Raw genomic sequence first — 72,089 nt, 5'->3', positions numbered from 1 at the left:
GATATGAACACATTTTTACCGCACGAGTTCACATAAGAGGAGATAGATGATTAACCATAATTAGATACTGCCTTACTTAAAAGATCCACATAAGTTCAGACATAAAGTGGTATATAGAATCTCCTTAATACAGATACTACATAGTCAGATCAAATCTCTTATTTGCTCTATGGTGTATAGAGAGAGAGAGAGAGAGAGAGAGAGAGAGAGAGAGAGAGAGAGAGAGAGAGAGAGAGAGAGAGAATGTTTAGGCACTAGTAACTACTACATCTCTTATGCTTTGTTGGCTTTTCACTACAAGAAATAGGCCATTTTCCAAAGATTTTATTTCTTCTGTAAAAAAAAATCGCCGTAATAAGATATTATTTGCAGTGATTTTGAATTCGTCTCACGTTTTAAAATTGAATCTTCATAAAAACACTGGGGCGGTCCCCACTTAATTATTTGCAGCGATTTAATGGATTTTAGCGGCGAAAAAAGTCAACGGGAATATAAAATCACAAGTTGCAACGACATGAAATCGATGGGAAAGGTTTGGGCGCCAAAACTAATTTATTTCCCCCTTTCCCTCCCCTCCCAAGCCTTACGCATTTCTAAAATCATCTATGTTCTTCCCCTGTACTTCCACATTCTTCCCCAATTCGGCTACATGTAATTAAATCCACCCACTTCATACACACGACTTCATCTCCATTTTCGAATACTCCCCAAAGCTTCTGCTTTGGCCTCCACTTCATTTTCCTTCCTCATAGAAGCTAGGGTCGTCGTTTCCTTTTTGCCTTACCAAATCTGTGCCTCCATCTAGAAATCTTGGAGTGACTTCTTCTGGGATTTTCAAGTATTGGAAGGCTAACATATTCCACAAAGACTCTTGGAGTGTATTCCTTTCGTGAACACAATTATCGCTTGAACTAATTTCCCTATCTCTCCACCTTCATATGTAGACTGGTTGCTTTACAACAATCGATACCATTTTCTTGTAGACTAATTTCTATCTGTTTGAGTCAGAAAGCTTGATGCTTTTTGCACGAAAATGCCACCTTTATATCTGCATTTTGTGTAGGTGTTGATGTGGGTATTAGATGTTAGTAATTTTTGGGTGATATTTTTAATTTGCACACCATAGATTGATGACTTTTTGCATGACATCCCTAATTTGTCAATCATCTTGGGGAAATACAATCATCACCTTCAACAAATAAAATGAAAATGAGCATACTTCCCACCCAGTTCAAAATTTATTGTAAAAAATAGATATTTTGCCAAGTAGGTTAACTTGTAATTAGTTACTAAATTATAGAAAACTGAAGTTTCTATACCTAATTGTTTTTGGGTGTACCTATTCTGATAACACAATTTTGGATATTAATGTTTTGTGTTTCGGTAACCAAGAATTCCAACGATAACCAAGGTGTACAAGTTGGGCATGAAAACTCCCTTACGAAATATCTTACAATTTTCACCAACCGAAAGTTTTATAGCTTAGAGAGAGAGAGAGAGAGAGAGAGAGAGAACTAGTTTGAAGTTGTAGAAAAGGAACTCATGTTTGTTTGGGCCAAATTCAGTTGCAGGTAAGTACTCATGATGTTTTCTTGGTGTATATGTACGTACGTATGATCTAATTAAAAGAGGAGTTAATACGATTAGCAACAATCGATCCGGCCTTTACCACGATAGTACTACTATGCCTTCGATTAGCTTTAATTCAAGTACTTGGCATGCATGAACAATATGTCTGCATGATCTTCATATAGCTAGCTAGCTAGTTCGTTCACTACATACATATATATATATATATATTATATACATGTCCAACAATTGGCAAGAAATTAAATTGATTTGTTCGTATGATAATTACACCCTATATTAAATTGATTTGTTGGTCTTTCAACACTTCAGTCATTTGGATTGAGAAACACTCAATTTATTTTATCTTATTTTATCTTACTGTATTTTTTAGGACTCTAGAATAATTTTGAAAGTGAAAATAACAAAAAAGACGTGGAGATCTCATTTGACAACTATAATACATTTTACACCACACATATTATCCACATGACATAATTTGATTTGTAGTATTTAAATTTTAATATTTATATTCTAAATCAAATTATATCACGTAGATGGAATAAAAGCTTTCAAATAAAATTATTTTTTATTATAAATCTCCTTTCCCTATAAGGACCATAATTGTATCTAACGAATTCACTAGTTGAATTCTAAAACCGTTGTAGCTGCGTTTGGATGTTGAGGTGAATTGAGTTGAGTTGTGAATAATAATATTTTGTGAGTCTCATAGAGATGATTTTAACTTTTTTAGGTTGAGAAGAGTTTAACTTTTTTAAGTTGAAATGAATTTAATTTTTTATGTTGAAATGTATGAAATAGGTTGAGATAAGTTTAATTTTTTATGAACAATTGAAAAAATAGTAGATTCTATTAATAATTAGTTTGAGATTAATTAAATTTGACTCAACAACCAAACATAGCTTAACGGTTGTTTCATTGACTTAGCCAATGACCCGGCCGTATTCAATTTGTTGGAGTATGATTATGTTTATGTCCTCTGTTGTATGCACAGCAACTGTTGCAAAAAAAAATTTATTAGGATCCCTCACTTTTATTTTTGTATCTTCATATTTACTTTAAATGAAAATATAATTAGAAAGAAAGAAAAAAGAAAATACTAACTTGCTCATAAATTTGACCTCTAGGTTTGACTATATTTTATTTTATTTTTAATTTTTTTTAAAAAAGAATCACCACTAGTAATTTGTGTATTTTTTAAAGAAAAATAATTAATAAAAATTTTAAATAGACAAATTTTTATTTTAAAAAATTATAAAAAAACTATTTTTTAATATAAAGACCCATTTTTTTTTAATAAAATACTTGCACGAAACTTATAACTTGTATGTAATATTATTATTTTTTAAATATTTAAAAACTGTTAAAAAATATTTCTTTTTTAAAAAAGGAATGATTGGACTAGTGAAAATGCAGTAGCTTTCGCCCAAAGAAAAAATATAGAAGTGGTCGAAACTTGTAATTTAAAGAAGAGCTTTGCTTTAGCCTTTAGCCTTTAGCCTTTAGCCTTTAGCCGTTCTAGATGCATGGTGTAATTGGGAGGGACATCGGGCGTTGAACACGACTATACAACTCCATTAAGCAAGATGAAATTCCCATTCTGTACACTGATATAATAGTATATTACAAACTGATGTGCCAACAACTCCGGTTCCTACGGACACTGATGCAACGAAGCAAACTCTATAAAAGCATTTGGTTGCTTCTTTTTGTCCGAATATAAGCATCTCGTCGTACAATAAAGAAAATATCTCTAACATTTTTAAAATTATCCAAATTTCATACTTAATTGAAAAATAGACATGTCAAAATCAACCTTACTTTTTAAACAATAATTCATGTTCATTAATATTAAACTTAAAAGTAATGTTATATAATTGAAAATTATATGTTTTATTTTGAATAATATTAGGTACAAATTCTAAATAGATAAACTCTACGCAGTCTATTTGCAAAAAAGTGAGTCACTGACAAAGAATAATTTTTTTTTAAATTTTTTCAAGATGAGATCTACTTTTTTATAAATATCTGCGTAGAACTTGTCTATTTAAAATTTGCATAAATTATTTCTCTTATATTTTATTTGTTTGTCTAAACTTTAAAGATCTTAAAATTTCAACAAAACTTTTTATATTCTTTTTCTTCTTCTAATTCTTTTCCTTATTTGTTTGTTTTTTTTCCCCTTTTTTATATCTTAAAGAAGTATTTAGTCCCATAATTAATCTATCCTCAAACTGCCAGGAACACCCAGAACTATCTTGATCTATTTGAACTCTAAAATCTAAAATAAAAGTAAGATAAATATAAAATAAGAGATAGATTAATACATGACTTTAGTAATTGCAAGATACAGCATGGTGGTCGACTTTCTAATGCTGCTGCTCATCATCTGGCCAGACAAGTATGGATTAATTCACAAATCAGCTGTGGTGGCACTTTGTTCTTGCTTTTATTGAACATGTTATTTATGTTAATCAGTTATCTAGAGTTGAGGTCTTTAGTACCTCTTTGCAATGAAGTTCAAACTTTATATCAAATATATCTGCCTATATCTTAAAAATGTCTATAACATCAACAGTAATAAACAGTTTAAAACAGTGCTCAATCCAACGTCGTCTTCTTCTTAGTTGAATGTTAAACATCTAACCCAACGTCGTCTTCTTCTTCTCCTCTCTCTCGCATGTTTCTTTTCTTTCTACGGCTCAATCGCATGTTTGTTTTCTTTTTTCGGCTCAACAACATAGGTATATTTCTTCTTCATTTCTCTTCTTCCCCATATGATTTCTTTCTTCATTTCAGATGTATTTTCGAATCTCGGTTTTGTTTCTTCTTCGTTTCTTTTTGGTTTGAAGAGAGGAACATAGAGAGTTGTCGTGTGCATGTGAATGACAGTGTGCGACGGAGAGGGAAAGGGAGGATCGTGGTGGCTGGGTCTGGTAGAGATTGTTGCCGGTGTGAAGTGGTGGAGGTGCGGTGGCTTGGGTGGCCGCGTACGACTGCGCTGGTTGAGAGAAATGGGAGAAATCCATTTCGGATGGGTTTTCGCGGGGGACAGATAATGCTGTGCGTGGGGGATATCGGTGGTGGCTGGGTTGGTCGTCGGCATGAGGGAGAGTCGCCTGTGGTGGTCGTGACGGTAGGTGGCCGCATACGGCGACGCCGGTTGAGAGAAATGGGAGAAACCCATTTTCGGATAGGTTTCCGCGGGAAGAGTTAGGGTTGCACATGGTGGACATCGATGGTGCCTCGATCGGTCGTCGGCGTGAGAGGGACTCCCCGGTGGTGGCGGTGAGGCTGGTCGACGCACGGCGGTGCCGAGCTGGGCTGAAGAAGAATGGCCCGTGTGGATGAATCGGGCCACAGAGAGAGACAACATGAATAATTTTTTTTTTTAATAAAATCATTATAAATTCACTACAAAAAATTAATATATACAAAAAATCATAAACAAATTATCAGCAGCTATCCTATTACTAAGACCCGTATTGTGCAATGCAGATGCTATATTATCAAATTTAATTTAAGAATATTATCAAATTTTATTTATAAAATACTAATATTTTATCATTAAATAAATGATGAAATTTTGTTAAATATTTTTTAAAAAGTAGAACTATATAAATAATTAAAGTTTTAACATAATTTAAATATGATAATATTCTTAATAAACTAAAGAGAACTGCTACAACTAATAAAAAAGTAACCCGAAAATATATCCTGAATATGTATTTTACTTTTTTATTTTTCTTTTCTTTTTTTTCATGTATTTTTTTAATCATCATAAATATTTAAAAAAAAATAAAAAATTCACAACATCATTAAAAAAATACTTCCTCAATCACTAAATAAAAAAAAAAAAAAGAAATTAGGCAAACGTCCATGGACGTTACCGTACTGCTAGTGTGTGTATATATATATATATATATATATATATATATGTCTTTATCTCATTGTTAAAGTTCTAATTAATAGAAATTCAAAGTGATATTTTTGTGTTTTTTATTATTTTACTTTTGTTTAGGGAGCAAGGGTTCCATAGTTAATTGGCCTCAAACGATCAGTAACACTCGGAGCTATCGTCATGTCTAAGGAAAGCCAGTAGGGTCCCCTTTTCTGGGATTTGTGACCCACGACGGAAATGCGCCTAAAAAGAAGAACCACGAAAGGAAAAATAATGCGGAGCGAATCTCCCCATTCTCTTTATACCGCACCACCCGCCATTGTTGTAGCTTCCAAAACTCTCTCACCCGAATTAAACCAATGGAGTAGGTCCACCTGTCTCTCACTTCATCTACTTTTTTGCAGATTTCACTTCCATAGGTCCTTTTTCTTTTTTCCTTCGCCCCCACTTTTCCTTAATAAGTTAATATACTGAAAAGACGAGCGCGCAGTGTTTACTTTCCCAGGAAAATGACAGATATACAGCAAAGACTCATCCCTCCCTAACTCTATATAAACATCTGCACCCACTTTGCACTCCTTCATGCCAAATTCACATCCTTTACTTATTTTTTTCTCCGTTTGTCTCGGATTATATTCGACTTTACAATAATTAACCAAAGATGAAGAACAAAGCATCCAGGATATTGAAGCAGATGATAGTTACGTTGAGCTCAATGGCAAAGGCTAAAGCCCTGGATCTCAAGAGCAAAACAAGGGTCATCAATTCTCGCCTGATTATATTCTCGTTGCTTCACAAGAAGAAGTTCCTCATGGTCAGTTCACTCTCCCACAGTATTCAGCAAAGAAAGAGCTCCGTCTCTCAGAAGCTCCGTGCTTTGCTTGGTCATCACGACAAACATTCCCACGTTGAAGAAGATGTCTATGTTTCAGACCAAACCCACGCCATTGTTCCCTACAAGGATACCATTAACGCCATGGCCATCGAGTCCCTCCCCGACCCAACTCATACAGAGTTGTTTGAGGAGAAATATGACGGCTACTTGGACGAAGCAGATGAAAAGGATGAAGAAAAGTATCTGGATTTTGATGATCAAGATTCGGTAGATTCCATGATAGACTTGGTGATGAATTCAAAGGAAGAGGCAGGGGAAGAACTCAGCCTGCAACTGGAACACGATATAGATCACGTTGCAGACATCTTCATAAAGAGGTTTCATAGACAGCTGCGGATGCAGAAGCAGCTTTCCTTTTCGGACGTACCCGGAGGCATCGAGGCTGCAGAGGAGTGCGGAGTGTCTTGTTTGTTAGTTTAATTTTTTAGGAACATCTTTGAAAACGACATGTCGTTCCCCTTGAAAGCTTTGAAGGAGAAAGGGAACTCTGCAGACCTGACTTCCTTGCATGAATTAAGCAGATCGAGGCTGGCTCTTCTTAAATTTGTAGGATGTATAATTTTTCTTTTACATGAATATATTAGAAACGAGGATGGAAAATAAGAGAAATCTGCCTCTGTATTGTATGCTTTATTATTGTATCATACATAAGTAAAATTGCATGTATGTTACCAAAAAAATACTAATATTAATAAAATAGGTATTTGTGGAGATACCAAACTGGTGTAAAACACACACACACACACGATGGATTGGATTAATAGTAAATAAAATGAAATATCTCACATCGAGAGTGAGAAAATCTTTAAGAAATTCAGAAAGAAGAAGCTTCCATTACTTTCTGGGTGAAAAGCACAATACATCACTATCACCTTGCTCGCAAGGTGTGGGTGAGATTCCTTGATCTGGTCTTTAGAGTTCTCCCATTGGCAGAAAATGACCAACTGTCAAGCTTGCAAGTCTCAAAATTCTTCATAACCCAAAATTTCTTGATGACTTCATCAACATAGCTAATATCAGCACACATGGCCAAAAGTGTATTGTGGAGAACTCCATCCACAATCTCTAAATATTGAGTCCTCGCCCAGTGGCAACGGAGCTTAGTATGGGTAGCCTCTGCTATTCCATATATTACACCAAAACTAAAACTAACCAAAATGCAGACTGTAATGGTAAAAATTAGAATAATGGCAAAAATCGTAATCCAAGCAGGATAAACCAGAGAGTCCACCCATGAGTCATTGGCCACTTCTACCGTCTTTTTAAGATAAAAACCATGCAGTGGAAATGTATAATTAAGAACTTCCTCCACATTTCCCAAAATATGGAAACATGGGCAACCGTAAATCCGGCCTTTCTTTGTCCATGACTTCACCAAAATTGTGTAAACAGTCAGGAATCACCTCTAAAGTTGAACTATTTGCTGGCATATTAAGCAACTGTAGTAAGTTCTTCATAATACTTAGTATTGGACTAGGCACATGCACTACAGAGGAAACTTGAAGACCCAATAAAGCATCTATAATATGATTCACAAGCTTCACATCTTCCTTGACTTTATCCAAAGAGCCAAGTTGCACAATCCCATGCGGAACAACAGCCACAACAGGAGAAGTAAAATATACACGCTACATGAGTTGACTCCTCCCAAGTCTATCAACTACAGGATCAGCTGCTCTAGTCACGATTATCTTCCATAATCCAAGTAAGATTGAGAACGTGACTTGATTATGTCTCAACCTTCTCTCACACCTTTCATCAAACTACTTCTCAATATTCTTATCTGGATGTAAAGCACCAACAAAACCCCATAAAGGCAGATCATCCACAAGCAATTTAAGCCAGTAATTATTCTCAATGGCATCCTTGAACTGTTTAACATTCGCTTCATTAAGATCCAGAGAACAAATGACAATCAATTCATTTCCACCAAGGACCTTGCCTTTGATATTTCCAGATCCGCCCATCTTTTCACCTACATGTCTTTCCATTGTGATTTTTGTTCTTGTAGATTCTTGAGCCATCTCAACAGCAGGTTCATCCAATTCGATGGGCACTCTCTTGCTTTATCACAAATTCACCAGCATAACAACAGGCACTCAAAGGTTCTCCTATACCCCAACACCCAAACCACAAGTCACAAGCCGAAGGAATAAACCATAGGATAGCAAGAATGAAAGCAGAAGCACCTATAAACCCAATTGAAGCCCAGCAATGGCGATTTGCAGTGTCTTAGCCACCTCGGTAGTGCTGAAATGCACGAAGAAAGGCGTCGAAAAGCCCACCAGGGTCCTCTCTCTCTCCCTCTTAATTCAACTAGCGAGCTGGATACCCACGGTAACCCACTTGGCATGAATGGCACCGAGGTTGGTGTCCTTGGTCATGTCCATCATTTGCTGCAGAGTGGAGAACAATGGAGAATCCACACCCATGATTCTATGATATATTTCCTTCTTCTGGGTAGGTTGGTTTCCTGACTGACGCAAAATGCTAGAACTTTCTTGGAAACTTCGGAAATGAGATTGATCGATTTACTCTCCAGAGAGATGCCGAGAAATGGGATAGAGAGAGATCTACGAGTTGGGATTTAGTATGAGGAGTCGAGAAACTGAAAATCAATCCCACCGGAGTCAAACTTCCATCTGATGGCTAGGCCTTCTCCTTTTACGGTCAGTGTATAGTTTGTGCTAGGGACAGCCGATGCAAAGGAAGGAGAGAGGAAATAATTTCTGAGAGGAAAAGAAGGTGTCATGAACCCAATTAAATTGGCTCGGACTTTATGGGCCTCCCACTTGTTATCTTTTATCTTACTGAGTTGTTAAGTTGTTAGTAGCCCATGGGCCTAATTAGTGTGAGTAAGAATTGGCCCATAGCCTTGGTTTTGGTTGAGTGAAGGTTATTGTCTTCTAGTATATGTACTAGGAAGGGGGTCTTTGATGGGGGATCTAGAAGAATATTGATCAAGTTGCTTTTTGTTTTCATGGAGGTTGAGTATTCCTAAAACATACTCAGATCATAATATTATTTACATACATTTCTCTATCACTTCTTTAGTAATTTCATATCAAGTTCATTACAAGTGATATTTAGAAACAACGATTTTGTTATGGAGTTGAGTAATGAAGAACTTTATGAATGTTTTTAGAATTATCACCGTGCACTCTATGATGATTTTTATAGAGATCCTGGCCAAATGGTACTTACAGTGAAGTATTCCAAAGGTAAAAATCTAAAAATTTTAGTCGATTCTTCCTTCACTATTTATTATGCGAAGCTCAATATGTTTAAGGGAGAAATATTTATCCATTGGAGCAACAAGAAGTGAGACACATAGGAATTCTTTTAGAAGATGATTATATGTTGAGAGAGACGACGGTATTTGACGATGGCTATCTTCTTCTTGATATGATGAGTGAAAAATCTAGATCAGAAGAATTCATAGAAGTGAAGGAAAGTGCGACGACAGAAGAAAATGGAGCAAAGAATGAAGATGTACTCGTGGAGAAGGGAAAAGAAAAGGCACCAGTGATGGAGCTAGCCAAGAAATCCAACCTTGGCTCTGAGATAGCCAAGTAGGCTGGTGAGATCCAGAAATTTCCAATCCAAGAGGAAGCCGTGGCGTCTGATGCGGTTAAGCTTAAAGAAGTAGAGGAAGGGTACACAGTGAGTACAGTGATCGATGGCCACAAGCTTCGCATGAATCCACACTCGGTTCTTCCTCGATTTGGTTCTTCGGTTCTCTCCTTCAATGTCATTATGGTGGTCACAGATGTTACTCCCAAAGAAATATCTCCTTCATCTGGAAACCCAAATTCGAAACCAACAGTAGAAGGAGAAAATCGGGCAATCAGTATCCCTCCTAAGCCTCCTCCTAGCAAAGGCAACATTGCTCTTCGGCATCAACAGCAATCAGCCACCGTGCAATTAATTCAAAGACGTCGCTCGTGGGATTTGAGGGAAAACGAGCATGGAAGTCTGTTCTATTCAATTTTCTCTTGTAGTACTCTATTTACTTCCCAAGAAAGTGAGAAAAATATAAAAGATTTTACTCGTATTGTGTTGATATTCTTGCTTTGGGTTTGCCGAAATGGTTCTTTCCCAAGGCTAGATGATAACAAAGATGGGCATTACATGTTTGAGCTTGGAGAAGATTTAACTTCTCACTACAAGATCCACATCAAAATGGGTGAAGGTACTTTTGGACAGGTTTTGGAGTGCTGGGATAGAGAAAAAAAGGAAATGGCTGCCATCAAAATTTTCCCTGGAATTAAGAAGTATCATGAAGCAACTATGATAGAGATTGAAATGCTGCAACAAAGTGGTAAACATGATAAAGGGGGCAACCGGTGTGTGCAAATACAGAACTGGGTTGACAATAGTAACCATGTCTGTGTTATGTTTGAGAAGCTTGGACCAAGTTTATACGATTTTCTATGGAAACAAAATTATCGCTCATTTTCCATTAATCTAGTCCGTGAGATAGAGGGTGATGCTGCGATAGATAGCACAAATGCCTTTACCTTTTCTCCGCAATCCAATTATTATTTTGACGTTAACACCGATTGGGTTGAAGAAGCTTTGGATAGGTTTGATCAGTTCTTATTTAAACCTTTGATGTCAGTTGGTGTTACTACGAGGGAATTCAAAGAGGGAGGGTTCCAGAATATAGACAAGAGGCGTGGCGGTGTTAATAATGGAAGGTACACGAGATGTTTGGTGAAAGGCTTCAAGACCACATGGTTAATTGATATGGGTTTGGGCTTCAAGGGAACTTCTACGGGTGAGTGGATCAACTATATGTTTGACCAGAATTTTGTGAATTATCAAATCTTGGTTGTTATCTTTGGGAGTAGTAAACAATTTGATATAGTATGGGAATTGTTTGGAAGAAGACTTTTTAACTTTGAAGGTCATGAAGCACCTGTGTATTCCATTTTCCCTCATCAAAAAGAAAATATTCAGCTTATAATTTTTACTATGGTTGACGGGAAAATTAATTTGGTTCCAAAGATAGTGAAGCAAAATGCAGACTAGGAAATTAATTCTCAAAACTGGGATTTAGAGAATGCTACTGAATTTGAAAGTGACCATGTAGTTGTTGAGTGGCAGAAGTTGCGTTCAAAGAATGGTATTAAATTGGATGAAGTGGGGAATATTGCACCTCAATTGTTTCAAATATTGATATTTAGGAATGTTTTGTGGTGGGATGGAATAGATCTACTAAAAGTCTGGAAATACCATTGGATAAAGAAACAAATCTTGTGGTCCTTTGATAGAGGAAAGAGAAAAGAAACGGTAGAAACGTTGGGTGCCAAGTTCACTTTTGTCTTCTCAACACTCGAAACCAAGGTATTTGTAGAAGGATGGATTGATGAAGGTGGCAACTTGCAGTGTGTATACCATGGTTGGTCATTTGATGGCTGTGGATCTTGTGCAAGGATCCCTCAGGCTTCAGCTGAAGGTCCTGAAGCTTGTGTTGTTAAGTCTTCAAGAGCATGTGTTACAAGTTCCCTACGATGCAGTCACAAGGCCTACTCTCTTTTTGGCTGGATGAGAATGGATGGGAAAGAGCACAAACTACCAAGCTTCCCAGGCTGCCTGATGACTTTGATAAACCTGCGTTTTCATCTGTGACAAGTCAGTGCGTCTATTCTATGGCTACGATATCCTCATGGAGAATGTATCTGATCCTTCCTACATTGAATTGCTCATAACCAACAATCTGCACTTGCTCGCCAATACCATGAAGTTGCATCAACATCTCAACCTTGAGGATAAGGTTTTTTAAAGTGGGGGAATTTGTTATGAACCCAATTAAATTGGGCCGGACTTTATCGGCCTCCTACTTGTTATCTTTTATCGTATTGAGTTGCTAAGTTGTTGTTAGTAGCCCATGGGCCTAGTTAGTGTGAGTAAGAATTGGCCCATGGCCTTGGTTTGGTTGTGGTTGAGTTAGGGTTATTGTCTTCTAGTATATGTACTGGGAAGGGGGTCGTTGATGGGGGATCTGGAAGAATATTGATCAAGTTGCTTTCTGTTTTCATGGAGGTTGAGTATTCCTCGCAAGTACTCAGTTTATCATAATATCATTTACATACATTTCTCTATCATCCATTCCAGTATTTTACTTCTTTAGTAATTTCATATCAAGTTCATTACAGAAGGGAGAGAAAGTCGAGAGGAAAATCTGATAATTGAGAAAATAATTTCCAATTGCTAAAGGGATTTACTGCACGTTCTTCTTCATGTATTTCACAGCTTTGGTGCTCCAGATAGTTCGAGTTTTCATTCAAACAACTCCTAAATTCTCTTATTTTCTGTAGGACTCGATCTTGAGTTTGTAGTGATTGTTCTACCGTCTCCTTGGTTTTGAGCAGAGCTACAATAATTTCTTCCATGGTTGATGGCACAGAGATCAGTGTGTCTCTGATACCACTTTGTAACACACACAATGGATTAATAGTAAATAAAATGAAATATTTCACTTTGAGGGTGAAAATATGTCCAAGAAACTAAGAAGGAAGAAGAAGATGGTATGAAGAAGAAGAAGTTTCTATTACTCTCTAGATGAAAAACACAATACATCACTACAACTTTTATGTAAGAATTACCTACGGATTGCCTCCCATCTACTGGACCTCATGGGTCATGATTTAAACTAAAATAAAGCAACATAAGTAAATTAAGAGGTTCATTACATCTTAAAGCTACTGGGATCAAACCCATTACACAAACTAAAATATACTAAGTTCCATTCCAGTTTAGAAGCCCAGCGTGGGAGCCCAAGCCGTAGCCAATGTGCCCACAACCATGGGAATTGTTACAACTGGGTAGCAATTTATATAAACTTTGATATTTGTAATTTAGGTCTTTAGTTTTTCAATGGTTGATAATTTTCAACCATTATTCTATTTATGAAACAAATTAAAAATTATTTCATGTACATAGAGCTCTACATCATGGTCCAAATAAAATGGGATCTCGTTAGATCTTGATAAGTTTAGGTGTTATCTCCATGTTAGAGCTACCCTAAAATCCTTTTAAAAAGAAAATCTCTCCATCCATAGCCTTGACTGGGATCCTTCTGTTTTCCTTTATAAGAACAACTAAAAATTGAGAAATGAATCTCGAGTCAATATAAATATATATTGAGTGTCAGTATATATATTTTTATTACTATAACTTATTGTCTCATTCTCAGTATGGTACTATTGTATAAAAAAAATACCATTTAGTGAGAATATGGCAATACTTAGACAATCACAATTCTGGGTGAGCAAAGGATTAGAAAAAGAGTAACTAACGAATGAAGTAAGCACCATATTAGATAGGCAAAGAAAGGGATGGGAGTTCTACATTGGGTGAGTAAAAAAGGGGCAGGCGATACGCAAGGCTAGCAAAGCCTAACGAGTACAATATAGTGAAGGCAATAGGAATGCAATGGGCAAGCAATGTGTTGCACGAATGCATTTCGAGGCAAGCAACAGACAGTGTGATGTGAAAAATTGGAGTTGCCAGAACACAACGTAATAGTACTAAGAGGGTAGCAAATAACCTCACAAAAGATTATACTTAAATGTCGACGTTTCCACTAGAGCACACATGGTAAAGGAGTATCACAAATTTGTGCACCTGACCATGTGCAGAAGCTTTCGATCACATGGGTGACATTCACAAGCAACAGATTGAGCGCCCCTTATCTTTGGCCGAAATTCTCAGACGCGCAGAGCATGTCCTTTCCATCCTTGCCACCCCATTCATCCGACGTACACCTGGATAGTGGAGGACTTGCCGATTTACCGGGCAGCCAACGTCGAGAATTGTGAGATTTTGATAGGCCACATGCTTTTTATAAAAGCCTCGCCTCGCCGAACTCTTTCTTCATGCTTTAGGATTTCTGAAAGATAAAATACACACACACACACACACTCTCTCTCTCTCTCTCTCTCTCTCTCTCTCTCTCTCTCTCTCTCTCTCTCTCTCTCTGCGCTCCAATTAGAAACTTTATAGGCAGCACTCGTACTCTCACATTTTATACGTCTGAATCTACAACGAACCAAGGGAGACTAGATCATCAACATGCATTTAAGTGAAAGCTTACTGCAGAGGTAGGTTCTTCTCTACGACAATGCTAGAAATTTCGCATAATGACTATGAATATGCCGGGTTACAATCTACTACTTTTGTCTCCACCCTGTAATATTTCCCACATGCATAATACACGACTACGGTTTGTTGGTTGTTTTGTTAATGAATTGATATTATTCGGTAAAAAGTACATACTTTCCTATTTCAAGAGGAATTGCTAGGTGTGTAAGTGGATTGCGATCTTAGTCAAGATTAAGTGACTAAGAATTGAGTGCATTACTTGGTGGAGATTCTCTAATTACTCGCGAGAGTCTAAGAATTTGAGTGAAGTCCCTTGGGCTGTCATCTGGCGACAACGGGCTCGAGTGAGATGGTAACGCTTTCAAGTCAAAGTCATGGCCTCTCGGCTGGCAGATGTTAGAGGACGACATGGTCAAGTAAAGGATGCGAAACTTGTTTTTGCTTGTTACGAAGTCGTATGCGTGGTGATTACTCGTTGTGCGGCAAGGGGAGTCAAGGTGTACTTTTGGCCATGTGATAGTGGAGACCATCGCGCACTCGTTAATAAATTGAATTGGTTAGTAAGATGGTTTCATGCTATTGAATGGACCTAGTGTCCGGAGTTTAACTTCGTATGTGATGGTTTTGGGCAATTGGATGCTTGGTAACTTCACGATGAACTATATTATATTATTTACTCGAAGGCTAGTTCCAAGGTATATATGGTCTCTCTTGTACTTTATTCAAAAGATTAGTTGTTATATTCATCGCCATTACTTGCATTTTTAATTACCATCTTGAGATTTGACTTATTGAGATTTCCTCGAAATCTCACCATGGTATTCCAACTAAGATTTTGCTCATTAAAACTGTAGGTTTTGATGTAGCTATAAGAAAGAATGTAGATTACAAGTAAGAGGACCCAGTGCTGCCTGAGGAATAGTTCGGGGGTCTATCCTCGTTAAGATGTTGAGATTTTGTAATATTTTGTTGTTATTTGATTTGGATGATAAACAATTTATGGTTCGTCATATTCTAACTATGATGGTGATGTCTTATCAAACGGACAAGGTGAGTAAAACCCTCATTTGGGCAATACTCAGACAAGCGCAATCCTAGGTGGACAAAAAATCAAGAAAAGAGTAACTATCGAATAAAGTAAACACCATTTTGGGCTGGCAAAAACAATGTGACCAAAAGGATTCGAGTTCTATATTAGGATAGTAAAAGAAGGATAGGCGATGCGCAAGGTTAGCAATGATGTGGGCGAGCAATGGGTGAGTGACGATGTGGGTGAGCAATATGTAGCGCGAAAACATTTCAAGGAAAGCAACAAGCATCACGGTGTGAAAAATTGGAGTGCCTAAAAAAAGCATAAGAATGCTCAGAGAGTAGAAGAAACCTTGTAAAATATTATGCTCAAACGAAGACGTTTCTATAAGAGCAACCATGGGAAATGAGAGTCACAGATTGCCCGAACATGTACAAAAGCTTTTGAACACGTGGGCAACATTCACAAGAAACTTACTAAACTCCCTTTTCTCCCATGCAAAAATCTTGAGATGCACAGAGCGCTCCTATGTCGAGAACTGTGAGACTCGTGATAGGCCGAACAATCTATATAAAAGCCTCTCCTCGCTGAACGCTTTCTTCAAGCTTCAAGATTTTCGAAGAGCTTAGGGAAGACCCTCTCTCTCTCTCTCTCTCCCTCCCTGTCATTTGGTCTAATGGTCGAGGGAAGGCAAAGTAGGAGTAGTACTAGAGTTAGTTTAAAATCACATAGGAGTAGTACCAAAGTTAGGTTTAAAATCACCTAGGAGTAGTACCAGAGTTAGGTTTAAAAGTGTAATAGGTTTGAAATCATAGGTGTAAGTGATGATGGGTTTAAGTCCTATGATAGGATAGTCGACATGGTGCGCCCTAGATTAACAAGGAGTGAACAACCATAAGATGCATGTGAGGAAAAATACCCACAGGGGGATGGAAACTACGTTATGAGCTAGGCCCTAAACTGGATGATGGACATGTTGCAATGACGATAGAACCTCTTTCAACAACAACTTTTACAACAATGCACATATATGGAGTAGTAGCAACATGCTCAATCCCAGGGTCCCGAACAGCGATGATGCTCATACGGTCATACAAACATTTTCTAGCATATCAATATCTTGCATGTGAGGGTCCGAAAATGGATCATGGATCTGAATAGGATGTTTAGAATACGTGGGTGCACTGAGGACCAGAAGGTGTTGTACATGGGGTACTTGCACAAGGAGAGATGGCTATATGTTGGGACATGAAGCAACAATTGCTTATTATGGAGCTAGGATCAATAGAGGCCGTGACCTAGTAATGGTTTAAGAAGGAGTTTGTCGATTGGTTCTTCCCTGCTATCATGAAATGGTAGAAGGTGAGGGAGTTTTCGAGCTTGGTCTAATGAGGAATGACGGTCGAATAGTATACGACCAAGTTTATGGAGCTAGTCAAGTTCGCACCTCATCACATTGCTATAGAGGAGATGCAAACTAAATGATTGTAGCCACGAATAAGATCTCAAGTGGCCTGCCTGCAGATACCGAGCTTTGAGAGGCTAGTGGAAGTAGCATCAATTGTAGAAAAAAGTGTTGTAGTCTGACGGCCTTGATGAGTGGGCAAAAGAGGACTTGCACTAGGGAAGGCAGTAGTTCAAGGTCTCCCTCTAAATTTGTGTCTAGAACAGACGTGTGGCTTGCTCTGGTGAAGATGGCAATAGGAGATGCACATTGGAGGAAGAATGCCAATATGCAGCCAGTGCAAGATTGATGACATATTGCTAGCACGTGCTTCAGATGTGGACAAATTGGAAATTTTTCCAAGGAATGACTCAGAGTGGCTCAGGGAGGAGGCGGGACTGGCCCATCAAGAGGAAGGACTGGCCAATGGAGGCCAGTGCAGGTGTGGGTGTATGTATTGGCGCAAGAATAATTTGATGAAGATGCCCTAAGACCCAAGATGCTGGTGTTATTACAGGTAAGAACCCTCTCGATTAAGGTTAAGTATTTGTTGAATAATAAATTTTGGTCATAAGATTTAGAGGGTTTAGTTGTATAAGGACGAGTCAAATTGTTTGGGTAATAGGCGTATACCTTGATCAACTTGGGTGTGTCCAAGTCATTTGTGTCAACAACATTTGCCCAAATCTATAGTTTACAAATGGTGATGATGCCACATAGTGTAGTAGTAACCCTAACCACTAGGGAAGTAGTAGAAAGCATGCCAGTGGCCTTGAGTTGCCCTTTGGATCTAGAAGAGAGAGTGTTGAAAGGAAATTCGATAATGTTTAAATTAATCGGGTTTGACATTATTCTGGTGATGAATTGATTGTTCTAGCACTATGTTAGTATAAATTGTCAAAGTTGGGTGCTTAGCTTTCAACAGCCCAAAAGAGAAGTGATGGAGTTTGCCGGTAGCAGGCTTACAACATTGCCAAAGGTTATTTTACCCTGCAAACTAAGAGAGATCTGGCCAGTGGAGCAGAAGCATACATGGTGCAGATAGTGATTAAGCCAACGAAAAAGAAGTCAATAACAGGTAGTCCCTATAACAGTTAGCCATAAATTCAAGGGATGAATTTCTTTAGGAACCTCGTGACCAGAAAATGTTCATGAATTGACTCAATCGCATAGATTTTAGTCTGTCAGTGTAGTTAGTGTAGCCACTCACTATGGTGTCTAAAGTGTGACTTTAATTATTTGAGATACCTAGAAGTGTCAGAATGAGATAAGATCTGCGCCATTGGACTTAGGAATATTTAAGATTTTATGGCACAATAAAACAATTTAAAATTTTTGGACGAAGCGTTTATTCGAAACTGTGTTTTGTTTATTTCGAGAACTTCGAAGTCGATTTTGAATAAACGACTTGCACCCTAAGGTTAGTATGTATATTTAGGATTTTGCAGTGCAAAGTTTATTTTCACTTTTTCTGGAGTGAATAGTAACTTCGATAGTAGCACCAAGAGCAGTGTTTTCAAAATCATAGTGTGGAATGTCCAAATTAGGTTAGAGAAGTTTTACTTAGACACTTGGTAAGATCTTTGCCATAGTTGGTGAATAATATTGGACACTTGAGACCAAGAGCAACTATGAGATGGAAATGTGATGGAAATTAGTATTGAGATCATGCCACCTAAGCAAAATACTATTCCATCCAATCATTCAATTTGTGCCAAACCAAATGCGGTTTTAACCCTATTGAAACTCCAAATACTTGAAATCCACTTGAAACGCCAAAATTTTGGAGAAAACAGAAACCCTAAACGGTTTTCCCAAACTCCAAATTTATTTACAAACCTTAAATGGATCCGGTTTCTAGCTTAGAGTTTAATCACTTGATAAATCACTTTCACATGCTATTACTCAATAAAATTCATGTTATGATATCATTATTCAATCCTTTAAACCTTAAAATTTTATTGGGCGAAGAAAAATTACATTTGGGCTTGATAGCAACGAAAACCCTAGCCAGACCCTCTTTAAACCCCATATTGAGGCCCATTCAGTTAAGGCCCATTAAGGTGAACGAAATTGAGCCACTTTTGCAAGGTTTATGGAGGAATTGTTCTCCATCCATGGCTAACCAAAATCTTTCCAGAATAGCCCCAATTTGTACTTGATTTGAAGGTCAAAGCCTTCTCACTCACCAAGTCTCACTCGATAGCTCTAGGTAGCAATACCATGGGTTGGTTTTGCCCATTGTTTTGGGCTAACATAGGCATCACTCAAGGTCATTCACAACTCTCTTATCGCCCCCTCAGTCCATTTCCCTTTCATTTCATCCATTTCTAACACTTTTCTTGGAGAGAAGCCTAAAGGTTCTCTTGAACAGTTTTCCTGAGTTAGTTTGCACGCCATTTTTGAAACTTTTTTAAGTTTATCTCACGAATTTCTCTTCACAAGAGCTGTTTCTATTTGAGTATAGTTTCTTTGAATATCTTTTGTATTGATTTTCATGGCCATTTGTCGGTCAAAAGCTGTTTTAAGCTTGTAACGGTCATCCTAAGCGATAAACTGGACAATGCTTGTTATTTTGATGTTTTTGACCAAGTTATTGGAAAGATCTTGGTCTGAGACTTTTATGGAGTGTAGTTAACATGTTTATATGAAATTGTTATGAGGAGTCATTTCATGTTATAAGCTTTTGATGAAATGTTTTCTTAGATCTAAAATGTTGGAAACTGGAAGGAGTAAAACATTTTATGTTTTATGAAAACTTGGAACTTTTGTTGTTAAATCATGTTCCAATAGTTTTGATATTTTTATATGATGATCATAAGTATTTGATGTACATGTTAAGATATTATTTTGAAGATTTTTTATTTTTATTTTTAAAGATATGGTTTTTATGCGCGAGGAAACTCGGTTAGGCCATAAAGTTCAGGTTTGTGGTTAGATCCATGTTTTGGTTTAATTTTGGCCATGTGATTTTGAGTTTAATGCTTGGATCTAATTTAGGACATGTTTTTAAACCATGTGATATTGTTGGTTTGTGACTTTGTCATGGTATGTTTCGGATCAAGTGGTTTGATCAAAACCAAACATTGAGAAAATATGTTTTTGAGTTTTAAGTGTGGAAGTCGAAAGTTTGGGGATGGATTTGTGATTTTTGGTGATTTTTACTTGATGATCCAAAAGATCATATTTCTTATGTGTATGTTAGGAATATATTGGAAGTTAGTTTTGAACTTTAGAGTTCTTGGAAATTTTTTAAAGGAAATCAAACCTTGTGAATCAAAGGGTTTGTTTTTAATTAAAGTTTGGAACTTTTTGTTCAAAAGTTTTGTGTTTTTATGAAGTGGATTTTTATTTTTATTTTTTTTATGTAATGGATTTTTGTTGGTTGTTTTAGCATGATTTTTAAGCATAGATGTGATGATTTATGTTGAAATATTTTGGTTTAAGCATAAGTTATGAGGTTGGATGGAATTGCAACAAAAAAATCAAAGTGTTTTTGCCTAGAGGTTTCGGCCTTAGTTATTTGTCATTGGTTGTGATTTGTTTTAAAATTTTATAATTAGATATTTGGATTTATGAGGACAAAAAGTACATGAAAAATGTAAATTTTGGTGAATTTTGAAGTTAGGATGCAAGAATCCTTAAGTTAGGAGTAAAATGGTTTTCCCCCATGTAGAGGGTAAAATGATATTTTTACTCTCAGATATTATTTTCATACTTCTAAGTTATTAAGTGATGAAATTATAATGTTTAGAAATCATTTCTTATAATTTCTCGTGTTTTGTGCTTTCTCTGTAATGCGACAATCATTGGAAGTGAGCTTCTAACTTACTGGTAGATTACTATGTTTGTGTGATTGGTAAGGAAACTATTATTTATGTTCTTATGTTATCATATATTCTATGCTATGCTATGTCACTACATGTTTATCTATTTCACATGATATTCTGTCATGACATATTTATTTGTTACATGATATATTCTGTCACACAACTTTTATCTGTTATATGATATATTCCATCACACACTATTTGTCTACTACATGTTATACCATGTCACATAATGTTATCTGTTACACGTTATGTCATGTCATGTAATGTTGTCTGTTATATGTTATGCCACATTACACAATATATGTTTGTTTCATGTTATGTCAAGTCATGCATCTCATGTACATGTCATGTTACGTTACGTTAGACCATCTGTCCTTTCATTTCATGTCACGTTATGTCTTGAGTATAATTTGTGTATCTCAAAAACAGTATTTCCACGTCCGTCAAATCTGTTTATGTTTATCATAACCCTAAATTCTAGGATGAGATAATATCCTAGTGGAATTCTTTTGTTCACGCTAGAGTGTCTAACTAGTGTGAAATTCTCTGGGTTGAAAAGGTAAAGATTAACAGGCTTTGGATGAGACCTAATTAACTGGTCACCGAAGCGAAGTTAGGCACTAACGTCGATGGTGTCACCCACATTTCAATTTCATTTTATACGTATTCGTGCTGGTGCAGATACTTGACACAAAATACGTACATTATGTGTTCCATAGGAGGTGCAGATATCTGTGAACTGGCATGTATGTTAACGCACTAACAATTGGTGCAGATACCTATGCTGTAATGAGGTAATTGATAGGGACACACGGATCAAGGGGAACCGTGTAGCACCCATATGATCACTTTTATTAATTATGCTTAATTATTGAAGAAGACTCCATGTTCATATATTTCACGTTTATGCTTATGTTATTTAACGGTCAATTCAGTTCATGTTCAATTTCAGTCAGTTCACGTTCCACTTGTCATGTTTAAGTTCACGTCAGTTCAGTTATTCTCATGTTAGTTCATGTCATGTCAAGTTTCAAGTTTATTCCATGTTTTCTTTAAATCATATCAATTTATGTCATGTTATATGTCAAGTCACGTCGTGCTTATTTGTGATTATGATTATGCATACATGTCTTTACTGTCATGCCTACATCCGTAAATTGTATGTTAAGTTTCTTGTTAACTTGCTGAGATTTGTACTCAAATCTTACTGTGGTAGTCCCAACTACTATTCCTCACAAATGATAGACGATGTGCCAGGATCAGGAATTGCAATGTACTATGACTGATTGGAGACGGTTGATTAGGTGACATAGACACGACGGGAAGCTCGTAGCCTTAACGATCAGATTTATAGATAGTATTTTGGCGTTCTTAGTCGAGTTACTCGACGAACTGTACTGGTAGTTATTTTATGCATGTACTTATGGAGCTTTGTCTCCAGTAATTTTGAGATTACAGATGTTTTAGACTTGTGCTGTAATCATGAATATGCATCACTTTCATGTTTATGTAATATGGTTCTAAGTTATTTTGGGATACTTATAGTTTGGTGCATAGTATTGCTCAAAGAAAAAAATTATCCACCACGAATATTGCATATTGCTAGATGTGTACTAGGTGCATTGCATCTTTAATTGTTATGAACGAGGGTAGATAACCTTATATTGCATGTCCAGACGCTTCAAATGTTCGTCCGATCCCAAGCAAAAATCTCGAGACGTCACAGTCCCGTCGTCAAGAAAATTCTAGAAGTATTCGCTAACGATCTCCCTGGATTGCCTCCAATTCTAGAGATTGAATTTGCAATTGATTTGGAATCGGGAGCACTCCTGTTAAGATGTTGACATTATGCAATATTTTCTACGTATTTGATTTGGGAAATGAACAATTTATGGTCTGTAATATTCCAACTTAGATGGTGATTTGACTTATGGATATTATTTTGGCAGAGTTAAGTATACTTCTTTGGTATTGATATTTCTAGATACGACATGCATTATTCTTATATGCAAATGCATGTATTAGGTGTTGCCCGTGTGGTGAGCATCCTGGTGTCTCAGCCCCCCGCCATATATGAAGCGAGGATTGGGTGTGCTACAATATGGTGGCTACTCGGGCCAACTAATGACAAGTCGAGTAACGATCAGATTGATGTTGTTTGTATTTTGCTAGGCGACTATAGGAGTTACCAAAAGTGATTTGAAAATTAATTAAGGTTAGTAGTTTTTGGTTAAAACTTCCTATTTAGGGATTTTAATAACAATCTTAAATAGTCTAACTTATTTTAAATATTGTATAATCATTATGTGGCAACTTCTTGTTTAAGGGTATACATGGATGGTAACACTCGCTTCCAAATTAAAAGTTGATAACGTGGAGAGGTCATTCATATTTTATAAATTATTATTTATGTAGCACCCGAACCCAATCGAGCTTAGTTTTTTTTTTATTTTTATTCCACACGTTACCTTCCCCTGCATGTTTTATTTATTTTTTTCTTTCCGTCTATATTTTTCTTCACCCCTAGGTCTTCCTCTCGTCCATGACATGCATACACATGCGCGACTCAGTTTTTCAACCGCACGCACGTCTCCCTCATCTCTCTAGGATTTTCGCATCACATATATATATATATATATATATATATATATATATACACTTGTTCTTCATGTTTCGACAAAAACCTAGTATAGTTCTTCTTTTTTCCCCCCTCTCCTCTTCGTTTTCCCACTGAAACTCGGTTCTGCCCTCCTCCATGGACCCCATCGCAAACCACCAATATCGAGGGATTAGCCACTGCAGAAGACTCCTCCACGCACGACCAGTGCAACACCTTGTTTAGCCACCGTGTGAAACTGTTCTACTTCTTGCACCGCATTTAGCGACGTTGACCAGCATGCCGGGGTTTCCCACGCACGTCGTAAGCCACTGAGCCACTTTTAAAACCTCCACTGCTCTGCCCTGCACCACCATAGCTCACACTTAGCCGCCCAACGTAGAAGCTTTGTTGCACGCATCAACACCCCTATTTCCTCATCTCAAAACAGAGCAATTGGTTGCTCCTCCAAGCACGACAAGTTTTGCGCTTTGACCAACCCTTTCGGACGTCTCCTTCGCGGAGCAAAGGGAACCCATAGTCCAGCATCTCAGCCATGCCTAGCCGTGTCACTGTCGATAGCCACCCAGGCCGTTGTCGTGCGTAACTCTCTCAATAACACCTCCATGCACACGCCGTGTTTCACTCTGTATATCATGACTTTGTCCCTCTCTCACCGTGCTCTCTCTCTCTCTCTCTCTCTCTCTCTCTCTCTCTCTCTCTCTCTCTCTCTCTCTCTCTCTCTCGTCCAGTGCATAGCCATCAAGTGCACCACCTCCCATCACACCATGCGCCGTCGTACGTTACCTTCTCGGTGAGTCCCTACTGCCGTTGCACTTCAATTATTCATGTGTTTATGTTCATCGCTAGTTTTATTTTATAAGGTGTATTTATATATATATATATATATACGTATATTTATATGTAAAGTTTTAACCTAATATATATATATATATATGGAAAGTTCCCAATTTTAACCTAATGTTTTCGGGTGAGAAGTTTTGGGGTTTATGTTTAAATGGTTTTTGTTTTAAGTCTCATTAAATATTATATTTTTATTTTAATAATATTGTTAATTAAAGGAAGTAAACCTATTTTTTTTAAGAGAGGAGTTCTTCATGACTTATTTTATGAAAATTTTAGTAACCAATGTATTCTATTTATTTATAAAATATTGTTGGTATTTTAGATATTTTGAATATTAATTTTTATTGAGTTCTATAATTATCATAATACTTATTCGATAAATTTTCTTCTTCAGTACGAATTCGATTAAGTGGATATTAATGGTCTTAGAAAATGATGGTATTTTAGATATTATGAGAATTTTAGATTTTGAGGTTTTAAAAATAGGTTCTTTTAGCATTTTAAGTTTAAATATTGAATTATGTGGTTGATTGAAAATTTACGAGAATTACATGGTTATTTTATAGGTGACACTTAAGTATTGTTCAACATTCTTTTAGGAAAATTTCGAAAAAGCTAAGAAGTCCAGGCAAGCGGAGTTCCTATGCTAGACTTTGTATTAAAATAAAATGAGCTGAGATTATTTTTGAAAAATATACATATTTGATTATGAAAAGAAATTTAAACTACCTCAGTTATTTGTTCTGCATTACTCATGAGATTCTGTTTAAGAAAAAATTATTTTCTGTCATTACTGGTGTAGATTTGAGCTTCTTTTTGACATTCTGTTTTTGAACTGTGAGAAGAGAGCGAATATGAAATTTTACAATTCTTCTAGAGGCAGTCGGCACTTGCAAACGGTGCACAATTGGTACTTAAAATAATATTTTTTAATGCCACGTCAATTTAAAAAAAAAAACCCCAAAAGCTAAGTGTCTTCGTCTGCGTTTGAAGAACTGCAGATCTCGTTTTTGCCTCGTCTTCATCTTCGTGTGGGAGTGGTGCCATCTATTTTGTTTCTTCATTGGTCTTCGTGTGGGAGTAAGTCGAAGGAGAAAGTCTTCGTCTGGTCTTCGTGTGGGAACTGCAACAACAATGTAGTAATCCTACCTCTTGCATATGAAACTTCCACATGCCTTCTACCCATGCTCTGCCGATCTCTTTGTAAAGCAAACTCAACCTGCAATAGGATTTTCTTCACTACACTCCTTAAAAAAATGGAAGATCTATATTCCCACTGATATGGTTTCTTTCATTGAAAAAAAAAAACCTAAAACACCAAAATAAATAAATAAATAAATCATGGTGATGCCATAGCAAGCGGCAGGACGAAGAAGAGTAGCAACAAGCAAATAGAGATCACCAAAAAAGTTTTAAGTCCAAAGAAATCGGAGAAGGGGGGAAAGAAGGGTGACAAAAACACTCAAAGTCAACAGATCTATACGTGAGGAAGGGTTAACACCGAGATCTTGGGTAGACGATCGTAGGAAGACGAAGGGAAGGAGAGGTAGAGCTGTCATGCGAAGAAGAAGACCGGTTCGAGGTAGAGGAAGGGATGGAAGGTTCGAGGGTGGCTTCGGTGGGAGATCAAACTGAGGGAGGGAGAGCAAAGTTGGCTTAAACAATTCGTTTTGACTTCATTTTCCACGTAGGAAGAGGTTTCCCCACGCTTACACGAGACGACTGTATTAAGCATTTTTCAAAATTTTATGCATAAATTATGTTGTGATATGATTTTGTTCTGTTTTGAAGATTTTCTGTACTCTAATATGATCTGATGTGATTTTTGAAAAACCTCTGACACAACATTCTGTTTCTATTTCTGTTCCATTCTGACCTCACCACGGGTGTAAAACTGTGGCCTCTGTTCGGGTTGGTACCAACTTTTCTGTTTCTGGTGCACCCACTTTGGAAACAAAATGGTTTTCTGCGTGGTCTTTCCTACGTGCACACTCAGGACTCGGAGAATGAATAAGGAGAAGATTCACCTTCTGTTTCTGCTCGGTTAGCTACTGGGGTTTGCACAACCCTACCACGGGAGTTAAACATGGTATTTGTTCTGATATGATAAGATAAAATGTGATGTTTTAGTTTATGCTATGCCAAAGGGATTTTGATTATGAATATATTTGAACTTTCGCTCTGATATTTTTTACAGCATGTTCTGACGCTACATTTTGAAAACAAATATTTTGATTCTGCATTCTGAAGGAAAATATTTTATTCTGCATTCTGAACTCTGCTTACTGAGTTGTTGATAACTCACCCCTTATCTCAAATTATTTTTCAGATAATTTTGATGGTTCTGCTGGAGAACAAGAGTAGGAGATTTTAGTTAGGGTTGTACAAGAAACCATAAAACCGACCGGGACCGACTCAAACCTGCCGCCGGAGCTCGGAACTAGCCGAAACCGGCGTAGAACCGAACCGGTCGGCCGGCGGTTAGATTTGGCCAAAACCAATGTCCAGCAGTTCGGTCCTGGTTTGATCCTGGACCGGATCACTGAACTGACCAATACTTCAAATGTTTTTTTTTTTTTAAATTATACATATATGAAACGACGCCGTTTCACTTAAGTGAGTGAAACGATGTCTTTTTGGGACTTAGTGTTTGAAAAACATATAAAGGAAACGGCACCATTTGGCTTAAACCAAACGGAGCCGTTTCACTCTAGGTTTTAAACACAGCACTCACCCTTTTTCTTCCTCGTTTCTTCACCTTCTTTCTCTCAATCTGTCTCTCTCACGGCGCGAGGCACATGCAGCCGTCTCTCTCTCAGTGTCTAACGGCGCACCTGGTCGCAACCACCTATGTCGCCATCTCTCTCTCTCTCTCTCTCTCTCTCTCTCTCTCTCTCTCTCTCTCTCTCTCTCTCTCTCTCTCTCAAATCACACCTCGCGGCTCGCGACATCATCTCTCTCAAATCGCAGTCACCTTCGTCGCCACCGAAGACGCCGACAAACCGACCGGCGTTACATCGAGACCGATGTAGACGGTTTTCTCCCCCTTCACTGACCGATTTCGGTCAAGATTCACACCATTTCAAGATATCGGTGCGGTTTCGGTTTTGGACCGAAATCGAAACCGAACCTTCGGTTTTCACCCCTAGTTTTAATGAGGTTTGATATCCGTAATGGAATAAGTGTCCGAGGGTACAAGTGCTTATTTGAAAGTCGTAGTTAGAAAACTGTTTTATATTTGGTTATTTTGATTTGATGAGTTAAGGATATTTTCGAGTTTTGGAGAGTTTTTAATTTATGTTATTGATAATTTCTTGGTTGTCCCCATGAATGAACATAAATATTTGGGTTGATTAAATGGATTAATATTTTATGGAGTTTTTTTGGATCTTATAGTTGTGTTATGGAAGTTTGATGTTAAGTATTAAGAGCTAACTCTCCGGACTTTCGGGAACGGGACGTTACAATTTATCATTGTTTGAAGGGAAAGTTACTACTCAGATTCTTGGCTTTGAACTTTTTCAAAATTGGTATTTGTGGTTTAAAAAGTTTAGAATTAGCACCTATGGTTACATTGAAGTTTCAAAATAACTGTCCCGTTAGTTTCCTAATAGAAAATGTTGATTTGGCAGTTGATCGCTATGTCATGACTAATCACAAAATGGCATGTGTCATGCAACGTACAACCAACGTTAATTTTTTTTTTTTTTTTTTAAATCATATCATGCCACGTTAATATGAACAATTAAAATTTTTTAAAAATAAGAAAAATGGAAAAATCATTTTAAAACAAATAAAATCTATACACTTAGAAAATCATCAAAATAAAATAATACAAACACAAAAAAAAATTAAAAACATTAAATTTTTATTAAAAAAAGGAAATTAAAAAACTTTATAAACTTATTTATAATAAAATAATATAAAAAAATAAAGTCACAAATGTTTTAAAAAACAACTTAATTCAAAACAAATACACATAAATACAAAAAACTATTAATTTTTAAAATACATAAATAAAAATAAATAAATAAGAAAATTGGTAAAAATTGTTATAAAGAATTAAAGAAAATAAAAATGCAATTCAGATCAACTTGAAAAAGAAATTCAAAACAATCATTAACTAATTTACTAAAAAGAGGAAAAAATAGTAGTTGGCCACCCCCGAGAGGTGGTCGTGGGTGGCTGCTGACGGTGTGAAAGGTATTTGATGGTGTCTAAAGCGTCGGGACATGCAGCATAAAGTTACACACCTCTCATACATGACAGTTAACATGCAATGCACCTAACATGTTTATAGCAGTATGCAATAATCGTAGCGGAATAAATAAACTAGTAATGGTTTGAGCGATTTAACATGTACCAAACAAGTGCTAGTAATCCCAAAAGTAGTTATTTAAAACATCCCTACAGATGTTAGGGTCCCAAAATTATGGCCCTTCAAATATCCTTAAAAAATTGTTCCACATGAAATTAAAACATTCACTTGTCTTTCTTTTCCAAAATCTTCTAAATGTCTTAAAAAAGATCCAAAATATAGCATATGATTTTTTCGGCTGCGTCGAGCCAACCTACTAACGAAGGGTCCTCGAATCTTACGGGACTCTTAGTGCTTTCCTTAACTATTGTGGACTCTTCGTGCTTAGGCTTCTCCATCTGGCTTACTGTCTTCTAGTTTTGTCACAATTTCTACCATTCTAGGAGGAATGATAGTGGAAACTATAATATTGAGACTTCAAGAAATTCCAGCAAGTTATGCGAAAAATATACACAAAAATAATATAAGCATGTAATAGGTAAACAACAACATGAAACTTTGTCAAAGCACGTCTTTCTCCCATCCAGATTCATTTTTCTCAACATTGAACTTGTAACACATAACAATTTGACAATTCTTTTTAATCACTTTCCCTTGTTCAATATTACAATGTATAGATACCTCATAGTTATTCCTATGAACCATGGGCTCCCTGCTAGTTACAGCATTACATCACCAGCCCTTTAACCAATTTTCACTATGATACGACAGTTTGTACTCCGCCTTCACCGTATTTACAATGTGTTGCACCCAATAACATTAGGCGCTACTACTTTGTTCCGGAACTCTTTAAAATGAATTCACTCAAAGTCCATTGACTATACTTCGTCAACCAAATGGTTAACCACTCTAATTTAGTCACTTTGGAGCGGACATGGGATTTGACTAGGATATTTCTCCATCCTAGCATTGGGGTCGTGTCAAAACTTGTTTAATGCACAACTCGAAACATAACATGTAATCATGACCTGTGAACTTATTATGAGATCACAGCATAATTTGTAAACTTAACATGTGATCATGGCATAACATGTGATCATATCATATAATCATACTCAACATTTGGTGAATGCAACATGTGAATGGCTTGAAACAATTAGAACAATTGTACATAAAACACATGGGCATATCATATGGTGATTCAACATGGCATCTGACAACATATACAAGGGCCAAACATGTTATCCAAGCACAATTCCAACAAGCCTATAATCAAACATATCATGAAAAATCTATCATACAATGTGATGGATACTGAGCATACAATGTAACATTTATGAACTTGCATTCATCAATCGATACACATATAAGCATTGTTTACGTAAAAACATAAAGTTGTTTTGAAATTTAGGTCTAAATGCAGACAAACAAGAAAGTTGTTAATACATGTTCTAAGTGTTAGGTTCTTGAAGGGAAATCTAATATCTAAGCATTAACCCATGCATTAAGGGGATCAAAAGTCCTAATCTTAATTCAGTTTTAGGGATCACACAACCTTCCAATCCACTCTTATTTCTCACACCCCTTGTATCACATCAATACATATGACAAAAAACCCTAGGGAGGCCTAATGAGATTGAGCTTGTCATCAAGCTTTCCCTTCGCATGGACGAAATCCCAGTGGTTGAGTGTGTGACAAGTAATTTTCGTGCATGGTTAAAAACACTAATGCTGGATGTTACTAGAGGTATAATACATCATTCTAGGTCATGTATTCCTCACTTGGTGACTTAATGTAAATATTTTATGAAAATTGTAGTGATGGTCGACTAGCGCTCAAGCATTCCAAGAGTTTTCTCCAAACAACTTTTCTTCAAGTGTTCGGGTTATGAGAGCTCTAGAGGCAAGACCATACTCGAATCGATTTCAAGCATGACCCATTCTCTCTTGGTTGAACTCATGCTTTTCCTTCCATTTTCATTCGTTGCTTTTTGCACCCACAAGATTACACCAAACACTTCTTACTTTCACAACCCAAAACCTCTAGCCTCCTGCCCCTCGGATTTTTGTGATGTGAACTAGAAGGTAAGGTTTGAGTTTCCTTATCGTGCTAGAATCCATGAGTTGCTTGGATCTTCCTACATTGATTCTTCTAGCAAGTGAGGCCTGTGTGTTGGTTGGATGGATGGAAGAATCAACTAGTGGTTCTTCCTTTGGAGGTTGGCTTGAGAATGGAGGAGGAGGAGAGGAGAAAATGTGAGGGATGAGACAATGACTGTATGGTTTCTCTTTAGGGGGTGTAATAGTGTGATATAAATGCACCCTTAATTACCCTCTCACCCACTGGTTCTCTCTCTCTCTCTATCTCTTTCTTACATTCACATGATTGCTTACCTAGAGAGTACTAAGAGCCTCATTGCATGTGTGTCATGTGTCACGCCCTCTCTCTCACCTAGTGTTAGAAGTTTTTGGAACCCTAAGTTCTTCCACTGAAAATCTCTTTTGTCTCTTGCTTTTCTTTCCTCATTTCTATTTTAAACCCTAGGAATCATGGCATGGATGCCATGTGGCATGATCCTAGTCCAAACCGTGCACCTCTTCGTCTTCTTCTTACAATTGCCTTCTAGAAATCCTAAAAGTCTTCTTACATGAATGCCAAGTGGCATTGGCTCTTAGAAAAATGAAACCTTCTTCTTCTTCATTTTTGGGAACTTAAGAGCCATCTTGCATTTTTGCCAAATGGTACTAACCGAAACTCCCCCGTATCTTCTTCATGATTGAATTTTGGAAACCTAGGAATTTCTTATCCACATGGTGCCAAGTGGAAAATTCTTGCCATTATTGAAACCATTATTCTCCCTTCATCATTGTCTCATTGAAAACATTTTCACAAGAGACACCCCTTGAATGGGTGCCATGTGGTGCCATCTCTATGCTATCTGAATCACTCCTCCCTCTCTTTTATCATTGTTTGCTCTTGAGAACTCAAAGAGTCACTGTCCCTGGTTGCCAATTGGCAAAGACCATGAGGGCGGCGCATGCCTCTTCTTTTCCCATTTATTTAAAGCTCACATCATCTTATCATTAGTGATTGGGCTAGCTGAAGCCCTAATATGATGGGTTCTCATTGTGACATGCATGGGTTTCCTTCCCTAGATCTCATAATTGATTTATTGGAACCTTAAGGAAATTGTAGCATGCCATGTTGTCCTCTTTCCCTAGATGGCAGAAAATCACATGGGCCTAAGGACTTCATGGGCTTGGGCAACTGCCTTTTTCCTAATGTAGGGTAAATAAGCCTATTTTCAAACAAGGTTCTAACTATAACAACCCTAGGTTCAATGATTCTGTAGTCACTTTGGCCCTAATAGTGACTTAACATAACCTCCAAGTCCTACCCTTCGATTGGTGTTTCACAGGCGGCTAGCCAAAGATGGTGGACAATGTCTGCCACCCGTTCATTCATAAGTTTTTTTTAATTATAATTTTTAAAATTTTTTATTGTTTTGTAAATTATTTTTATGTTTTGATTTTGTTGATTTTCTAAACTTTATAGATGATTTTTATTGATTTTTAAAAAAGTTTTTATGTTTTATTGGTCCTGTTGACAATACATTTTTAAATATCAATTGTACATAATATGACACATATTGTCTTCTTCTTGATCATTACATAGCGATTAATTGTCTCATCAGTATTTTCTGACTATGATAAAGTTATGATGTAGTAAGACTTTATTATAACCATAGTGCTAGTTCTAAACTTTGTAAACAATTGTACTGATTTTGAAGAACTACAAACCATATAGACTTGAAAAGTAGTCATTCATGCCTTCAGAAGTGCCAAGTCTACAAAAAAAAAAAAAAAACTTTAGAAATGTGAACTTACAAACTAACGTGGCTTGATATGAGACATTAGATTTACTTTAACAATAAAATATCTCACATCTATCCATGTCAGTTTGTAAGTTCATTTTTGTAAGATTTATGTATAGACCAAATATATCAATTTTTGTAATTAGGCCATTAGATTAAATAACTAATAAATATATCGTACAAAATAAATAAGAGAACCCTCTTGACATATACAGTGTTGTGATTTACACACTCCAATTTCCATTAGCCAAAAAGAGAGTCTACACTTTTTAATAAAAAGTTAAACCACACCATATAATTTACACATTCTAAAACTCTAAAATAACAAATCCTAACTTGACCCTAATTTATTTTGTACCACCACCAGCCACCTTTGGGCAATGATCACTTGAGTAGTCTTCAATTCTAAGATCTAGATAGTGGTAGCTGTGAGAACGTGGTCTCTGAGGAACTCAAGACAGACTAGCACCCAAAGCCTTACAAACTGTCATGGCTGAAGAAGGGCAGTTAGGTCACCGTCGACCAACAGTGTTTGGTCTCATTTTTTATTGGTTGAAAGTATTTTGACAATGGGTGGTGTGACGTGGTATCCATGGATGCTTGCAATCTATTGCTAGGCAGGGCATGACAATATGATTGAAGCGTGATTCACGATGGGAGTAAAAACACCTGTTCCCTTTGAATTAAAGGGAAGAAGGCCACCTTAGCACCTCGTAGGGAGGGAGCTTCTTTTGCTCTTGAGGATGAAAATGGACAAAATTTTCTGTCAAAGGCTAGATTCTTGATGGAGGCAAACAAAGAAGGCATGGTGTTTGCGTTGGCGCCATGTGATGACCATATTGGGATGGACCATGAGATGTCGCCACCAGTTTAACAGATACTATCTAAGTTTGTAGATACTCTTATGGTCGGAAGACCTTTTCCCTTTCCTTCCATCCCTGAGAGATATACAACACCAGATTGACTTGATGCCAGGATCTAGTTTACCCAACAGAGCAACATATCGCCTCAGCCTTAAGGAATCAGAAGAATTGCAATGCCAAGTGTTAGAATTGTTAGAGAGGGGCTACATCCGTGAGAGTATGAGCCCATGTGCAGTTCTCGCCCTCTTGGTACCCAAGAAAGATGGTTCATGGCGCATGTGTCTAGACAGCAGAGCCAGTAATATAATCACCATGAAGTACATATTCCCAATTCCCCGCCTCGATGACATGTTGGATCAGTTGTCGGGCTCTAAGATCTTTTTCAAAATTGATCTTAAAAGTTGGTATCACCATATACAAATACACCTTGGCGACGAGTGCAAACGGTGTTCAAGATGCAACACGGTCTCTACGAGTGGTTGGTCATGCCCTTTGTGTTATCCAACGCACCCAAAACATTTATGAGATTTATGCATAAGGTATTGCGGCCATTTATAGGAAAGTTTTCTTTGTCTACTTCGATTATATACTCATCTAGAGTTTGACGTGGGAGACACATGTAGAGCACCTTTGAGCTGTTTTCAAGACGTTATGAAAGGAGTGTTTGTTCATCAACCGGAAGAAGTGCTCATTTTTTGCCACTTCTGTTACCTTCGATGGATTTTTTGTCTCTACAGATGGTGTCCACGCAGATCAATCCAAAGTAGAAGTCATTTTAGAGTGGTAAACACCCAAGACCCTACACGATGTGTGAAGCTTCCATGGATTGGCCTCATTTTATCTACGATTCATTTGCAATTTCAGCACTTTAATCACTCTAATTACTCCCATTACAGAGTGTTTGAAGGGGTGGTCATTCCAGTGGTCCGAGGAAGCAGAGACCAGTTTCTGGCTGGTAAAGTAGAAGATGACTGAAGCACCACTTCTGGCACTCCATGATTTTGAGAAGATCTTCTAGATGAATTGTGATGCTTCCAGGGTGGGTATTGGTGGAGTCCTGAGTCAAGAAGGACGACCAGTTGCTTTTGTCATTGAGAAACTATCAGGATCAAAGAAAAACTACTCCATGTACTACTTGGAGTTCTACGTCATTGTACGATTCTTGAAACATTGGCGACACTACTTTGTACAAAAGGCGTTCATTCTAATTAATAGCCATGAGGCGGTTAAGTACATCAACAGGCAACACAAGTTGAGTAGATGACATGCCAAGTGGGTCGCCTATCTGCAAGAGTTCACGTTCTCGCTAGGCACCAATTGGGGAGCTTGAACCAGGTTGCGGATGCTTTAAGTCGACGCGTGGCACTCCTCACCATGATTAGTACCTGAATGGCGGGCTTTGACACTTTCAGAGATTTGTACGCCAAATATTCGTCCTTTGGAAAGATTCTTATGGAAGTAACTAAGGGTAGGAAAAGTGATTTTCTTTTGCACGACGGTTTTTTGTTCCATTGCCTACAGTTGTGTTTGCCAGACTATCCCTGAGAGAGCACATTATATGAGAATTACATGGCGAGGGGCACTTTCGGCGAGAAAAGACTTTGGCTTTGATCGCTGCAGATTACTACTGGCCAAAGTTGACCAATGATGTGACACGATACGTGTCGAGATGTTTCGTGTGCCAAAGAGCAAAGGGATCGCTCACCAATGATGGCCTATACACTCCATTACCTGTACCTGATGGTCCGTGGCTTGACGTCAGTTTGAATTGTCTTTGGTTTACCCAAGACCCAACACGCCATGGATTCAGTCTTCATCGTGGTCGACCAATTTTCTAAGATGTCACATTTTGTAGTTTGCAGAAAGACCATGGACGCCACCCAGATCGCTCACCTTTATTTCATGGAGATTACTCACTTGCATGGTGTTCCTCAGTCTATCACCTCAGACCAGGAAACAAAGTTTATGAGTAATTTTTGGAAGAATTTGTGGGAAGAGCTCGGAAGCTGAACTCTAGAAGTGCCTACCACCCCCAAACGGACGGGCAAACTGAGGTGGTGAATTGACGTTTGGGCAACCTCTTAAGAAGTTTGGTGGGTACTACGCCAAAATAGTGGGACCTCGCCTTATCACAGGCCGAGTTTGTTACAACTGATCCAAGAGCCAGACTACTCGATTGAGTCCATTTGAAGTTGTGTACAATCAGAATCCACTGGGTGTCCTTGATTATGCCCTTGTCCCACGGATTGGTTTCCTAAAATTTAAGGTTGTGGAGATGGCAAAGCACATTCGGGGAGTGCACGACCAAGTCAAACAAGCAATTCAGGTGAGCAATACAACGTACAAGGTTCAAGCTAATAGTTGTTGCCGCCAGGTACTTTTTGATGTTGGAGATTTTGTTTGGGCTGTACTAACCTGTTATTGTTTTCTTGTTGACGAGGACAATAAGTTGAAGGATAGGAAGATTAGACCTTGTGAAGTTCTAAAAAAGATCAACTACAATGCATAGACTACGTCTTCCCAGTCCTGTGAGGACTTCGGGTTGATTCAATGTCAAACACCTCAACCCTTGCTTTGTCGATGATGGCATGAACTCGAGGGCAAGTTCTTTAGCATAACTCCTATTTTGTTTCGTCCGTTGTTTAACTAGCCATCAGAATAATCTCTTATTGTCAATTTTCCTGGTGTGAATTATTATCCATTTTCGTGGCTGGTGGTAGAGGTCGTGGTCAACGTGGATAGGTTCCGAATTAGGAAGTCCCTCCCCACGATCGTAGTGTACAGTACGCGATGATTGTAGATTTGCAGAGGCAAATAGCAGAATTAACCTAGCGTCTAAGGCAGAAAACCTAGAGGGTCAAACTTATGATCAAGAGTCTAATCCAGTTTTGAGAACCCATATCACAATCATGCTCCTTTTTGAGAGTATTGTGGTAGGGGGAGCGAGATGGAGACATAGGCTTTAGAGTGGATCTACCATAATTTTTTGGTAATCTGCAGGCAGAGGGCTTCAAATTGATGTTCCAGATCATATGAAAGTGAAACTAGTAGCCATGAAACTAAAGGGTCGAGTGTCTGCCTGGTGGGAGCAGTTGCAACGATCTCGGGAGCAAGATTGGTGATTGGGAGAAGATGAAGAAAAAGATGAAGGATCACTTTTGTCCTTTCAGATATACTCAAACCTTATTTCAACGACTTTACACTCTAGGTAGGGAATGAAATCTGTTGATGAGTACACCGAGAAGTTCTATTAGTTGGTGGCCCGAAATGATGTTTCCAAAACTGAAGAGCAATTGGTGGCACATTATTTGGGTGGTTTACGGAAACCTTTACAGGTCGTCGAATTTGAGCTATTAATGACTAATTTCTCAGTTGGGCGAGAAGACTTATTCCTCGGTTGGGCAAGGAGAAGGGGCGACATTAGTATTTTAACTATAACTTTGGCTACAGGTGTCAGAATCGCACATATGACCACAATCCAGAAAGCTCTCTTCGGCACGCACGTTGTGATCACCATGCTTGTCGATCCCAAAATTAACCGTTTTTCCTTCTGAATCGTCACTTTTAGTTAATTCTTCAATTTTTGGTGAATTTTATTTTATGGTAACGTTTATCTTTGGTAACAATTTTATTCTAGATTCTTAGGCTAAATTTTAACCAAAGTCATCTTATTCCGTATTCCATTATTAAGCCTTAATTACAATTTTGCCATTTTTTGTTATCTATTTAAGCCTGGCTAGTGGGTTTCAGAAGATCATCATTGAATTATTTTATAGTAAAACCCTAATCTCAGAGTTTATCTTTCTTTGCGATTTTTCTCAATCTCAATCTTTAACTTTCGTCCATTGTTTAACTAGCCGTCAGAATAATCTCCTATTCTGCCCGGCGTCAATTGGCATTAGAGCTTTAGCGTTTTCTTAGGGTGAATTATCGTCAGTTTTCATGGCTGGTGGTAGAGGCCGTGGTTGACAAGGATGGGTTCCAAATGAGGAAGTCCCTCCCTACAATTGTAACGTATAGGACGCGATGATTGTAGATTTATAGAGGCAAATAGAAGAATTATCCTATCATCTAGAGGCGCAAAACCTAGAGGCTCAGACTTATGATCAAGAGTCTGAATCCAGTTTTGAGAATGCGTATCACGATCGTGGTCCTTTAAGGAGTACTGTGGTAGGGAGGAGCGAGGTGGAGACCATAGCTTCAGAGTGGATCTACCAGAATTTTCTGGTACTCTATAGGCGGAGAGCTTTATTGATTGGTTGCACAAAGTGGAACGTATCTTTGAATACAAGGATGTCTGTGATCATATGAAGGTGAAATTAGTCACCATCAAGCTGAAGGGCCGAGCATTTGCCTGGTGGGAGCAATTGACGCGATCTCAAAAGAGACAAGGTTAAACTAAGATTGGCGACTGAGAGAAGATGAAGAAAAAGATGAAGGGTCACTTTTTGCCCTTCAAATATACTCAGACCTTGTTTCAGGGACTTCTCACACAGAGGCAATGAATGAAATCCGTTGATGAGTACACCGATGAGTTCTATTAGTTGGTGGCCCAGAATGATCCTTTCGAAATTGAAGAGCAATTTGTAGCACGTTATTTGGGTGGCTTGCGGCAACCTTTACAGGACGTCCTCGTCCTTCACTCACTGTGGGCTATTTTTGAAGCCTATCAAAGTGCTCTAATTGGAGAGAAACAACAAACCCGGCTACCTGTGCCAAGGGGCGATTAGAACACATGGGGGTTCCGTTCGCAGGAGACTTGTCCTACTCCACGGTCCACTCAAGGTTTGAGTTCGAACACAATTATTCGATACTTTAGATGCTGGGAGCCCGGCCATAGGGCGACAAAATGCTTAAAGTGTACCAACCTAAAAGGGGAAAAACCTTCTGATCAATGAAGACGACACAAAGGATGTTGAAAGCATGGGAAAACCAATCTATGACGAAGATGGCGAGGAAGGGGATCTCTTGCATGTATATGGTAACGAGATCCTTGTCGTCAGAAAGAGTTTACTAACTCCCAAGGGTGATTCGGGCGAGGACTGGTTGATGACTAATATATTTCACACTACCTGTATTATTTTCGAGAAGGTGTGCAAATTGATCATACATAGTGGTAGATGTGAGAACAAGATCTCCGGGGAAGTAGTTCAAAAGTTGCAACTCAAGACAAACCAACACCCGAAGCCATATAAACTGTTGTGTTTCATCGCCAAGTGCTAGAATTGTTAGAGAGGAGCTACATCCATGAGTGTATGAGCCCATGTGCAGTTCCCACCCTCCTGGTACCCAATAAAGATGGCTCATAGTGCATGTGTGTGGATAGCAGAGCCACTAACAGAATCACTGTGAAGTATAGATTCCCAATTCCCCATTTGTATGACATGTTGGATTAGTTATCAGGCTCTTATATCTTTTCCAAAATTGATCTTAAAAGTGGGTATCACCATATCCGAATACGCCTTGGCGACTAGTAGTAGACGGTACTCAAGACGCAACACAGTCTCTATGAGTGGTTGGTCATGCCCTTTGGGCTATTCAACACACTCAGTACATTTATGAGATTTATGCATCAGGTATTGCAGCCATTTATGGAAAAGTTTGTCATCATCTACTTCGATGATATCCTCATCTATAGTCCAACGTGGGAGACACATGTAGAGCACCTCCGAGCTATTTTTGAGACGTTATGAAAGGAGTGTTTGTTCGTCAACCGGAAGAAGTCCTCATTTTTCGCCACTTCTGTTACCTTCGTTGGATTTGTCGTCTCTACAGATGGTGTCCACACAAATCAATCCAATGTAGAAACCATTTTAGAGTTGCCAACACCCAAGACCCTACACGATGTAGGGAGCTTCCATGAATTGGCCTCCTTTTACTGACGATTCATCCGCAATTTCAACACTCTAATCACTCCCATTATAGAGTGCCTAAAGGGGCGATCATTCCTGTGGTCCGAGGAAGCAGAGACCAGTTTCTGGCTAGTCAAGCAGAAGATGACTGAAGCACCATTTCTATCACTCCCTGATTTTGAGAACATCTTTTAGGTCAATTGCGATGCTTCCGAGTTGGGTATTGGTGGCGTCCTAAGTCAAGAAGAACGACCAGTTACTTTTGTCAGTGAGAAACTATCAGGATCAAAGAAAAACTACTCCATGTATGACTTGGAGTTCTACGCCATTGTACAGTCCTTGAAACATTGGCAACACTATTTTGTACAAAGGACTTCATTCTGATTAATGAGCATGAGGTGCTGAAGTATATCAACAGGCAACACAAGCTAAGTAGACGACATGCCAAGTGGGTCGCCTATCTGCAAGAGTTCACATTCTGGTTGAGGCATAAATCGGGGAGCTTGAACCGGGTTGCGGATGCTTTAAATCGACGCGTGACACTCCTCACCACCATTAGTACCAGAGAGGTAGGCTTTGACACTTTCAAGGATTTGTAAGCGAAATTTCCATCATTTGAAAAGATTCTTAAGGAAGTAACTGATGGTAGGCGAAGTGATTTTCTTTTGCACGAAGGTTTTTTGTCTCTTCACCTATAGTTGTGTATCCCATATTGTTCCTTGAGAGAGCACATTATACGAGAATTACATTGCGAGGGGCACTTTGGGCAAGAAAAGACTTTGGTTTTGATTGTCGCATATTACCACTAGCCCAAGTTGACTAGTGATGGGGCACGATACGTGGCAAGATGTTTCGTGTGCCAAAGAGCGAAGGGAACCCTCACCAATGTTGGCCTTTACACTCTATTAGCTGTATCTGATGGTACATGGCTTGACATCAATATGGATTTTGTCTTAGGTTTACCCAGGATCCAATGCACCATGAATTCAATCTTTGTCGTGGTCGACCGATTTTCTAAGATGGCCCATTTTTTAGCTTGCAGAAAGTTCATGGATGCCACCTGGATTTTAAGGATATTGCTCGCCTACATGGTGTTCCTTGGTCTATCACCTCAGATCGGGATACAAAGTTTATGATTAATTTCGGAAAGAGTTTATGGAAAGAGCTTGGAATGAGGCTGAACTTTATTAGTGCCTACCACCTCCAAAATGGACTGGCAAACCGAGGTGGCGAATTGAAGTTTGGGCAATTTTTTGAGAAGTTTGGCGAGTACTAAGCCAAAATAGTGGGACCTTGCCTTATCATATGCAGAGTTTGCTTAAAACCAATCCAAGAAGTGGACTACTCGATTGAGTCCATTTGAAGTTGTGTATGGTCAGAATCCACTGGGTGTCCTTGATTTGGCCCCTATTGCACGGATTGGTCGCCTGAATGTTAAGGCCGAGGAGATGGTAGAACACCTTTAAGGAGTGCATGACCAAGTCAAACAAGCAATTCAGGCAAGCAATGCACAGTACAAGGTTCACGCCAATAATTGTCGCTGCTAGGACACTTTTTTATGTTGGAGATTTTGTTTGGGCTGTACTAACCTGTGATCGTTTTCCTATTGGCGAGTATAAGAAGTTGAAGGATAGGAAGATTCGACCTTGTGAAGTTCTCCAAAAGATCAACGAAAATGTATATAGACTACGTCTTCCCAGTCATATGAGGACTTCAGATGTGTTCAACGTCAAACACCTCAACCCCTGCTTTGTCGACGATGGCGTGAACTCAAGTGCGAGTTCTTTCCAACTTGGGGAGGCTGATGCAGGGGATTCAAGTCCGAATCTGAGTCCGATGAGATTCAGCTGACAAATGCAACATTAAAAGCACTGAGCTACTTTGAGAAGGTAGACCAACGCCAAACCTGGGAGGAGATGAGTATTCCTAAGATTCGGGTGTGAAGCGGCAGATTTGGGCGAGAAGCAGTATTCATCGGATTGGGGCGAGTAACGACTTATTTCTCAGTTAAGCGAGAAGACTTATTCCTCAGTTAGGCGAGGAGAAGGGACGACATTAGTATTTTAACTATAACTTTGACTATGAGTGCCAAAATCCCGCATATGACACCAATCCAGAAAGCTCTATTCGACGCGCACGCTATGGTCACCACACTTTACCTGGTGGGCCCCTTGTTGACCCCCAAATCAGCTATTTTTCCTTCCGAATCGTCACTTTTAGTAAATTCTTCCATTTTTGATAAATTTTCTTTTAATGGTAATATTTATATTTGACAACAATTTTATTTCCGATTCTTACGCTAGATTTTAACCATAGTTATCTTATTCCGTATCCTATTGTTTGGCCTTAATTACAATTTTTTCATTTTTCGTTAGCTATTTAAGTCCGACTTGTGTGCTTTAGAAGATCATCATTGAATTATTTTATAGTAAAACCATAATCTCAGAGTTTATTTAAGGGTTTTTCTCCGTTTGTGATTTTTCTTAATCTCAATCTCGAACTTTCGTTTGTTGTTTAACTAGCCGTCCGAATAATCTCCTATTGTGTCTGGCGTCAAAAGAATATCATTGAAAATATACATAAAAAAATAATTTGGTTAGAACGAAGGAAATAACGGCCATGTTGTATAAAAATAAACCTATTCGAAAAGTGCACGTTATAAATTATGGTAATTAAAATAAAATATATTTTATTTGATTAGAAAATATAGTGTAACTAGTAGATCTACAAAATATAATGAAAAGAATTTAGTTAAAAATAATAATAATAAAAGTTAAAAATAAATAATAGTTTATTATTATATAGAGTTTAGATGAATAATCTAATGTGAAATTAGATTTTAAATAGTTAGTATATGTAAAAGATAAAGAGTATGACACTAGAAAAATTTTAGTTAGTAAGATAGTCAAACTGATGCTAATGTTTTTCTTGGAGGGTATAAATAAACCTTTTACACGGATATCTTGTTTTAATCATGGCTTGAAAAAAGGGTTTGATTTACGGCGAATTGGTCTGAAACTGAACTGCTTTAATGAATTTTTGAATCGTTTATTGAACTATTTTAAGTTACGTTTAAATATTGAATTGAGTTGAATTGAGATAATAAAATATTATTAGAATATTATTTTTTAATATTATTATTATTTTAAAATTTTAAAAAATAGAATTATTTATTATATTTTGTGTTAGAATTTAAAAAAATTATAATAATAAATTGAGATGAATTGAGAGAGATTTAGTAACTAAACGAAACAGACCGATTTAGAGCACTGGCATTGACTTAGCCAAATGCTAGTGCTCAGTCAAATATAAAGAATTTGTGGGTAAATTTACTGGCATTGGATTAGCCATAACATCTTCATCCGAATTTTGATCTACAATCATTCTTCAAATTCATATTTGAAGAATACTGTAACTCAGTCATTTTATTTTTTAATTAATATTTCTCACCAAACACACTTCTTCTTTCTCCATTTCGTTTCTTTCCCACCATTTCTCTTCTCTCTCCACTTCAGTTTCTTTCCTACGGATAAAAAATTTTACATTTCCCTTTTCATTCCCCATCTCCATAAGCAACTCAGTCCAAGATAACCCACTTCTTCCTCGTCGCCAGCTCCTCCTTCGTATTGCTCACGCCAAAGCCCATTCTCACAGGTGAGTTTTCTCTTACTCTCTTTCTCTTCATTTTTCATGTTCTTGATTGAAAATTTCTTGTGTGAAATTTGAATGAAATTCGTAAGTGAAATTTGGGTGAATCTAGGTTGAGCTTAACGGCTAAAATTTGGGTGAAATTTGTTGGAGTTAGTGGGTTGGTGGGAATTAAAGATGGGTCGTGGTCCATGGCTAAAACAGAGTAAGGACCTGGGGTTTGTGTTGGTGGGAATATTGCCAGGTCTCTTCTGTTATGATTCCTAAGTTGTCCATGCTCTCTATTAGCTCTCGATATTCTATAGGTCTGAGGTCCATTGCTTTCCTAAAGTGAATATTGGAATCTTCCTTCATCTTTGATGTCCCCTAGCGCTTAGTCATATCAGGTGTAAGAACCTGGGGTTTGTGTTGGTGGGAATACTACTAAAGAGTAAGGACCAGAGTAAGAATATTGCTAAAGAAATTCAAATATGATAAATGATATTGAACAGTAACGTAGTCCATGGCTGAAACAGAGTAAGACCTAGGGTTTGTGTTGGTGGGAATACTACAAAAGAGTAAGGACCAAAATACTGAACAATAACTATATCACTTAATACCCATAATATTAAATTCAATCGTTAAGAAAGACATATGCCCTTAAGATATACTCTGGAACGTAGTTATTACAATCCTAATCTAGATCATAAATCTTACAATCTTATAAATCTTATAAAGAAAAAGATATTAACAAGAATCTTAATACTTGGGGCATATTGTTTTAAATATTTACTGAATTTGTTTTGTTACAGGAAGAAACTTATTGAAGTCAATGGTCAAATGACTACCTAATTATTTGAGTCAAAACAATTATTACATATTGAATGAGTTCAATTTTCTTTTGCAACATAGAAACATTCCGAAAGGGAGCTCGTTTGTTTTCAGAGATGAGATGAGATGAGTTGAGATTAAAATTAAAAAATTGAATAAAATATTGTTAGAATATATTTTTTAATATTATTTTTGTTTTGAAATTTGAAAAAGTTGAATTGTTTATTTTATTTTATGTGGAGATTTGAAAAAATTGTAATGATGAGGTGAGATGAGATGAGATGAGATGAGATGTTTCCTGAAAACAAACAAAGCCTCAAGCTCAGATTAATTTTTCTTTATGAGTAGAAGATATTAGATATAGCAATGTTTCAGCACCAAGGGCAGATGTGGATTTTTCTCAGATTTCAACACCGTATACTAGATAATTGTGTTTTTGATTTTGTTGGAAACTGGAACTTAATAGTTCACATTTGATGAGCATGGAAACTGTATAAATTTAGGAAAAGCAAATGAGGGTATTGTACTGGAAATATGTAGACTCCTCTTTGCATAAAAGATTAGTAAATAATAAAAATAATGGTTGTAAATATCAATATATTTCTTTCCCAATGATGAACATCATGTGTTTTTAGATTAGTGATCTTACTGCATGTGTTTTTAGATTAGTGATTGCACAGGTTGTGATAACGTGGGCAACAACTATATGTATCCATGAGCTGAATGTTTGCCTTTGTTTTCAAAGACTACATTTGATATGGTTGTTCATTGAATTAATGTTTGCCTTTTTACTCATTATCTACATATAATCTACGTCTGATTTTGTACAATAATAATCTCTTTAAGGATGGACGCCACATTTGATGAAGATCTCTTCTTCACCACCCTATTGGAAAGTGGTGAACAAGGTATCTCCAACACTCTAATGGGTAGCAATAATGATAATGTTGTACTCCAACCAACACGACTGGAAGGTGAAAAAAGGCCACCTAGTAAGAAATCTGCACGAGATGTGTCTTTCACCGTAGAGGAGGACAACCTCCTCGTGTCGGGTTGGCTCAACGTTAACATTGATTCTATTCGAGGAACTGACTAAAAATCTACACAAATGTGGGATAGAATATTGGATTATTACAATGAGTATAAGAAATCTAGCAATCCAGAACGTTCTGTTGTGTCACTGACCAATCGATGGTCGGTGATCAAAAAATGTACAAATAAGTTTTGTGCTGCTATAGCCCAAGTAGAATCATTGCATTCAAGTGGTGCAACGGAGCAAGACAAGGTATAAATTTCGAACTATTTCAAATATGCAAATTATTTAGAGAAATTATATTCTCACATTCTCCCTTGGCATATTTAGATTGAAAAGGCCAAAATCATGTATAGAGAGATTGAGAAATCCAGCTACACCATGGAACACTGTTGGTGTCTATTGAGACACCAACCAAAATGGCAGCAACATGTGTCAATGTTGTCAACAAGAAGGAAACTACCTGGGAAACGTTTAGCTATTGCAGACTCGACTCCAGTAGGAGACAACACAGTAGGTGAGAACGTTGAGGTCATTATTGAGAGACCTCCAGGCAAGAAGACTGAGAAAAAAAGGGAGAGAATGAGGAGGGCTACGGAAGCTTCAGACTCTGAATTTCATGCCTCCTTAACTCAGATACACGAGGATAGAGTCATGTTCATGCGGGAGAGAAGGCAAGAGGCCATCAAAGCGAACTCTGATAGGTCTGAATTAGTATCTGAAAAGAAGAGGAAGACCGATATGAAGATAATAAAATTGGATCTTGCTGGTATGAATGCAATGCAGCGAGAGTATTTCCAAAATCTTCAAAAGGAAATTTTTGAGGAATCTAAGAGGCGGTTTTCGTCTACATCTACATCTCCATCTCCATCTCAACCTTTCAGAGGTGTGTAGTCATTTATTGTCTATATTTTGGGTTGTTGTTATCTATTTAATATTATAATAAAACACTTTTTAGCTAGTTTTAGTGGCTGGGCAGCCACTATGTGCATAGGAAGTGCTGTATTTTAGGCTGTGATGTGGGCACTGTTGTTGTTATATTTTGCGTATTGCTGTAATGTGGGCCTCATGGGTACTGCTGCTGTTATATTTTGTGGGTAACAACTATATGTGAAATAAACTTCTTGGTTTTGTGCTAATTTTTATAAATTTTGAGGAGCAACTATATGTTTCTGTTGTTATATTTTTTAGGTTGTTGTATGTGGTCAGCAACTATGAGCTGCTGTTATGTGCGTGCTGCATCTTCTTAAGCTGATGTTATGTGTGGGCAGCAATAGTGGTCAGCAACTATAAGCTGACTAGTGCTTCTTTTTGAGTTGTCAGTTCTTTTTATCTCTTTGTAAAACTTGTGATTTGATTTGTAGTTGTCTTGAGAAGTTTTGTTTGAAGTTGTGATTTTATTTTATCTGTAAATTTTGGACAACAATTATGTAAGTGCTGAAAGTATAGATTGTTGGATTGTAAACAATAGTGGTAGTATTTAAATGATAATAGCAGTAGCACAACTTGTTGCTCAACTAAAAATGCTTGTGGGAGAGAGTTGTGAAAATAAAAAAGAAAATAATTATTGAGGTTTGTTGGGAATAGCTAGAGATTATGAAAAAATAAATAAATTAAAAAAATTATAGAAATTAAAAAAAATTATATTAAAAAATATATTTAAAAAATAATAATATTTTATTATTATAGAGAATGAAATAGCTAATTCAATGTGAAGTGAGAGTTTTGAGTCATTAGTTAAAAGCCAAAAAGTCATCATATTAGCCAAATTTTGACTTGGAGATAGCTAATCCAATGTGAATGCTGGCGGATTCTAGCCGATTTTAGACCGCCGATTCAAAATTGAATTTATTTTTAAATTGTATATGATTTTTTTTTTATAATTTCTTTCTAAAAAATACAATAGAACTTTTAGGGCGTTTGGATTCGCAAGTTATCTCAGTTCATCTCAGCTCATCTCAACTCATCTCACTACTATTCATTACTATTCAACAACTTTAACTCATAAATCTCACTACTATTCACAACTCATCTTATTATTATTCACAATCAATCTCAACTCATCTCATCTCAAGTTATTTCAAGTCATATTCGAATCCAAACATCTAAGGGCAGGATTGGGGCATAAAACAAAACACAAAATTCTCATCTGATCTCATCTCATTATTACACATTTTTCAAATCTCCATACAAAATATAATAAACAATTCAACTTTTTCAAATTCCAATACACATTTTTCAAATCCCAAAACAATAATAATATTAAAACTTAATATTTTAAACTTCAAAACAAAACACAAAATTCTCATCTCACTCCCCAAACCTACCCTAAGTCTCTTAATTTTCCTTCTATTTATGGTACCACACGTGCGAAAGGATTATTAAAAGCTTATCATATTAACAACAACATCGGACGAGAATCCGACGAGGTTTGCGTTGGAAGCCTCCAGATTGTGGCTAAGCAGCGACTTAATTGATCTATAAAGATTGGTATATCTTTCGGTTAAAGCTTCCTGAAAACTTGAAAGAATTTCTTTCATTTGTTACTTTTTCTTTTGTACTCTAGCTTCACATTTACTATCCTAAACCCTAAGCTTCCGTGGGAAATTTCTTATAATGTTTGTATTCATCGATCCATCACACAACTTTTATTTTGCTGATAAATTTTTCTGTGGGGTTGCAATGCTTAGGGTTTCGCTAAGCTTGTTTCTGGTTTTCTGTTATCTTGGATCTTCATCGAGTTCAATCCATGGCAGACGGGAACGAGGATAATCAATGCAAGAGTCCAATGGTATCAACCGATGTTAGTGTATCCACCGGTAATATTAATGCAGAAACTCTTAAATGTTTAAAATTTTGATTGTTTCTGAAATAATAAGACATCAAAAGAACACTTTGATGATGTTTATTTGCTTCACTGCTGTAGTTTTTGGCTGATCGCAACTCACTCGTCTAATTGTTTTTACATTGCCATATCTATGTTTTCTTCTTAGCAATCCAACTTGTTCCTATTTCCTCTTTTTTCTTTTGACAGGAATCTATTAAGCTGAGCTTTCTTTTTGTTCTAACTTATATAGTTGTTTTTTTTTTTTTTTTATTGTAGATGATATTATTGAAAAATACTTAATTCTTAATTCTAATTTCATCAGTATGATTTCAAATGAAACTTCATGTGGAGTGACGTCTCTGGTCTTCTTATTGTTGGTACCCCTATGATTGGTCTCGTTAGAATGATTACTTTTATATTCTGATTGACAAACGCTAGTACCCAGGTTGATTTTCTCTGGAGCTGATGTCTTTCAAATTCTTAGATAATGCATTTCTTTGATTTCTTTTAATGCTTTGCTATTGAAGTTTTTAAGTACTGCGTGTAGAAGTTTTTCTTTTTACCTATAAAAAAATATTTGTATTTTTTTTTTTTAAATCTTGATGTAGCAGATAAAATTAAAGAGAGGTGTACAGACCAGAGAGAAGCCCATGTGGGGGAGCCTAAATGTGTTATGTGTGGCCGCTATGGAGAGTATATATGTGCTGAGACAGATGATGATATTTGCAGTTTGGAATGTAAACAAGCCCTACTATGCAGGGTTGTCAACTCACAATCGTTAGTTGGTATCCAAACTCCTCAAATATTACCTGCAACTGATGAGTGTTTTTATGTTAGAGAGAACAGTAACTCAGGATCTCAGTCTTTAACTATGGATGAGACTAAGTCGCTTAGAAGCAAACTTGAAATTCAGGTGAGGGGTGAATTGGCTGTGGCACCCATCTTATCATTCTCTTCATGTAATCTTCCTCAGAGGCTTCTTCAAAATATAGATGCAGCAGGATATGACATGCCCACACCTGTGCAGATGCAAGCAATCCCAGCTGCTTTGATAGGCAAAAACCTTCTTGTTTCGGCTGACACGGGCTCTGGGAAAACAGCTTCCTTTCTCATTCCTATTGTTTCTCATTGTGCAAATATTCGCCTTGAGAGGTCCTCAAACCGGAAAAATCCATTAGCAATGGTTCTAACACCAACTAGGGAGCTCTGTATACAGGTTGAAGAACATGCCAAGTTACTTGCAAAGAGTTTGCCTTTCAAAACTGCACTTGTTGTTGGTGGTGATGCTATGGCTGGTCAACGACATCGCATTGAGGGAGGAGTGGAACTAATCATTGGAACTCCAGGGAGGCTTATTGATCTTTTATCCAAGCATGATATTGAACTAGAGGATGTAAAGATATTTGTACTGGATGAGGTGGATTCCATGCTTCAAAGGGGTTTCCGAGATCAGGCCATGCAAATCTTTCAGGCTCTATCGCAACCGCAGGTCTTGATGTATTCAGCAACAATCTCACAAGAGGAAGTAAAGATGGCTAGCACTATGGCAAAAGATATTGTTTTCATCTCTGTTGGCAAGCCTAACAGACCAAGTAAGGCTGTGAAGCAGCTAGCTATCTGGGTTGAGTCAAAGAATAAAAAGCAAAAGCTTTTCGACATTTTAATCAGTAAGAAGCATTTTATGCCACCTGTTGTGGTGTATGTTGGTTCGAGAGTTGGGGCAGATCTCCTATCTAATGCAATTACAGTCAGCACTGGGATGAAAGCTTTATCAATCCATGGGGAAAAGACCATGAAGGAGAGGAGAGAAATCATGCGGTCGTTTTTAATGGGAGAGGTTCCTATTCTTGTGGCCACTGGGGTTTTGGGTCGTGGTGTTGATCTCTTGGCTGTGAGACAGGTAATAGTGTTTGACATGCCTAATTCCGTCAAGGAGTACATCCATCAGATAGGGAGGGCGTCCAGATTGGGAGAGGAGGGTACAGCAATTGCATTTGTGAATGAAGAAAATAAGAATATATTTCCAGAGCTGATTAAAATCTTAAAATCTGCTGGAGCAGCTGTACCTCGGGAGCTTGTTACTTCACGATATGCAGCTGGTTCATTCTCTAGTGGCAAGGGCCAGAAAAGGAGAAAGCATGGCTGCTGAAGTCTCAATTGCCTTATCTATTTTCTGGCTTCAAGTCAACTTGTTGGAAATATTTAATGAGTCACACAGACAACTTCTCATAGGATAAGGCAAAACGAAACTTGTGGACTCACTGAATACTGAATAGCCGCATAATGCTGATAGCACTCTCCAATGCTAATATAATTTTGTTGTGCAGTTGTGGCAAAAAGTACATAGAACCAGTCCCATCCTGCTTGTACTCAGAGTACAGCCAAAAACTACTTTGATTTGCAGTCTAGAAATCAGATGTTGGACATAGGTTGTGAAATTCGAGGGATTCTTATGGTTTGTAAATATGCTGTCCTGGGAAATGTTTGTTTGCATGATGAAGTGAACAGAGTGCATATTGGAGCACTATTTTGAATTACTGAGGGCAGTGAGCAATTTCTATTGGATTTGTGTATTAAGAAGAAAATGACGCACGCCCCTTTCTCTGGTTGCCAAAAGGTATGCTGAACAGTATTCTGTACAATGGGTCTACGAGTTTTTTCATAGCATGAGAGACAAATTTCAAAGTAAGATTCTTGCCGTCTTGAGCATATCCGGTCTAAACGAAGAGCTTTAACAGACATTAGTGGTCTGTTATTTTTTTCCATTTTCAACTGAGAACTGTGATTTTTTTTTTTTTTTTCCTGGTAATTGCCATACAATCTCTATTCTAGTATCCCTACATTTTAACTGTCATAAACTAGAATGCAGGTTATTCTTTTTGTCTGAAATTTTTCGAAAATTGTTGGGAATCTAGGGTACGTAGACAGATCTGATATAAGAATTCAGACCTGATATGATTAGAGCTACTTTTTATTTTTGGACATGCTGGACCACAAAATAAAAGAGTAGGAATAACTACCTACTTTTTATGACGACCTACTTTCCACGGGAAAATGTTTTATCTTTGGAGAAATTATTATTGGGACTCGTCTGGATAGTAGGATAAGATGAGATGATTAAAATATTTTTTAATGTTATTATTATTTTAAGATTTAAAAAAAATTGAATTGTTTATTATATTTTATATGAGAATTTGAGAAAATTATAATGATGAGATGAGATGGGTTGAGAGTATTTCTGTATTCAAACGAGACCTTAATTTTTCTTTATGTAACTTCACAAAACATAAATGAAAACAGTATTTCATCAAATAGAACAAATTTCTCTAAAAATTCCAAAACTCTTAGAAATATAACTACAAAATTAACTAACATATAAAAGTGCCTAAATCCAGCCGCATTAGATAACCGATCATAACATAACAATTCGAAAAGTCGAATATTTTGTCCCAACACTCACAGAAAGTCTTATACGTTCATAGAAACCCTCCTTTTTCATTCTCTACTAGTAATGACCAGAATAAAGCATTGGAGAATGAGAACTTTATAGAAAAGAAAAATTACGTCAGCAAGAATAGCCTACTCTTTTGCGAGTCCAATGATCTTCAGGATTTACTTGCTGATTGCGAAGATAAATAGATAAATGGAAAAATAAAGATTGAGATGTGGTCTCGAGTTGTGAATGTGTTTGAGAATGTTAAGAGATTTTTTTTTTTTTTTTTTTACCAGTGAGAATTTTAAGAGATGTTTTTTCATACTGTAAGAAGTCTATTTATATATTTATTTATGTAATTTATAAAAGCATTTGGGTTGTGGGTTAAATAAATGAGTACTGCTACTGAGTCATCTGAAACTTATCACTCAGATGACCTTCTTGACGTGGCACTATCATATAGTGTCACGTGGTTTATCGAAAAAATACAAAAAATTATATTCAAATGAAAAGAGCGTCCAAAAATACAAAAAAATGAAAACTAAAACTCTAGGTTTTCTCTATCCCTTTTGTGTGTGTTTTTAATTTTTTTAATAAATCATGTGGCATCACATGGTGGTGTCATATTAAGAGGGTCATATGAGCAGTAAGTTTTATATGTTCAAGTAGCATTATTTTAAATAAATATAAGACCACAAGGCGTTTGGGGGCACCAATGGTGTCAAGAGGACTAAAGGCCATGTTTGGTCTGCAGAAGGACCATTCCATAAGCATTCTCACTGGATTAACAATTCCAAAAGTCAAAATTTGGCTAATATGTCACTTTTTATTTTTGGCTAATCACTCAAAACTTAAATTCCACATTAGATTAGCTATCTCACTCTCAATAATAATAATATTATTATTTTTTGTTTACATTTTCATAATCTCCTACAATCTCCAATAATCATTTTCATTTTCACAATCAAACAATCAATACAATTAGCATCTCTAGTTGAGCAGCAAATTGTGCTACTTCTGCTTTAATTTTTATTTTCATTTTCACAATTTAACAATCTGCTTGCACTGTATGCATTGATTGTGCTACTTTCATTTTCGTTACAGAATCGCCAAGAGCAATATGACCCATTCCCCACATTTGCAGAAGGCTTGATATTATATAAACATGAAATAATTCTTCTCATCAGTTATTATTCACTACCTCACACCTCACATTCTATGAAAAGGAAAAAAAAAATTATTAGGTGTAGAGTGTGGGGATGAATAGTGACTAATATATAACAAAACCAATAAACAAGCTATGGATGTGAAAAAGGAGATGCATAGCAATACAACCCAAAATAGGAGATTTCAAACTCTGGCCTCTGCTCTAAGCAAGATATGGGCTCTGCATAGACACCACGTTCACAATATTCCAGCATATGCAGTCCCGTGTATGCATTCTCACTATCACCGCATTATCACAAAATATAACAGCACCATTTGAATCTTATAAAGTACAGAGCAGAGTCCACTGGTCGAAGTTTGGAAGTACAGATCAGCAGTAGATATCATCCTTAAGTACTTATTCTGCCAACCACATTAAACTCCAAGTCAAAGTAATATAAATTTCTATCTAAACAGCACAATTGTTACATATGACAGATCCATGTTTAACATGGGATGCTTTAGTCTTCGTTTGTTTTTATAAAAGAAATGAGATGAGATGAGATGAATTGAGATTAAAATTAAATATTAAATAAAATATTATTTAAATATATTTTTTTAATATTATTTTTTATTTAAAAAAGTTTAATTATCTATTTTATTTTATATAAAAAATTTTAAAAATTATAATAATTAGATGAAATGAAATAAATTAATTGAAATGAATTATAAAAATAAACGAGACAGTCAAGTTGTATGATAAGACACGAGTCTTGATACTATAAGTTTGATATAGCAACTTAAACTTGAAGAGAAGATACCAAGTAATTTTGCTGCCACCTTTAGCTCCATTTTGAAGAGAAGATATGAGTCTCAATACTATTGGGTTTCAATTAGCTCCCTCAAACCTTGTTACAATTGTCCCATCCTCCCCCACAGGAACTCTAGCATACCATCTGCAATGCCCTGTTGGCTCCAACAGGAGAATAGATATAAAGTTAATATAGAACCTACATTTTTCAATGAAAAAAAAAATCTCTCAGAATGCGTATAAACTCAAAACAGAAAAACTGATAGAAAGTGGACAAATTCAATGTACTGAAATTTTTATTTATTTAGGTTTACTTGTTTTTTTTTTTTTTTTTAAATATTTTTCTCATCAATCACTATTCACCATCCTACCATCTTACACCGTACAAAAAATACTCTCACACCCTATAAAAAATATTTATATACCCTATAAAAAAGTTATAAGTGTGGAGTGTGAGAGTAAATAATGACTGATATATAACATTCTTCTTTCTTTCTGCATGAACACATCAAATACTCTCAATCCTCTAAGACCATTTGTATTTATAATTTCAGCAAACTAAAGATCAACAAAATAGTTCCCAGGACTCGGGTTGTTGAAGAAGTAACCGAAATTTCCAACTCGAGCTGACTGATAAAGTGATGGTATATCACCACCCTCAATTATAGTATCATAAGTTCTTAAAACATAACAAAGCAGTCGTGTTGAGTCTGAATGTCAAGATTGCGTTCTTCCTTTGCCCCACTACCAGCATTTACGAATATTATTCTACATTAATCAGTATTCACTCTCATACTCTACACTTATAATTTTTTCGTAGAGTGTGAAGATTTTTTTTTATAGAATATACGAATATTTTTCATAAAATATAAGGTGTGGGATTAATTGATTTACACGATAAAATAATATGGGCTTACAAAGAATTTGATTATCAAGCCATCAACTTGAATATTACTCATGATTTCTGTGAAGGTAAGTGAAGATACCATCGTATAGCGGGCATAACCATAAGTGGAAAGATACATGATATGGTCAGACTAGTACGCATCTTACTGCCGTAGGATCTTCTAGAATAGATGTTCCAATCCATTCCAACCAATTGATTGCTCTAACCGTCATCACGGTAAACAATTTATTAGGGGTCTACCGTTTTACAACTCAAATTTTTTTTCCTTCCGTTTTTACTATTTGAATCTGAATTAAAAAATTTTCGTAACTTAGGAAAAAATAAATTTAATCAATCAATGTTATCATATAATTTAATTAAAAATAAATTTAATTTTATAAATTCATTTTTAAGAAAATAAATTCAATCAACCAACGTAATTATGTAATTTAATTAAAAATAAATTCAATTTAATAAAAAAATAACTCAAAGAGCAAGAATGTCACGTTTTGGAAATTTTAGTCCAAATTCAAATAGCAAAAAAAAAAAAAAAAAAAATTAATTGAGTAATAAAATAGTAGTAAATAAGGTGTAAGGGTATCATTCCCTTTTATTAGGTATGTATTTTTTTTTTTTTTTTTTGATAAAACCAAATCTCATTAATAGAATCAAAGAATACATGACTTCTCATGGTGAGTAACAGACATAACCTCTTGAGGACCATCCTCAACCCACACTGATTCACTTTCTAAAAGTAATCCTAATTTAGCAGCCGCATGTGCAGCCTTATTTCCCTCTCTTTGTCCTTATTTCCCTCTCTTCTAACAAAACAAATATCCCACCCATCTTGAGCAGACAATAATACTTGAATATCATCTATCAGATGACCCTTCCAAGACAGATTTGGAATGCATCCCTTTACCTCATCGATGACTTGTTTAGCATCCCCTTCGAAAAGCACCTTATGAATATTCAATTCAAGGCATAGATGAATTCCCCTCATAAGAGCATAGCACTCTGCTGTGAATGCAGAACAAACATAGGATCTTGGACCAGACACCACTATCTCAACTTCCCCTCTGAAGTTTCTTACCACGATTCCATAGCCCATTAGACTGCCTTCAGCATCATAAGCAGCATCAAAGTTCAGTTTGCATAAATCCTCTATTGGAGGAATCCAACTAATGACAGAAACCTGTTGAGGCAACCTGTCAGCCAAGGATATTGAGTCTTGAAACAGGTTATGAAAGAGCTCCACATCAGATAGAGCAGATCTTAGAAGAGCAGCTGGACCCTTAAAAGAATTTTCAAAAACAAAACAGTTTCTTCTAATCCAAATCTTATAAAAGATTGCAGCAACTTGATCGAGTATTGACACCTCCACTCTATTGAAAAGTTCTTCCCACAGCAACTTAAGATCAAAAAAGTTGGAGTTCCACTTCCTTAGAGGGCTATCATTGTCACCCCAAACATCCATAGATGCAGGGCAGTTCCAAAGAGCATGAATAGCCGACTCCTCAGCTCTCTTACACACAGGACACCAAACCTCATCAACTATATGTTTCTTCCATAGCATCTGTCTTGTAGGAAGTATTCCATTTAAAGCCTTCCAGAGAAACTGTTTGATTTTTCCTGGGACTTGCAACTTCCACAACTTCCTCCAGACCACATCATCAGCTTCTGCATTTGAAGGCTCCCCTTGAGACTGCTTTGTCAAAACATAGTCTAGAAAGTAGGCACTTTTAACTGTGAAATTCCCTCTTGTGTTTCTAACCCACATCAGTCTATCACTTGTATTTCTCGTGCTGAGAGGAATACTACATATGAGTTGTGCCTCCTCTCGGTTGAACACTGCTCCCACTAGATCAGTCTTCCATTTGCCAGTAGCCTCGTCTATAAGCTCAGCAACTGTAGAGATAGCATTTAACTGATTAATGGGAGACTGAACTTTGTATGAAGTAGGTTGTGGAATCCATTTGTCATGCCATACTCTAATTGTATGCCCATTTCCAACTCTCCATACTGCACCTGCCTTAACCAAACTAATGGAAGACCAAATGCTCCTCCAAACATGAGAAGGAGAGTAACCTTTTTTAGATTCCAATACATCACAGTTTTTGAAATATTTACTTTTAAAGATCTGTGACACCAAAGAGTTTGGGTATTGAATAAATCTCCAAACTTGTTTAGCCAGTAATGCCTTGTTAAAACTGTTCAGATTCCTGAAGCCAAGTCCTCCTTTGTTCTTCACTTCCCCAAGCCTTTCCCAGCTCCTCCAATGAATGTTATTGGACCCTCTCTTGTGGCTCTACCAAAAACGAGACAACATAGCCTCAATCTCTTTTAACAAAACAGAAGGGAGTCTGAAGACACTCATGGTATAAGCAGGTATTGCTTGCAACACACTCTTAATCAGAATTTCCTTCCCTGCCGAGGACAACATCTCAGATTTCCAACTGCTCAATCTCCTCCAAACTTTCTCCTTTAAGTGTCTAAAGGTATTGTACTTAGATCTTCCTACCATAGTAGGTAAACCTAAGTACCTATTAAAGTTCCCACACAACACTCCATTGGTGGAATCAACAATCATCTCCTTTTCTTCTAGATTTGTGCTAGGACTGAAGATAATAGAAGTCTTTTCCTTGTTCAATGTTTGACCAGAAGCACATTCGTACAAGCATAAAATCTGCTCAACCGAACACCATTCTTCTTGCTTGGCTCGACAAAATATGACACAATCGTCTGCAAATAACAGGTGGTTAATAGACATCCCACCCCTTGAGGCAGCTACTCCATGAATGGTACCACTACTCTCAGCTTGTTGGAAAAGGGAACTAAGGCCCTCAGCACAAAGAAGGAACAAATATGGTGACAAAGGATCACCTTGTCGTAACTCTCTTGATGGAACAATAGTTTGGCCTAGGATACCATTCACTTTAACAGAATATGTAACTGATTTTACACAAAGCATAATTAATTTAGTCCATCTTCCACCAAAACCCATCTTCATCATGATAGACTCTAGAAAATCCCACTCCACCCTATCATATGCTTTGGACATGTCAAGTTTAATCGCCATGCTACCAATTTTACCTTTTTGTCTTGCCTGCATTGTGTGTAACAGTTCATATGCCACCATAACGTTATCTGTGATAAGCCTTCCAGGAATAAAAGCACTTTGGTTCCAAGAAACAACCCCATGCAGCACATTTTTCATCCGATTAGCAAGAACTGTTGATATTAGTTTATACAGAACATTATATAAACTAATAGGTCTAAATTCATTCATAGAGGAAGGGGGGTTTACCTTAGGAACCAGAGCAATTATGGTGTGATTTAAACATGCAGGCATTTCACCATCTTTCAAGAAGTCCAGCACAGCTTGGGTAACTTCCTTGCCCACTATCCCCCAATGATCTAAGAAAAATCCAGCACTAAAGCCATCTGGTCCGGGAGCTTTAAAAGGGGACATTTGTTTTAACGCAAAGAATACTTCCTCATTAGTAAAATCCTTTTCCAGATCCCTCCTCATAGTTTCAGAAACTCTTGAGTTTACTCCTTCTAAGCACTTATTTATACACTCTCTAGAGGGGTTAGTAGAGAGAAAAACCTGAGAGAAGTGTTGTCTGAAGCCGTGTATTATGTCTTCAATATCTGTGAGCACCACACCATCACCATTCTTTATGCTTCTTATGTAGTTCTTCTTCCTTTGCTGATTGACACAAGCATGGTAAAATTTTGTGTTTCTGTCACCTTTTTCCAGCCAATGGCGCTTTGCTCTTTGCTTCCATTTGAGGTCTTCTTGATCCAATAGAATATCAATATCCTTCTGCAATTGTTTCTGGGCAGCCAAAGTGCTTTGAAGCTCATTTACTTGCAACTGTGCTAACAATATAGTCTTGTTCTTAATAGCTTGTGTTCTCTCATAGTCCATGTGCTTACTCCACTTCTTGAGACCCTTGCTACAAACTTCGAGTTTAGCTTGTACAGATTCAAGTACAGACCTTCCAATGCACCTTTTCCGCCATTCTACAGCTATCAAAGAAGAACAGCTCTCTTCCCTCCCCCAATTCAGCTCATACTGAAAGCTATTGTGCCCCCTTCTTCGAGCAGAAACAGACCATCCACAATCTAACAATATCGGTCTATGGTCAGAGCAAATAGCAGGTAGTGTTTCAACTCTGAAGCTCCTATTTCCATCTATCCAAGATTGATTAGCCAATACTCTGTCTAATCTCTCTTTCGTATAGGTATCATCTTCACGCCTATTACTCCAGGTAAATTTCTCCCCCGTCCATCCCAAATCATCCAAGTTTCCTTGTTCTAAAACTTGTCTAAACAGGTTCATCTGATTCTCGCTCCTCAAACAACCCCCCACCTTCTCATCATGTGATAGAATCTCATTAAAATCCCCAATAACACACCAGCCCATGCCATCAGGCTTGAAGGATTTTAGTAACTCCCAAACTCCTTTCCTTTGGCTAACATCAGGATGACCATAGAAGCATGTAAGAAACCATCTAGAATCACCCATCACACTAGAAACTATAACATTTATATGGCCGGAAGAGTAATTTACTAGCTCAACATTAATCTCTTCTTTCCACATGATCATAAGACCACCACTTCTACCCGCTGCATCAACACCAATACAATTCTCAAACCTTGCCTTCTGAGCAATAAACTTGGCACGGCCAGCAGCCATTTTAGTTTCCATTACAAATACCATCTTGGGCCCTTTAGTCTTCACTAGGGAGCAAAGATATTGAACTGTTCGGGGGTTCCCAAGCCCCCGGCAGTTCCAGCTAAGTAGTTTCATAATGCTTGGCGGGGCTGGGAACCAGCCTCCGCCAATCCGTGATGTGTAACATCACCAGTTTTTCCTTTCTTTAAAAAAACTAAGTCTGAAAGAGTAGCATCATCCTCATCAAGCAAGCGTTTCCTCCCATTCTGCACCACTGGTTGAAGAGAAGTTTTGCCTCGACCTCTAGCTCTTCGCTTCCACTTTCCTCTCCCATTATGCAAAGAGTCAGGCTTCCCACTATCTGGCAGAACTCCTTGTTGTATATTAGAGATAACTCGTGGAGGTGAGACTGTAATATTCTCAATAGAATTGGAATCAGGACACCTGGGCTTCTCACCCATTTTGGCAGAACTATTGGGCCCCAGACCCACCTCAGAAGATACCAACTGAATTGGTTCTAAATAGGCCTCACGGCCCAATATTGGTATCTTGTCACGAATAATGTTCGAGAAATAAACAGAATCAGACGGAAACTCCTCCCTAGCCGAATATACCGTAATATGCTCAGAGTCGTTACCTTCCCCCCCTGCAAGACTGAGCCATTTTATCCTTATTTTCAAACTCATCCAGAGAATCTCTCTTATCCCAATTTTTAAAAACCCGAATTGGATCACCCCCAACCCCTACAATTCCTCCTGCTTTCGTGGACTTGCCGCAACCACCTCCCACGTCAGCTTGTACACCCTATACCACCTCCATCTCCTTCCGCTGTCCGCCATGTTCAGAGCTACCAACCGACCCTTCCCTTGCAGCATCCTTCTTGTGAGACTCACCCTCCTTCCCAACAAAACTAGTGTCAGAAGATAACGGAGATACTCGACGTCGTAACCCTCCATCTACACGAAGCCATGCACCAAACTGCATGACATCACTAATATACGAATCTTGCCGTCCAGTAGCATCCATAGAACACCCCGTTTGAATATGTGCAATACACCCGCACCTGAAACATATCTTTGGTAATTTTTCGTATTGAAATGAGATCCATAATTTATCACCCTTATGGTTAATAAATCTTCCTCGAGCAACAGGTTTATAAAGAGATATTTCAATTTTCACACGTAAAAATCTTCCCCACCCGATTCCATCATCCGCCACATCCACCGCTATCACCTTACCCACAGAGCCACCAATCCGTTCACCACACTCCCTTGTCATAAGACCCAATGGGAGATCATGGAGCTGTACCCAGAAAATCTCACTTTCAAATTTGATCTGCCCAGGGAGTAGCAGGCCATCATATGGACGTAAGGGAAATAACACATTGTCAAAGAGCCATGGACGCCCATCGAGAATACGTTGTTTATCGGCATGTGTTGCAAACGTCAACACAAAGACGTTCTTATCTACCTCTTGAAAAATAGCCCTCTTACTAATTCTCCAAATTTTAGCCATAGCATTCGATATAATATCCTTCCCCACACTTCGATCGCTACAGACTTTCCCAATAAGACTAAGATCACCTTTCTTTTTAACATCTTCCTTCTCTCCGAACGGGATTTCAAGCACCACCTCCTCCTCCTCCAAGAGACGTAGTTGTTTCCATCGCACTTCAATGTCCTCCATCATTTAACTGCATAACTGACTCACTCAATAACTCAAAAACACCACCTCTGAGATCGCCTAGGCAAAATCAGAGAGGAGACTCAGATAATTTAGGTATGTATTGTTATTGAACTATTTACTTAATGCTCAAGTAGCATTACCATATAATGTCATGTGATTTATTAAAATATATATATTCAAATTAAAAGGACGTTCGAATATTAAAAAGAAAAAAAGGAAGACTAGAGGTTTGAATTCAGAGATGGGTTGAGACGATTTGTGAATAGTAGAATAAAAATTAAATTATTTATTATATTTAGTGTGAGAATTTTAAAAAGTTGTTTTGAGATTTGAAAAAATTGAATTATTTATTATATTTTATGTAAAAATTTAAAAAAATTATAATAATAACATAAGATAAGTTGAGATAGATTTTAAATCCAAATCTCACCTAAACTACTTCTACCTTTTTATGTCAATGGTACTACGTCAAGAGGACTTCTGAAAAGTAAATTGCAACTAAGCGGGTAATATTATTCTTATTAGATTCACTTCCCGATTTGTTACCTTAGTTTTTTGCGTTATATCTACTATGTAGCGAGGGTTGTTGGGCCTCCATAGCTCTTGACGTATATGCTTATCCATTATTAATTTTATTAGAGAAATGTTTGGACAAAATATTCTATAAAATTAATTTTATAAATTGTCGTAATTTTATATACTATGTTGAATTATAAATTTTTTTTTATTATAAAGTAGATTGAAAATTTCAAATCCGTGAGTTTAAATTTTGTTTAGATAGAAAAATACTCTTAACTCATTTCATTTTATCTCATTTCATTATTATAATTTTTTTAAATTTTAAAAAATAATAATATTTTATTCAATTTATATAAAATTATCTGATCTCATTTTACTATTTAAACGAATTTTTTTATTTTTATAAAATTATTTATAAATGGCGGCACTTCTCTTTTATTTTTATCCACGTAATAAATAAATAAATCATTATTGGTAATAGCGATATAAAGTTACGATGATGTGTGTCGTAAGCGATGGAATTATTAGTTAAGGGAATTTAACAACTGTAACCTACTTTCCTGCCTTTTCTTACCCCCACAACTACTGGAGGGTTACACCTAATTAAAGTAAATCGTAGCTCTAAAGTCAAAGATTTCACACCTGTTCTGACAGATAGACTCTGTAGCTGTCGCCGCCTTTTTCCCTCTCCAGATCCAGCAATTCATATTTGAAAAAATATATATATATATATATATATATAATTTTGAAAACCTTACGAAAATTCACCTAAAGGTAAATTTTTTTAATAGATCTGAAATTTTCTTTTTGAGAATTGATCTCAATTTATCTAATTTAATTATTAAAATTTATTTAAAATTTTTATATAAAATATAATAAATAATTTAATTTTTTCAAATTTTAAAATAACTTTCTAATAATATTTTATTCAATTTTTAATTTTCATCTCAATTCATCTTATCTCAATTTACTATTCAAACTGAGCTTAAAATTTTGTTTAAATAATGAATTGAGATGAGATAAGTTGAGATGAAAATTAAATAAAATATTGTTAGAATATTATTATGGTTTTGAGATTTGAAAAAATTAAATTATTTATTATATTTTATGTGAAATTTTAATAAAATTATAATAATTATATGAGATAAGTTGGGAGATATACAATTTTGTAACATTGGAAAAATGTGGAATTTTTATATCTTAGAATCCAAGGAACAAACAATTTTTTTCCTTTAAAAAAAAAAAGGGATAATGAAAGAGGGCCGAGATGTTATATTCCCTATCTCGGCATGGTCATATAATAACATTTGCTACCGAGTCTCATATGAGTATAGTTGTGACTCGTATTCGTAGATCTTGTTTATGTCGTATCAAATTATAGATATTTGATTAAATTTGCCAACTTGAATTTGAATAATTTAATTAAATGAGTTAGACCATAAAACCCTAATATGCGAATGTAAAGAACAAGGACTGTTAATTGAACATTGCAATGAGCAGTAACTCAAATATGAGCCTACCTTTGTTTGCCTATGAATTCATCCGTATTTATAGCCCCAATTTTTTATTTTCAACCGATTAAAATAATTTTACATATAATATAACGATAACTATATAAATCATTCACAATTACAATTATATTCGTGCTAAAATATATTTTTTATCAATATTCAAACCAATAATATATAAAAATAAATAAATATCTCCAAAAAGTAAAATTGCACATTAAGAAAAATGTTAATAGTTTGATGTATTAAGTAGCATAGCAATATTAAATCTCAATACAATAAAGGCATATAAAACTAAATATTACATATATTAAAAATATGATTTATAGGAGTTTTACGAGTTGGTTGCAAATTTCATAGATTGACCCGCAATTGATTTATTTATTAATTAATTGTATTGTATTGTATCGAGTCAACTCATACTCGTTTATATGAGTCAAATTTACTTATTTTGTGTCGTATGCATATTGATTTCACAAGTTGTATTATATATTGGCATCAATGCCTAAATTAGGCTAAGCACCAACTGAGTTAGAGTCGGTATTCAGGAAATTTGACTCTAACTTTGTCAGAGTTTGTATTTGAACTCCGACTTCGACTTACATTAACTCTGATTTGACTCCAACTCCGATTTATCGAATTAGAGTTGGAGTGCAGGAATTTGAATTTTTTTTACTTCATATTTAGTCCATTTCTAAACAAGACTTTACATAATTATGGCTGTAAAAATAAACCAGAGAACTAGAAAATTGGCCTGGACCGGTTAGTTTGGTTCGGTCAGGTTTTAGACCAGTTCGGTCCGGGACTGGTTTCTCCATTTTAAAAACTAGTCATAACCGGTCCGGTCTTATTTTATGTTTTCTCGGACCGAACCGAACCGGTTCGCGTATTTATATATTTTTAATTAATTTTTAATATTATATATATAAATTATAATTATATATGAAATAATGTTATATTTTAATTAATAACATAAAATTTTAATCTTAAACATAAACATTTATTTAATCAAATGTTTTAATTAAAAAATATATATTAATTACATTTTATGGCTTAATAAGTTCTCAACATATTCCTTTTAATAAATATATTAGTAATACTAATATACATTAATATATTAATTACTATATCATCACTAACATATAGTAATAATACTACTACTATACCAATAGGATTACTATATACTTATAGTATTAGTGTATTACTAATATCTATATATATTAATATATATAAGTATAAGATATTAGAGATTTAATATATGTTAAAAATTGGAAAATCGGACCGAAAATGATAAAATCGAAAATGCTGGTTTAGGAGGGTAACATGTGTGGTATCGGTTCTTGAAAATGCAAAACTGGTGTATATCGGTTTAGTTCCAAAATTTGTCCAAAATTGGACCAAGCCGGACCAATTACACCCCTACATATAATGGATATTTGTTTTGGGTTTTCAAGTTTCAAGTTTCCTACAAGCATTTAAAAAACATATTTTAGATATGCAAAAACAAAAAATATAACTAAAAATATTTCATATGCTATGTAAACCTGAAAAATAAAAATAAGAATTTAAAGAAATTTTGAAAGATACAATAAGCTCTTAGGCTATTCTTGATATACAATCATTCACAAATTTATATTAGAGTCTAGACTCCCAAATCAACTAAAAACAATAACATGATTGTTCAACCATCTAGCCAATGCCCAAGTTAATACCCAAGGCCCCAAATAACAACTAACAAGTAAAAGATGAGCCATCATGGTCCAATGGCAAAGTCCATCATCCAATCATTCCCTATTGAATAAATTACAAATAGGAAACACAACCAACCACTCAAATACAAGCCAAATATTGTATTCGAATCTGGTTACATACTACTATATTAGAATCTAGATAATAAATTAATAGTCTTACAATATACACATTATAAATGGTACATGACTCATTATTAACTAGTCAATATGATCTTGCTTATTCTTGAATTTAACTATATAAGTTCTAGACTTTTTATCAATACATATTTTATTAATATATAAACAATACATTTTTACTAAAGTTGGAATCAAAAGTCAAAATCGAATTTAGAGTCGAAACTAACGTCAAAGTTGAAGTAGAAACAACAAATTCGACTCCGACTTTGAAATACAAAAAAAAAATTGGAGTCAAAGTTTTGGATCGCTAAGGGTTAGGAATGGTACACGGATTCGTGTACACAAAATCCTTATATACACAATAATTTATTGTTTATTAATGCTCATGTAAACAGTAAAGTACTTTTTACAGTCGATCCACATGTGCCATTAGGGTTGTAAAAATTTCAGTTTGTATCGAATCGGAATTCACAATTGTCGATTTCAATCCTAGGGTTTGGGATATTTTGAGAATCAATCTAGTCCTAGGGTGGCTTTTTACCCCAAATCAGACCGGTCGGACTCCAAACCCGACCGGACCGACCGAAAAGTTGATTTTAATACAAATTCATACATTTAATACAAATTCCTCCAAGTTGTCTAGAATACAACTTTTCAACACGAAAACCAATACCAAGAGGTCAAAATAAGCAGCAGCTCCACCAAAATGGAATACAAGCAGTCTAGAATACAAGAGGCAAATGACCCAAACAAATTTTTTTTTTCTATTCCTAAAAACAATCATCCAATCAAATGTTGCACCCAATCAAATAACGATAGCAATACAAACAACGACATCAAGCACTGTAACTTGGATTGCAGTGTATACAGACAAACAAAATGTTGCATTCACTGGCCTGTAACCTAAGATGTCACATGCGCACCTTGCCTCACTCCACCAATGGCCAGAAAAACAAGATGTTGATTTCTTCTTGGTAGAGTTCCTTAAGGTTGTTGTGAATACTCAACACACCACAAATTTTACATTTACTAGCTTGTAATTTGAGTCATCACATGCTAGCCACCAACTGCAAGAAAATTAAGAGATTGCTTGCTTGAATTCCTAAAGGTGGTTATGACCACTTTTGTTTGTCTATATACACTGGTGGTACTATTTAATTTACAATGCCATCTTTTTATGATCATGCTCTTATCATTACAAGAGGCAAATGACCCAAACATTTTTTTTTCTATTCCTAAAAGCAGTCATCCAATCAAATGCTGCACCCAATCAAACAATGACAACAACAACAAAAAAAAAAAAACAGCAAGCACTATAAATTGGTTTTGCTTGTTCATCAATATTTTGTTTGAACTGATTTTGCTTTACAAAACAAAACAGGACTAATCACCCACTGATCTGATCACAACGATAAAAAGGATAATAAAAATTCCTAGTGATAATAAAGAGGACTCATCACCCACTAAAGATTCCTCCTAGTGATGATAATAAAAAGGATCTAACGATACAAACATTCCCCACAACAAATCTATTCCAACAATGATCACAATGATTGCTTTTAAATCTGCACTAAATCTGATCACAATGATCACAACAAAAAATCTGTACTTGATCTCTGAATCCCTAAACTTAATACAAAAAATTATTCTAAAAAACCCTAAAATGAACCCATTTTAAAAATAGTAAAGAAAAACCCTAAAATCACCCATTAAAAACAACAATCAATCGAAAAATGTTGTTTACCCTAAAATCTCAAGATTGAAGAGATCGAATTTACCCTATATTCGAGATTGAAGAGACGCAACGGTGATGAAGTGCTGCGCCGATGGAGGATGCTACAGTCACGGTGAGGATGACCGTGAGGATGGCGAAATCAGAGAGAGAGAGAGAGAGAGCTTTTGTTGGTGTCGAAATGGAAGCCTTTCGTAGTCTGTGTTGGTGGGGAGAGAGAGGAGAGAGAAATAATTGGAGTGAATAGTTAGTAAAATAATTGGTAAATAAGATTTGGGGGAGTGAATAATGCATTTACAAATTTGGAAAATTACTGTTTATAGCTATGTAAATATTTGGAGATGCATAATCCAATGCAATCTAATTTAGGGTCATATTATGTAAATATGTAGATGAGTTCCGCTACAAAGCGGTCAGGCTGATTTTCTTTGTTTAATAGCCTTCTATACATATGTTGTCACCTCAGAAATTATACCAAACTTACAATACACTCATTCACATGGGAAACAAAAGAGATACACCAATTCTCTGTGCTTCCGATTTCTCAGCACCGTTGCACGATAGAAATCCAAAGTTCTACCGCCACCAGTCCGACGACAATGGTTTTGGGCGTGAAAAAAGAAAGGAAAAAACCACCACCCCAAATACAAAACGCCAATGCAAATTCCTGTGTTCCTCCAGTTTCTCAGCAACCAAACAGAACGATTATATTCAAACACCAAATAAAATACATATACTACGGGAAAATCTGTCACAGAAGCTGAAACAGAAACCCTAATTTAAAATTGTTTTCTTAATATTTTCATAAACAACAATCAGAGACAAGAGGAAAAATGTAAAATAAAATTCAATAAGATCAATTCCGAAATGGACATAAGAAGAAATATACAATAGAGAGATTTTCACATACTTGTCGAAAACTAAAAATTAAAATTAAAAAAATTTTCTTTGATCAAGAACTTTTTGAATTCCTTGAAAATCTGAAAGTTGAAGGAGCTAATTGGAAATAAATATTGGGAGAGAGGAAAAAGAAAAAGGGTCTCTCGCAGTTGGGTGCCGTGGGTCCGAGGAGCAACATCGGGAGTCAAAGGTCTCCGAGGAGAAGCGCCGCAAGCTCCAAGACCTCGTTTCTAAAGTACTTCTCAACGACGCCCCGTTTTGAGACGCCGCCGACAAGGGTGGGTGAGGGTCTCTAGATCTCTGCGTTCGCCATCGTCTGCAAGGGGCTCTAGATCTCTGTGTTCACCGTCGTCTGTGAGGGGTTGGGATGGGCTACGAGGGACTAAGAGGGGCTACGGGTGTGAGAGGGGGAGCAAGGGGGAAGTTGAGATTTGAGTGTGAGAGTGGTTTCCAAGGGTCCGGTCACATTGTAGTTGAAATGGAAAGCCTACGTGGCACATACTATTGAAAGACTGTTTTTTAATGGAGAACGGTTGGACCGGTTATAAGGTTTCCTCTATGTAGATACATATGTAAATGCATAATCCAATTTTAGTGCTCTAAGTAGGTTTTTATGGCTAGATGGATTGTAATAATTTTTAAGTATATTTTGTCTTTTTAGTTTTTGGTTTTTCTCTTTTATTTGAAATCTTGACGTTTGGACATCATATTGCACTTTTTTAAAAATTATTTTATTTTTTGTTTTTAATTTTATTACGATAATTGATAACGTTCATGTATAGATATGGATAATTTTTGTATATATTTTTCATTTTCTTTTCTTAATTTTTTTTTTAAAAGTTTTTTAACTTTATTATGAAGAATGGATAGATATGAATATTTTTTTTATCATTAGAACAACTTTGTAAGGTTATTTTTAAGTAAAAAATGTGCAAATAAAGTTAAAATAGATATATTATTCAAAATTTAAACATTGTGACTTTTTATATATTAATGGTCTGAAAATTACACATTGTGAGCTTTTTTATATACTTTAGGAGAAATTGACTTTTTGTATGATTGGGCCCCCATTTGAAACCGGCCCAGACCAATATGGACCAACCGAATCAATCATTAACGGTCCAGTCTGGCCCCCTATAGATGATCGGTCAGGTCCGATCTGGAAAAATAATAGACAGAAAGTTTCAATCTATCATTTCCGAATCGGACTGCTTACACCCCAGTGCCACTAATTTCGATGAGTGAAAGCCAAAGACACTCCTACAAAATACACTATTAAACTGTGCAAACTATAAACAACAATTAAAAAGCTCCGCAAAGATTATCATAGAACGATGGAAACTGAATTCAATTTTTAAACAGCATTCTCTCCAAAATACTATTCCTTTCCTGTTCATTTTACCTCCCTTTCCTTTTGTGATTGGACAGAAACACAAATTACTGAGCATATTCACTCCGACAAAGAAAAGAAAAGATCCGCCAGTAGAGTAGAATACAAGGTGCTTTTCCTGTCGTGATTTGGTGCAAGTGGCCCCGCCAATTCATCCATCACACGCAAAGGACGAAGCTACTTTGTTCGCCACCATTATTTCACAAATTTCTAAAGAAGCAAAAACCCACCGACATTTTTATTTATTTTGGACAGAAAGGCAAAGGATGTCATTCCATAGTCTCTTTGATATTATAAACGTGACAATCCCTTCTAGAGCTGTCTCTCTCTCTCTCTCTCTCTCCCTCTATTATATGGACAGGCCTCCACGAACTCGTTGGTTAGCCAATATCCCTTGAAATATCCCCACATCTCATGGGGAGATGCAAACGTATGTAATAATCAACTGTAGGCTCCAGCTCATTCATAATTCACATCCAAATTATTTTGCAATATCAACCTAACTCTTATCAATGATTTATCAGCCCATCTATATAGCAAGCAGAGAAGACAACATAAACAAAAAACAAACGAGAGAGAGAGAGAGAGTGAGAGAGGACATAAATCTCCTTTGATTTCATCAGCATTACATTTTAAAAAAAAAAAAACTATCAAAATTGTATTGTATTGTATTGTAAATCGTACACGATTATTCTAACATTTGTGATTCTATTCACCATCATGAACAGACTCCTTGAATTATTACAATGGAGCCCAAAATTAAAAAAGAACAACAAAAAAGCAAGTAAATGGAAAGTGGGGAAGTTGGGGGAGGAAGGGAAATAGCAATGGGTCTAAAAACTGGCCAGGATTCCTCACGTTTTAAAATAGTTTGTAGTTATAGTTTTTGTTCCCTTCCTAAACGTACATGTGGATTTAAGCCAATGTACCAGGCCATGTAACATATTTACAGAAGAACACGGCAAAAGGGACAAAAATCTACGATCTGCTTACTACAATAATAATAAAAGAAGAAACAGTAGTATTTATACAGCCCTCGGAAAATACACTTAGGAACAAAAAGTACCTGCTTTTTCTTTTCTTTTCCTTTTTCTTTTTTCAATCCCACAAGTTTCCCTTTCAGACCTTAATAGATCTGTCCAAGCCTTCGATTTCGAAGAAATTCTGGGTTGGGTTTGTTGTGGGCACTACACTTTCCGCCTCTTCAAAAGCGTATCCCCATCCCCACGAGTCGAATTAAAAAAGGCTTCACTGCCCCTTTTCAACCTGTGAAAATCAATTCAAAGGACTCTGTAGAGTTAGAGCTCAATCACAAAGACACAAACTTAAGGGAAAACCAAAACCACGGCCTCGTTCGTATTCGTAATCCATCCCAATTCATCTCATTTCATCATTATAATTTTTTCAAATTTTCTCAAAAAATATAATAAATAATTCAACTTTTATTTTTCTATTCACAAATCATCTCAATCCATCTCAATTTATCTCTAAATTCAAACCACTCCTAAGCCATTCGAATGGTTCTTAAATATTCCACCTAAGAATATAAGACAATGTCTTCTGATAAAGAAAATGATGCAGTATGTACAAGTTGCAGTTGACAGGTTCCTGCATAGAAAAGAGAGAAATCGACCGAAAATTCAAAACGAATCGGAAAAAAGTACCGAGTTAAAAGTGCAGGTGGACAGGGTTAGGGACACGGTTTTGACGCGCAACAAATCAGGGTGTAGAGAAAAGTGACTCGAACGATTTATGCATGTAATGGTATCAGCCTCACTCACCCCTAACTCAAGCGTCGACCCGGAAGGAGTCCGAGTCAACTCCAAACTCACCATATTCCACAGAACCCTAACCGAAAACCGGAAAAGATAAATTCACTCACCAGATGCAAAATTCAGTCCCGGAAAATGACCTTCTCGGCGATGCCCATCAAGGGTTTCAAGCAATCGGGGGTGAATTTCCTTGCAAACAAGTAAGACTCCGAGAAATTCGATTGCCGAAGCTGATGGATCAGCTGGGGCGATACCTCGGCGGGCCGATACGTGTACGGGTGGCCATTGACCGTGCCGGTCCAATTGACCTTGGTCAGGGTGTAGTGGGTGCACCCGTTGGGGTCCGCCATTGATAACAAAGTCGGGAAATAGTGCTCCTCCGGATAGCACTCGTCGTCCCGATAACACGGAAGCTTGAATTTCCTCCAAAGCGTCCGATCCTTGATTACCACTAGCGCGTGCCGGCGCATGAGCACGAAGAACTGAGATCCAACCCTGAATTTATCAAAGGGGATCTCCGGCATCAACGCGAATCGGCCCCTGGCGGTGTATCGCTTCCAGAGTGTGTGTTCATTGGAGAGAATCTCGATGAAGCTCTTGTACCGGAACCGGACGCCAAACCGAGTCGACCTGGCATCGGACTCGGTCCGATCAAAGGATGTAGAGGTGACGACGGAGTGGTAGACGTAGCGGAAGGAGTGGAGGGGGATGCAGTACTGGGAGAGGACGGCGAAGAATCCGTTGGCGGGGTCATCGAGGAGGGCAGTGGCGAGGAGACGGCGGGTGGCGGAGATGAGGGTGGGGGAACCGCGGTAGGTACGCTTGGAGGAGATGAAGCGGTCGAGGAAGACACCGTTGGGGCGCGTGACGTTGACGGAGGGATCGGCATGAACATAAATGTTGTAGAGGTGGGAATTGCCGTGGAAGAAGCGCTGCCATAAAGGGGAGAAGTGGAGGTCGGAGTTGGTGAGGAAGAGGAAGGCGATTTTGAGCTTAGGATTGGTGGAGAGGTGGGAGAAGGAGGAGGAGGGGCTGGAGAGGGAAGCGGCGCGGTTGAAGAGGGAGAGGTCGTCGCGCTCGTCGGTGAGAGGTATGGGGACGGAAGAGTGGCGAGGAGGGAGGAAGCGAGGGCCGATGAGGAAGAGGATAGGGAGGGAAAGGAGAAGGGAGAAAGAGAGCACAAATGGGGTGGTAGAGAACATCGAAATAGTTCTCAGAATGGCTGGGAAAGGGAATGGAGGATTTGGGTCTGGAATTTTGAAGGATTGGGTAAATGGGTTTCTGGAATTCGGATTCAGATTTAGATTGGGACTGAATATTTGGAGGTCTGCGAGATAGGGTTTGATGGGAAGTGAAATGGGAGGGAAGGAGAGAGGGAGGGAGGGAGAGGTTTTTGTCTTGTTCTGTTTCTCTGTTCCTTATGCAGAACTAATCCGCAGTGGACTCTGTCTTCGAGGGCACGGAGAGAGAGTACCATTGGCATTGGATTTGGGTGTCACTGTGACGAATGGTGGTATGGTTACTCCGAGACTGATCCGTACCGAACCGAACCGCCTCAGTAAAAAGAAATCTATCTAGATTTTTTCGGATTCAAATTGTAAACAACTTCTTACAATTAATTAATAATATTAATACTTGAGAGAATCACAATAAATATATATACTGAAAAGTATTAAAATTTATTTATTTTTAATTATACAAATAATATTTTATAAATGAATAAACAAAATTAATAATGGTAACATAAAAATAAATAGATCTTAGGTTCAATATTTTATCCCTGCATATAAGGACAACTACTCTGCTTTAACTATTCACATGTTCGTAACGTTGCTTTACTACCTTTCCATATTTTTCTAATCATTAACAATCATTTATTTTAAATAATTAATTCAAAAAATGATAAAAATAAGTTTACAAACTGACGTGATTTGATGTGATACATCATATTATAAAATTATTTTTAAAATAAATTTAAATATTGAACTGAGTTGAGTTGAATTGAAATGATAAAATATTATTAGAATATTATTATTTATTATTATTATTATTATTTTGAGATTTGAAAAAGTTGAATTGTTTATTATATTTTATATTGAGATTTGAAAAAATTATAATGATGAGTTAAGATAAGTTGAGATGAATTTAGTTTTCAAACAAAATTTTATTGTAAAATAGACTTAACGAAATACATAAAACTACGTTAATTTATAAATTTATTTTTATAAAATAATTTTATGACGAACTTCTCATTTTAAATATATTTAAACTAAAGGAAAATATCAATCTCGCTAAAAAATCAGGCAGAAAAAAATCTAAATTTGCA

At 36.7% G+C, this 72,089-nt stretch overlaps 6 protein-coding genes across 8 annotated transcripts; 4 read left to right on the top strand and 2 right to left on the bottom strand.

Annotated features, from left to right (window-relative positions):
• The first annotated feature begins 6,149 nt into the window (after positions 1 to 6,149).
• LOC108997800 lies at positions 6,150 to 6,803 on the top strand. The gene has a single exon (XM_018974175.1). It carries the CDS (start codon positions 6,150 to 6,152, stop codon positions 6,801 to 6,803), a length of 654 nt encoding a protein of 217 aa, XP_018829720.1.
• Positions 6,804 to 9,475: 2,672 nt separating this feature from the next.
• Positions 9,476 to 12,459, top strand: LOC109014593. The gene is made up of 2 exons (XM_018997104.2): positions 9,476 to 9,604; positions 9,809 to 12,459. Exon 2 carries the CDS (start codon positions 10,080 to 10,082, stop codon positions 11,415 to 11,417), a length of 1,338 nt encoding a protein of 445 aa, XP_018852649.2. The 5' UTR covers positions 9,476 to 9,604; positions 9,809 to 10,079; the 3' UTR covers positions 11,418 to 12,459.
• Positions 12,460 to 42,630: 30,171 nt separating this feature from the next.
• LOC108997806 (glutathione S-transferase T3-like) lies at positions 42,631 to 45,911 on the top strand. Its single transcript, XM_018974178.2, has 4 exons — positions 42,631 to 42,764; positions 44,415 to 44,853; positions 44,932 to 45,487; positions 45,793 to 45,911. The coding sequence occupies exons 2-4, from the start codon at positions 44,677 to 44,679 to the stop codon at positions 45,849 to 45,851; spliced, it is 792 nt and encodes a 263-aa protein (XP_018829723.1). The 5' UTR covers positions 42,631 to 42,764; positions 44,415 to 44,676; the 3' UTR covers positions 45,852 to 45,911.
• Positions 45,912 to 46,995: 1,084 nt separating this feature from the next.
• Positions 46,996 to 50,338, top strand: LOC109006132 (DEAD-box ATP-dependent RNA helicase 41). 2 transcript variants are annotated; one of them, XM_018985310.2, is made up of 3 exons: positions 46,996 to 47,091; positions 47,292 to 47,420; positions 48,040 to 50,338. In XM_018985310.2, the coding sequence occupies exons 2-3, from the start codon at positions 47,351 to 47,353 to the stop codon at positions 49,575 to 49,577; spliced, it is 1,608 nt and encodes a 535-aa protein (XP_018840855.2). In that variant the 5' UTR covers positions 46,996 to 47,091; positions 47,292 to 47,350; the 3' UTR covers positions 49,578 to 50,338. The 2 variants fall into 2 exon arrangements, with proteins under 2 accessions (XP_018840855.2, XP_018840854.2); XM_018985309.2 differs by having other exon boundaries at positions 47,005 to 47,091; positions 48,037 to 50,338.
• An 8,854-nt stretch (positions 50,339 to 59,192) lies between these two features.
• On the bottom strand, positions 59,193 to 60,074 carry LOC108997801. The gene has a single exon (XM_018974176.2). The coding sequence runs from the start codon at positions 60,072 to 60,074 to the stop codon at positions 59,193 to 59,195; it is 882 nt and encodes a 293-aa protein (XP_018829721.2).
• Positions 60,075 to 68,639: 8,565 nt separating this feature from the next.
• LOC109006133 (glycosyltransferase BC10) lies at positions 68,640 to 71,295 on the bottom strand. Of its 2 annotated transcripts, none has more exons than XM_018985312.2 (2): positions 69,874 to 71,295; positions 68,640 to 69,257 (listed from the first exon to the last, which is right to left on the bottom strand). In XM_018985312.2, the coding sequence occupies exon 1, from the start codon at positions 70,963 to 70,965 to the stop codon at positions 69,886 to 69,888; it is 1,080 nt and encodes a 359-aa protein (XP_018840857.1). In that variant the 5' UTR covers positions 70,966 to 71,295; the 3' UTR covers positions 68,640 to 69,257; positions 69,874 to 69,885. The 2 variants fall into 2 exon arrangements, with proteins under 2 accessions (XP_018840857.1, XP_035546274.1); XM_035690381.1 differs by lacking the exon at positions 68,640 to 69,257 and adding an exon at positions 69,468 to 69,599 and having other exon boundaries at positions 69,874 to 71,244.
• Positions 71,296 to 72,089: the final 794 nt, after the last annotated feature.

Source organism: Juglans regia, chromosome 5, assembly GCF_001411555.2.
Source record: "Juglans regia cultivar Chandler chromosome 5, Walnut 2.0, whole genome shotgun sequence".
Lineage (NCBI taxonomy): Eukaryota > Viridiplantae > Streptophyta > Magnoliopsida > Fagales > Juglandaceae > Juglans > Juglans regia.
This window is presented reverse-complemented; position numbering and strand designations above follow the sequence as displayed.

Coding starts and splice junctions, on each gene's coding strand:
- LOC108997800 (XM_018974175.1), top strand. CDS start 6,150: ATGAAGAACAAAGCATCCAGGATATTGAAGCAGATGATAGTTACGTTG.
- LOC109006133 (XM_018985312.2), bottom strand. CDS start 70,965: ATGTTCTCTACCACCCCATTTGTGCTCTCTTTCTCCCTTCTCCTTTCC.
- LOC108997801 (XM_018974176.2), bottom strand. CDS start 60,074: ATGGAGGACATTGAAGTGCGATGGAAACAACTACGTCTCTTGGAGGAG.
- LOC109006132 (XM_018985309.2), top strand. CDS start 47,351: ATGGCAGACGGGAACGAGGATAATCAATGCAAGAGTCCAATGGTATCA. Junction 47,421..48,036: donor CGATGTTAGTGTATCCACCG/GTAATATTAATG, acceptor ATCTTGATGTAG/CAGATAAAATTAAAGAGAGG.
- LOC109014593 (XM_018997104.2), top strand. CDS start 10,080: ATGAATCCACACTCGGTTCTTCCTCGATTTGGTTCTTCGGTTCTCTCC.
- LOC108997806 (XM_018974178.2), top strand. CDS start 44,677: ATGTGGGATAGAATATTGGATTATTACAATGAGTATAAGAAATCTAGC. Junction 44,854..44,931: donor GTGCAACGGAGCAAGACAAG/GTATAAATTTCG, acceptor TGGCATATTTAG/ATTGAAAAGGCCAAAATCAT. Junction 45,488..45,792: donor TCCATCTCAACCTTTCAGAG/GTGTGTAGTCAT, acceptor TATATTTTTTAG/GTTGTTGTATGTGGTCAGCA.